Below are 72,089 nucleotides of genomic sequence, written 5' to 3'. Positions count from 1 at the left end.
TTTCTATTACAATATGAGAAGAGCCTAATATAGGCTGTCTTTACTGCTTATATGTATCCTCGCCCCATCGGTTCCACTTTTTCGTAGTAACTTATACTTAGGTATCCTTACCCTTAAGGCTCAATTGTTTTGCAAGTTATCGCGTGTGCCTATACTAGTCGTCACCCTAACTCACGTAGAATTGATTGTTCTTGTTATTAGCTTTAATCCTACAAAGACCTCAAATACTTAATTTAATGGTCTCATGGAGAATCCTAGTGTACGCTGTAACACCCAAACCCATTATTTAAGTAATTCTACCTTTATAAATCTTTTACAAAATACGCGGCGGGAAATCAAATTTTATTATTATAAAAGTCATGGTTCGAGCATTACATTCTTCAATCAAAATAATACTAATGTAGTTAATTAGTAAAAATGCTTGTTTATACAAATCTTTGAATCAAATAATATATTTATTGATTATACAAAACAACTTAGACAATAGACTTTATATATACAATATAAAACCCTTTTTCCGGTGTCACAATCAGAGCAGAGCTTCACCGACGACTCGACATCGATAACCACAAAACCCGTGAATCTGGACCCCCAACGGTCCAGCACATAACACATAAAAGAGAGTTAGATAACATACTCAAAATATACAAGTGTAAGTAAATGGTACTTAAACACTTCATCACAAATCATGCATATTCTAACTCATGCATATCATACATTATACATATACATCATCATCTATCATTCAATTATAAGTTCTAGATCATTATAATCAAACATCACTTCATCGAATATCAATAAACACACTTAGCAAAAGATGTGTCACATAACAATTATCACATAAATGCAAACATATGTGTCACATATCAAATATCAAATAATGTACACATATCCTAATGCAATCTAATGCCACAATCTTCATGCTATGTCCCCTAGACATATCTAATGCATGTGGTACCATCGTCTTTATTAGAGTATCTCACCTCTAATATTCGTCTTTATCGGATAAATATAATCTGATATCCGTCTTTATTGGAATATCCAATATACATCAACAATTCATGAATGCATGTATGTAATTCATGAATTCACACTCACACAATTAGCATTTTGCTCGTCATTTATAATGTGGAACACTATCCGACATTTCGTCTTTATTAAGATAACACTATACCTTAATATACGTCTTTATCGAATAACATAATTCGATATACTTCTTTATTAGAATAACATACTCTAATATCCTTCTTTATTAAGTTGATTAACACCTTAATATACTTCTTTGACATTTAAACAAACATCATCAATAATCATCTTCCAAAATAAGATACACACACATAATCCAATTGCATACATCATCACAATCATATTTATTCTCTAAGATTACTCAATTAATCTCATACAATATGTTCATTATCCATATTATAAGCATATATGTCTATTACAACAATTAACATACATAATATAACATAATATAACATGTTAGAACCCTCAAAGCCATTCAAATTTCAAAACAGCAAAGTGTTGTGCTGTCATGGTGGCTTAGCGAGCTGTAGCGAACGGTTCGCTAAGCGAAGGCCTAGCGAGCATCAGCGAACCACACCAGTGGGACACTGGCTCCTGGCGAGCCGTAGCGAATGCCTCCTGTCAGGAATGCTCAAAACATGCGATTTTCACTTCAAATCACCCAAAAATCCCATTTTTCATGTCATAAATCCCAAATGAGTTTGTATTCAAGTGTAACAAACATGTATAAACACAAAAGGACGGTTCATTTCACCGATCTACCATTTTTACTACGAAAAAGTAAAGATTTACCACTTTTACTCAAAACACTCAAGAACACAATGTTCTTGAGTTTAATCCTATATAAATCTCGTTTTTATCAAATAAATCCGTTCATACATCATGATAAAAGCATGTTAAACATGTTATGAACCTTAGAAAATGGGGTGGAGGAAGTTCGGGTAAGGAGAAATCGACATTCTCCCCTTCCTCGTATCACCCACGAATATGAAATCTACTCTCTTACCGTGGATCAACGAAAGCTCAACGATTTCTCCTCGAATCCCTCATCCAAGCTCTTGCCCTAGCACTCCTCTTCTCTTCCTTCTCTCTACACTTCACAAGAACAAGAGAAAATGAATTCCTCTCTCTATGTCAAGCCCTTAATGGGCGCCCCTCACCCACTCACAAGGCCCATTGGGCCTCAAGCCCAATAACTTGATCCAACACGCGATAACTCTCACTACTCGCTTAATAACTAAAGTATTCAATAAATAACTAAAGTTATTAACTTACTTAAAAAAACACGTCGCCAAATAATTAAACACTTACGTCGTGAATAATAAATTTGGGTCGTTACATATGCCCTTCGATCGGGACAATTAGCTTCGTTTCTTATCCGATATCCACTAATTTCCTTAGAGTTTATTCTAATGTTATCAGTATTAAAATAAATAATAAAAACCGGACAATAAAAGAGTTTATATAAGAACAATTGAATTTAACACCAAATTATACAATACCAAGCATTCGTAAGGGAGTTCATCGACTCCACCTAACCTAGGAAAAATAAATTACAAAGACAATAAAGAAAAAACCTTATTGACCTTGGAGTTCCTTGGCCCTCCTTGTCTCCTCCTTAGAGTTTTCCTAACTCTAGAGTGAATATCACTGTTGTTGAGTGATTTCTAAATGAATAATAGTGAAGGTGGAAGGCTCTATTTATAGTTTTTCAGCTGGGTTTGGCTTTTGCTACGCATCCATCGTGGCCACGATGGCGTGTAATTTCGCCTCATCGTGGCCACGATGGATCATATTGTGGTACGATAGAAGATTTTCTCCAGATTTTCTGCTTTCTTCAACCGTCTTTCATCGTGTCACGATGACAAGTCATCGTGGTACGATGTAAAAGATTTGTTGCAGATTTTCTTCAATTTAAACCGTCTTCTCATCGCGCCACGCTAGATCTCATCGTAGGTACGATGGTTGCGCTGTTTATTACATTTTTGCCCTTTTTTTATGCTTTTTTCACTTTTCTTGCTTCTTGGCCAAGTAACTTCACTTTTCCAAGTATTTGCTTGCTTTTGGGCTTCAATTGCTATTAAAACTACCCTAAATTAATACTAAAAACATCATATAATTGACTGTCATCACATCTCAAAAAATGTTATAAGCTAATTAGACAAACTTGTTACCAAACACGTCTATTTTTATCAAACAAGCTTAAAAGCTAGACCAATAAGCTATGGACAAAAACACGTCTATAAGATAGCTTATTGGACTTACCAAACACACCCTTAGTTTATAGATTAAAACTTATAATTTGTCATTTTTTCTTTCAATTTTACCCCTGTCAACTTACTTGAAAAAAAAGTTAAATATTAATTAAAAAAAGTTTTTGTATGTCATTTCATATATATATATATATATATATATATATATATATATATATATATATATATATATATATATATATATATATAGAGGATGTATATTATGAAAATGATAAATATATATGAGAATATGAGAATGAATAATATTCATTAGATTAAAATGAATGGTTGAGATTAAAACACTTTTTAATGTGTCTTTTCCACTCAATCACAAACCCTTCAACTTCTCTCTCTTCCTTCCTTCGTTGAATCTCTCTTCTCTCTCAAGCCCTACCACCGCCGATGGACATTCATCTCTCACTAACCCTCACTCACCTCTTCTGTTCAGCACTTTCACCGCCGCCATTTCAATTGTTTATTCACACATTTAAACTCGTCTTCTTCCTCTCAACTAACCTTCCACCATTACCGACCACCATGAGACAACTTATACCCATCATTGATTTAGAAGCAGCTCTAATATTCTAATTGAAACCCAATTGCAAAACAGTGCCACTGAGTTTTTAAAATAAACAATTTTGTATTAAAAATCAGAATTTTAATGAGTTAAAATTAAAAGAGATTAGGGTTCTTGTTTGTTGTTATGAGACCCAATTGACTTTCAAAGCAAAAATCATTGAAGTAGAAACTAGCCATATGCAAAAGAAAGCTCAGAAAAGCGATGATTAATTTGCTGTCAAAGTAACAAGCTGTCGTGCAAATGAAGGGGATAGATGAAAACCCAGGTGTTTGGTGTTTAATGAAATATTGATAGACTAGGTCAGGAAATCAGTGGACAGTGAACGAAGGAGGGAGTGATGGTCGGAACGAGAGATGGGTGCCCATCATCGGCCATAGATTTTGAGGTCATCGGCGACGACGCGTTGAAAGAGAGATTTGATAAAGGAATAGAAGAGAGATAAAGAAGTTGAGGGTTTGTTTGTTGTGATTGTATACGTGACATACTTAGAAAAATGTTTTAATCTCAGCTCTCCATTTTTATCCGATGGCTATTAATCATTCTCATCATTCCTATATAAGAATGTCATTCTCATGTGATGCATCCTCTCTCTGTCTCTCTCTCTCTCTCTCTCTCTCTCTATATATATATATATATATATATATATATATATATATATATATATATATATATCTACATGCTAGTTTAACTGATAGTTATTAAACACTGCAAATTTAATTAGTTAGCTTATCTACTATAAATTAATTTATCGACTGTCCACTATTTTTATCAAATAGAGTCTAAATATTATCATACTTAGAGTCTTTGACGCAGTACGGAAGCGTGAAGGATCAACAAGTGCTAATCCTTTTATGGAACACAAGTTTGCAAGCGACAAACCAGTCAGATAAAGTTCTAGAATCCACCAGATTTCCGGAATCCACCAGAAAGAGTAATTTGGAATCCACCAAATTTGAGAAAATTCTCTATAATTTTATTGAATCAAAAAGTTGTCTTTCAAGGCTACAATAGTTTAGTTTAAATAGTAGTGAAAAATAAAATTAACAAATCTCTTAAAAGATAGTAAAAGAAAATAACACATCTAGCTAATATAAAAATAATAAATCTAGCTAAAGTATAAAATTAAATCTTCACTAAATCTTTCTAAAATATAGCAAAATTAAATCTTCACTATTTTTCAAGTGAACCTTTCTTGCGCGCCACTTCATCTTCGATACGTGCTGCTAGGGTGCCTACATCAGTCTCCTCCACCTCCGAAGAACTCAACCCCGAATTCTTATCTTGATAAAGGACCTCATCTGGATGGTATATATATATATATATATATATATATATATATATATATATATATATATATATATATATATATATATATATATATATATATATATATGCCACATTGAAATTGTTGGAAATGTTCATAGAGTCTGGAAGTGCTAGTCACTTGGAATGGACCATACTTGCGGGGTTGTAGTTTGCTGTAGTTACCAATTGGAAATCTTTCTTTACGCAAGAACACCATCACATCATCACCCACATTAAAAACCTCGACCCTTCACCTTTTATCCACAACAGCTTTATTTTTCAATCTGGTAGCTTCTAGCTTGGCCTTGACAGAATCCTTCACGGCTATAATCTCCTCAGCCATATTTTCAGCAGCTACACTAACTCCAAGGGATTCAGGCAACTTTATCAAATCAACCACATGCCTAGGGACAAAAGTGTAAACAAGTGCAAAAGGTATTTTTTTGGTAGCAGAATGCACCGTGCTGTTATAAGCAAATTCCACCCGAGGTAAAGCCAAGTCCCATTGTTTAGGTTTGTTACCACAAACACAACGAATCATATTTCCCAAAGTCCTGTTCGTGACCTCAGTTTGCCCATCGGTTTGGGGGTGAGCGGTAGAACTCCTGTTCAGTGATGTTCCAAATAATTTCCACAGAGTGATCCAAAAACGACTAAGGAATTTGGTGTCTATGTCGGAAGTAATAGATGTGGGAACCCCGTGAAGGTGCACAACCTCCCTAAAAAACAGTTTGGCTATGTTGGATGCATCCGCAGTCTTCTTGCATGCAATGAAGTGGGACATCTTGGAGAATCAGTCCACAACCACAAACACATAATCCACACCTCGCTGGGTACGAGGCAAACCCATCACAAAATCCATCGATAAATTCTGCCAAATGTCATTGGGAATGGGTAAAGGCATGTAAAGACCAGTGTTCTACGACTGACCTTTAAAAACTTGACAAGTGTAGCATTTCTTGACTATGGTTCCAACATCTTTTCTCAGGTGCGACCAATAAAACCTTTCTTCCAAACTAGCAATGGTCTTGTCTCGCCTCATGTGTCCACTAAGACCGCCACCATGTAAGTCTCTAATTAATTTCTCCCTTAAGGAGGAGTAAGAAATGCACAGTTTGTCCCCTTTAAAAAGGTATCCCTCTCGAATATGGAAATCTGCACAAGGGCGATCATTGCACTTGGCCCATAATTCTTTGAATTCAGCATCATTCTCATACAACTCTTCCAGACATTCAAAACCCACAACTTCTTGTGCTAAAGTGACAAGCAGAAAAGCTCTCCTACTTAAAGCATCAGCTACCTTGTTAAGAGCTCCAGATTTATGCTGAATAATAAAAGGGAATTTCTGTAGAAAACTCACCCACCGAACGTGCATCTTGTTGATTACTCTCTGACTATGAAGAAATTTCAGAGCTTGATGATCAGTGAACATAATGAACTCTCTATGAATCAAATAATGTTCCCATTGGCGAAGGGCTCTGACAACGACATAAAATTCTCTGTCATAAGTACTCCATTTTTATCGAGCTTCACTCAACTTCTCACTAAAGAAAGCAATTAGTTTCTTCTCTTGAGACAAAACAACCCCTATTCCAATTCCACTAGCATCACATTCAACTTAGAACACTTTTTCAAAATTAGGAAGAGTTAAGACTGGGGTAGTGCACAACTTTTCTTTTTTTTGGTACATGTGCACAACTTTTTTATTAAGGCAAAACTCTGCTCTTGTTCGAAATCCTAATTAAATTTTCCTTTTTTCAAACATTCGGTGATTGGTGCAGTGACAGTGCTGAAATCTCTGATAAATCTCCTATTAAAAATTGGTCAGCCCATGGAAACTATGCACTTCAGTAACTGATGTAGGTGCAGGCCAATCTTTGAATGCCCTCACCTTTTCTTCATCAACCTGGATTCCTTCTTCACCAACTACAAACCCCAAGAAAAGTAATTTGTTGGTACTGAACGTGCATTTTTTCAGATTAATGTACAACTGATTCTCTTGTAAAACTTGCAATACTAGCCTAACATGTTCCAGGTGCTCTCTCTTGGACTTACTATAAATCAGAATATCATCAAAATAAACCACTACAAAAGATCCAATAAAGGGGCGCAGAACCTGATTCATTAATTTTATGAAGTTGCTAGGGGCGTTTGACAATCCGAAGGGCATCACCAGCCATTCATAAAGTCCATCCTTGCTCTTGAAAATTGTCTTACATTCATCTCTAGGTCTAATTCTGATCTGATGATATCCACTACGCAAGTAATTTAGAAAACAACTTTGATTCTGCCAACTCATCAAGCATGTCTTCTAGGCGGGGAATTGGAAACCGGTACTTGATAGTTATCTTGTTGATGGCCCTACTGTCAATACACATCCTCCACTAATTTCCTTTCTTGGGTACCAAAAGGACTGGAATGGCACAAGGACTCATGCTTTCACGGATGAACCCCTTCTTTAGTAAATCCTCAATTTGTTCCCTTAAAATCTCATTCTCCTTAGGACTCATGCGATAATGAGGGAGGTTTGGTAGACTAGAACTCGGAATCAAGTTGATCTGGTGTTGAATATCTCTCATGGGAGGTAAATCATTCGTAAGCTCATCTGCAATAAGCTCATTGAAATCCTTTAGAATTTTTAAGACTTCACCTGATATCAAAATCTCTTCTTTCATAGCACTCATCAGCCCGTTGATCACCACTGGACAAAAACACTTAGTTTCCTTAACAGCATCATCAAGTTCCTTTTCATTATGAGTCATCACTAGGAAACTCAATTTATTTTCTTTCAGGCTCTTATTAAATTGTAAAACAGGTGCCATAGCAATCTTATGGGTGCCCAAACTAAATAGCATCACATTATCTCGTCCCCGATAAGTAATATCATTATCAAACTATCAAGGTCTACCAAGTAAAATATGACAAACATCCATATCAAGAACATCACAAAGTATCTCTATAATGTTTGCCGATGGATATGAGAACTTTGCAAGTTAGTGTCACTCGTACCTGAGATCCCTTGCTGACCTAGCCAAGAGAGTATGGTTTCTCATGAGGCTCTGTGGGCAACTTAAAATAATCCACCAATTTTTTTGACACCAAGTTCTCCGTGCTCCCATTATCTACTATCAGGTCACATTCTTTGTTATTGACGAAACAGTGAGTCTTAAAAAAAAATTTGCGTTGATCTTTCTCTTTGGACGCTAGTAACATCAGTTGAAGCACAAAATTCACTCTCTCATCAGATTCTTCTTTAGCAAATTCAGCTTCTGCGTATTCATCTTCGTTAGCAGGATGCTCATCATCATCATCATCATCATCATCATCCTTTTCCTCCACTACTCCAGCAACCCTCCTTGATGGACACACATTGGACCTACGAACCTTCCCACCGCAACGATAACAAGTATCACCGGTAGGCTTCGCATAAGGGTTGTGCTGTTTTTGGACGGGGGCCTTGCCTTGCGGTGCACTGCCAGAACTGTCTGCTTTGTTAACAGGATTTGAATCTTTGGTTGCTGCACTTTTCTCTTTGTCATCAACATTATTTTGTGGAGAATACCTTCTGAAGTTTGAGAAACTTCTGAGGGATTTCTCTAATAATTCCGCCTTTAAAGCTAGGTTGGATGCTTTACCAACGGTCCAAACAGTTTGTAATCCCATTTTTTCTTGCAATAAACTTTTCAAAGCACTAACATAACGAGTCACTTTCTGATTCTCGGACTCACCTAATTCATTATGTTCAGAAAAACGTAAGAATTCAACCGTGTACTTGGTCACTGATCGCTTTCCCTGAACACATTCAATATACATGTTATACATAATTTGTTCGTAATCTTCAGGTAAAAATCTTTCAAGCATCAATTTTTTCATCTTTCTCTGAGCAACGGGCCTATCCCACCAAACAGCCACAGTACTTTTCAGCCTGATCGCCACCATCTTAACCTGCTTGTTTTCTAGGATGTCCATGACGTTGAAAAACCTATCAACATTGATCTGCCAGTCCATAAATTCTTCCACCTCCATTGTTTTGTGAAATAAGGGAATATAAGCCTTTACGCGGTAATCATGGTGATTCCCATGTTCACCTCCCTCTTCGGACACAACTTCTTCATCCTCAGAACTCGAGTCATCAGTAGTAGGGTTGTTGTTGTTGTGGTTGATGTCGCCGTTTCTGTTGTTGTTGTTATTGTTTCTATTGCTGTTGTTGTTTTTGTTGTCGTCATTAATGTTGTTGTTAGCGACGTTGTCCCCCTTGGTCGTCAACTGATCCAACAGAGCTTTGACCATTGTGGCTAAACCATCAAATTATGTCCTCGTCACCGGTTGATCAATTCACGAAAGAATCGGGGAACCTGCTCTGATGCCAACTGACACAGTACGGAAGCGTGGAGGATCAACAATCGCTAATCCTTTTATGGAACACAAGTCTGCAAGCGACAAACCTGTCAGATAAAGTTCTGGAATCCACCATAAAGAGTAATTTGGAATCCACCAAATTTGAGAAAATTCTCTATAATTCTATTGAATCAAAAAGTTGCCTTTCAAGGCTACCATAGTTTAGTTTAAATAGTAGTGAAACATAAAAATAACAAATCTCCTAAAAGATAGTAAAAGAAAATAACACATCTAGCTAATATAAAAATAATAAATCTAGCTAAAATACAAAAATAATAAATCTAGCTAAAATATAAAATTAAATCTTCACTAAATCTTTCTAAAATATAGCAAAGTTAAATCTTCACTAATTTTCAAGTGAACCTTTCTTGCGCGCCACTTCATCTTCGATACGTGCTGCTAGGGTGCCTGCATCAGTCTTATATTTGACATTAAATAGTTCTCAGTTATCTGACTATCGTGAACCGTACATGTCATGTTTACTGATTTATCTTCTATGGATTGCACAAACATTTAAAGGTGGTTTTACTTATTTGTTAGATTCAGGAATATCATCATTCATTAGCTCTTTCTTAAGCCAATATGATGTATTATGGTGAGTAGCAAGCAAGCGAATGGGGCGTAGCATAGTTCGTGAGAAGCTATTCAGCACGAATAAAGACATTTCTGGTGTTAGGTCTTTCACCCCACACCAACCAAAAAGGCATGTTCATCAACCCTACGACTACGAGGGACATTAAAAGGAGAAGAACTTGCATTAGTATCTATATTTTGATTCAAACAAACATTGATTTCGAGTCACATCAGTGTCGATGGATACAAATCCAATCTTAAAAAATATCAACGGGATTGATTGTTTTTTATGTACCTTGTCTATGTTCAAATCCACTTGGATAGTTATAACTTTTTAATAAAACAAAAGAAAACAAGTAGACATCATTAACCAAGAAGAAAGACATATTTTAAAAGTTATAAATCCACCTATGTATTTTGTTCTTTTGTTTTATTAAAAGTTATAAATATCCGGTTGAATTTAAAAGCAAATAAATAAATGGCAAATATATATGTCATAACATCAAAATATACAATCATATGCCATCATGTGTAATCAGAAATTAAAAATAGAGAATCTTTAAATCGTATAGGATAAAGAAGAAAAAAAAGTTAGAGGATAAACTAAAATTCGTCTAAATCATAGGAGGCAAAACACTTATTAACCCTTAAAAAAAATGTGTATGTAAGAAGGTCCTATGTAAGAATTAATCTTTTAACAGCCTTCAACTTGGAGCGCTGACAAAATCTTGGGGGAGGAAAACTTCAAAGCTAAGGAAAATTTTGAAAATATTGCAGTGTTGCAATATCAAACTAAGAAACAATATAAAGTAAATTAAAAGTATGTTTGGATGAATTCATTTTTGAGGTTATACGAAACAACTTACGTAAACAAATAAATTTTACTTATTATTATAAGTTTTTTAAGATAGTTTATGAGAAAAAATGAGAAAAAACTTATAAAGATACAAATTTTGTCGGTAAAAATTTATAAATTAACATAAAAATTTATTTATTTATATTAGTTATTTTCATAAGGTTAAAAATAAGTCAAATCCAAACATGCCATTAGTCAGAGATTAAGAATAAGTAGAAATGTGGGGCATCAAAATTTCAACTTGTGTGCAAATCCGGTCTTGTGCTTGCTGCATTCTTTGTAAAATTTTACGTACTCCATAATATTTTTGAGATTTTTTTTTCAACGGGATAATTTTTTTGAGTTGGAATATTTATTGGTACTTGATGTGAATGAAATTTTGCAATGAGAGTTTAACCATATTTCAAAATGTACTCAATTGTGTGATTTTCCTTTCAAAATATTAAATTGGGAATGTTGATGTATAGGGAGATCAAATTAATATATTGTCCAAAAAAATACACTTAAACTTGTGGTATTTAGAAATGAATTTTTCTCTTCTCACTCATTCCCTGTGTTTTTTTTTCTACTTTCTGTTTTTTTATTTTTGCCCTTGTATAAAAATATTGGAATACAAAAAACTTATTTAAGGACAAATATAGAAAAACAGAAGGTAGAAAACACAGGGATGGGAAGAGAAATCTTCTTTAAAAAGCTAATTACCTAACATCTTGACTTATGGGAAGAATGTGGGCCTAAGTGAGAGTACCCATTCCACTAAGTTTGCTGAAAAGACAAGGAAAATTTCTCTTCTCATCCCCACGTTTCTTTTCTACTCCAATACACGCAGAAAATTTCGAGTTTCTAGAACCCGAATTTTTTTAGTGTAATTTCACACTAAAAAAAATTTGGGTTCTAAAAACTGAAATTTTCTATGTATTTTGGGAGTCGAAAAAAAAATGTGAAGATGGGATGAGAAAGACAAGTCAAGTGGAGACACTCACTTTCAGCAGTAGTTTAAGGGGCCAAAGGCATAATCTTATCTAGTAGAGTACTAATATTACAATATATGACTCCTTATCCAGTGCATACTACTTCAGTTCTTTGTATCATTCAACTACAAGAGTGTTTTTCTTAAAAGATTATGAAAAAAGTGTTTACTTGTTGTACATGCTATTTTAGAACTACTTCAATGTATGTTAACTTTTTTAGATGAAGCCTTGTCCACTAAACTAATCTAATACTAACAAGTACCTATAATTCTCAAGTATATTATTATCACATTAATACAAAAAATCAAAAAACCAATTCATTAGATCAGATTGTCTTATATTCAATGTAAAATTTCTAACATTGTCATCCATTTAAGAATTTCCTGCATATTTGCTTTTAGAGTTTTGTTGGTAGAATCAACTGTCTCTGAAGCCTTCTGCATTTAATTTAATATAAATAAACCGCCAATCATCGATATAAATATATAGATTATTATTATTTTAATTGTTGAATAAGGGTGGGGCTATTTAATTTAAAAATAAAAGGCTTGAGTGAGTGGTATATTAAAAAGCCATAAGTATATAAATGTCGAATATGAAAAGTATATAGAGACGACAATAATAATGTAAGTAGAAGTGATGTGGTATTGTAGAGTGATTTAATTGGATTTAAATGGATGATGTGGCTAAATGAAACAATTTGATTGGTTTAAATGGATTAGGGTTCACATAAGTAGTAGAAGAACTATTTAGGATTTATATGGATTTATATATATATAACATCGTTTGATAATTTCTCATCCGACCCCCCATGATTCTTTTATACCCCATAAATTTTCATTTTTGCCCTTGTATAAAAAATTCGGTTTCTATGAACCAAATTTATCTTGAATTTGCAATAAGAAAAAATTCGGTTTCTGCAAACCGAATTTTTTTGCAAGGGCAAAATTGAAATATTGGGGGTTGAAAAGAATCACGGGATCGGAAGAGAAATTATCACATCATTTTAGTTAATGTTGGATCAAGAAAACCATAGCCAACAAAAATATTAACTAAGCTTAAACTGCAAGGTATTATTGTTAGTATTATTATTCTAAGTTTGGAATCTTAAAGTAAAGAAATTAAGAAAGAAAAAGAAAAAAACAATGCCAATTTCTAGAATTGCTATTGGAAGTCCTTCTGAGTTTGGAAAAGCTGATGCACTTAGGGCTGCACTTGCTGAGTTCATGTCAATGCTTATCTTTGTCTTTGCAGGGGAAGGCTCTGGCATGGTATATAGTAAGGCTTTTTATTAGTTATTAATTAAACTTTTTTAGGACATATTTGGATAAACTTATTTGAATTTATCTACTGACATGTAAAACATTAATAAAACTGGTTAAAAGAGTTTATGAAAACAACTTATGATGTGTCCATAAATTGTTTTCCGCTTTTTCCATAAGCTGGTCTAAGATAGCTTATGAAAAGTGTTAATCCTTTGGTTCTCAGGGGAAAGGGGCATCGATAATTCAGAGTTCAACTGTGTTTTTACTGTTTTGGTTTTGCATTCACTAACATTGTGAACTCTAATTGGGTGTTTTTTTTGACAGATAAGCTAACAAACAAAGGTGCAGCAACATCAGCTGGGTTAGTAGCAGCAGCATTGTAACGACCCAAATTTATTATTCACTATGTAAGTGTTTATTTATTTGGTGACGTGGCTTTTAAGTACGATAGTAACTTTAAGTTATTTATCGAGAGTTTTAGTTAACACGCGAGTTAGTGAGAGTTAACGCGAGTTGGGTCAAGTTAGTGGGCTTTAGGCCCAATGGGCCTTGTCTCATGAGAGAGGGCGCTATATATGGCCCTTAGAGAGAGAAAATGTCACATTTTGTGACTTTGAAGAGAAATGAAGAGAGAAGGGAGAGCAAGGAGCTAGGGCAAGAGCTTGGAGGAGAGATTCGAGGAACAATCGTTGAGCTTTTGTCGGATTAAGGTAAGAGAGTAGATTTCATATTTGTGGGTGATACGAGAAAGGGGAGAATGTCGATTTCTCCTTACCCGAACTTTCTCCACCCCATTTTCGTTTTAGTTTGGATGAGTTTTTCTTAATGAAAATCAAATCTAAGGTTCATGACATGTTTAATATACTCTTAGCATGATGTATGAACGAATTTAATGAGTAAAAACGGAATTTGTAGATGTTTGAACTCAAGAACATTGTGTTTTTGTGAGTTTTGAGTAAAAGTGATAAATCTTTACTTTTTCTATGTTTATGATATAGATCTATGAAACAAACCGTCATTTTGTGCTTAGATATGTTTGTTGCACTTGAATATAAACTTATTTGGGGTTTATAACATGAAAAATGAGATTTTTGGGTGAATTTGAGTGAAAAACGCAAGGTTTGAGCATTCCTGACAGGAGGCCTTCACCACTACTCGCCAGGACCAAGTGTTCCACTGGAATGGTTCGCCACTGCTCGCCACCGTTCGCTCAGCGAACAACACTGGGACAACAACATTTTTGTTAATTGTTTAAGTGTAATTAGACACTTGTAACATGTGATTAGTTAAAACAATAGGAGTATTTTTTTTTTAGGGGAAGGGAGATTAGGGTATCCTAACATACAATTAAGTGTTTATAACCATGATTAATTGTATTGTGATGAATTGTTGATTATATGTGTGGAATATAATTGTTGTTGATTGTGTTGATGATGTTTGTTTAAATGTCAAAGAAGTATATTAAGGTGTTAATCAACTTAATAATATTATAATTATGTTATTCTAATAAAGAATGATATTAAGGTATAATGTTATCTTAATAAAGACGAAATGTTGGATAGTGTTCCACATTATAAATAACGAGCTCAATGCTATTATGAGTGAATTCATGAAATACATACATGCATTCATTAATTATATGTGATATTGGATATTCCAATAAAGAAGAATATCGGATTATATTTATCCGATAAAGAATGATATTAGAGGTGAGATACTCTAATAAAGAAGATGGTACCACATGCATTAGATATGTCTAGGGAACATAGCATGAAGATTGTGACATTAGATTGGATTAGGATATGTGTACATTATTTGATATTTGATATGTGACACATATGTTTGGAATTTATGATAATTGTCTATGTGTGTTAGACTTGTTGTATGTGTTGATTGTCCTATTATTATAAATGTAATTGGCTTCAATATATTGTGAATTATGATTGATATTTGATTATAACTTTTCGTAGCTTATAATTAAATGAGACTAATGATGTATGTTTATAAATGAAGTGCGAGTACAATTAGGTTGTAACTCCTAATTAGATGTGATTAATGAAGTATATGAATGAGTTAGAATATGTATGATTTGTGATGAAGTGTGTAAGTATCGTTTATTTACATTTGTATATTTTTGAGTATGTTATTTAACTCTCTTTTATGTGTTATGTGCTGGACCGTTGGGGGTCCAGATTCACAGGTTTTGTGGTTATCGATGTCGAGTTGTCGGCGAAGCTCTGCTCTGATTGTGACACGAGAAAATGGTTGTATTTAGTATGTAGGGTCTTTAATGACTATTTGTATTTAATTTGAAAAAATGTATTTTCATAAGGGAATTTATATTGTATAAAACGAGTTTTTACTAAGTAATCATGTTAGTATTATTTTGTAAAGAGGAGTGTAATACCTAGAACCAACATTCAATAAATTAAGTTGTAATTTTCCGTTGCGTATTTTGAAAAAGATTTAATAAAAGTAAAATTACTTAAATAATGGGTTTGAGTGTTTCGAGCACTATCACATGTTTTTGCTCTTTTTGTTGCTATCTCTGTTGGAGCTAACATTTCTGGTGGACATGTTAACCCTTTTGTCACTTTTGGTGCATTCATTGGTGGACACATTACACTCATTAGGGGCCTTTTGTATTGGATTGCTCAGTTGCCTGGTTCTGTCGTTGCTTGCTTGCTCCTTAAATTTGCCACTAGTGGATTAGTGAGATACATTACATATATACTATTCATTCATTCAAAATTGACTCAAGAAAAGTACCCGAGTTTCATTTCTTGAGTCACCCATTTGGGAGACATTCCAATCTTGTGTGAAAAAAATTAGAGGTTCTTAGAATTGAGTTTTGGGCCTAATTCATCCTTACAAAACTGACTTGTAAGGTGAGGATTGCCATCACTTTATAAACACTCATTCAGATCATCTCGCAACCGATGTGAGACTTCTTAACACACCCCCTCACGCCCAGCACTATTGGGCTTGGTGCGTGGATTGAAACGATGGTTGACCCAATAGCATAAACCTGATAACAGGTGTTCCAACAGATCATTGAGCGGCTCTGATACCATCAGAGAATAGAGTTTTGGGTCAAACTCATCCTTACAAAACTGACAAGTAAGGTGAGGATAGCCGCCCTCACTTTATAAACACACATTCAGGCCATCTCGCAACCGATATGAGACTTCTTCACAGAGCTCAAGTTGTCGTCTCAAGAATTAGTCCCGTAGTGGACCCGAAATGCCTAAACCTTGGGGATACCTTAGAACGTTACTGGGTTAAAAAACTACGATCAAAGATAAAAATTCGATCACATTAGTTTTAATTTTGAAGACTAATTCGACCACTCAAAATCTTTAATGTGATCAAAGATTTTAACTTTAAAAAACCAAACTGTCTTCTCCTTATATATAATTTTGGTGAAAACTAAATTTTCGGTGCTGAATTTTAGTATTAATTTGTGTATGTCTATTGCAGGAAACACCTGCATTCTCATTATCTTCGAGGGTGGGAGCAACAAATGCACTTGTGTTTGAGATTGTTATGACTTTTGGTTTGGTTTAAACAATTTACGCTACTGCAGTAGACCCAAAAAATGGTAGCCTTGGAACAATTGCTCCAATTGCTATTGGTTTCATTGTAGGAGCCAAGATCTTAGCAGGTGGGGCCTTTGATGGTGCTTCTATGAACCCAGCAGTGTCTTTTGGGCCTGCTGTTGTTAGCTGGACATGGGCTAATCATTGGGTCAATTAGGTCGGCCCGTTGATTGGTTCGGCTATTGCTGTAGTTGTCTATGAAATTTTCTTCGTCACCGCTAGCTCTTATGAACAGTTACCTGTCACGGACTATTAAGGTCTAAATTCCCCTTAAGTTTTAATTGAAATGGGGTTGAATTTCCTTAATTAGCTTTCTATCTTAGGTGCTCTTTGTTATTTGCATTTTCCTGTTTTCAAATGTTTTGATTTTCTGTGATATATGTCATGTTTTGTAAGATCATTTTATTAAGTAATGATTACCTCTTCTAAACTTAATACATAGCATAAATTGTTCGACGAGATCTTATAATAATTTAAACAACAAGCAAGGTCATGGTAGTAATAAAATTGTTCCAGTAGCAATCATGGCTCTTAAAAAACAGGCTTGAGTGTGTGTCTACATATCGGTGAATAAGAACCATACTCAACATAAATGAATCCAATCGAATAAAAACATTACCTCGGCTATACTCCATGCAAGAAAAGTTATAAAAACAGAAGGTAACTCCTGGACCAAGAGAAAACACAGAACAAAAATCCTGAGTTAGGAATCAAATTAACTGCAAAAACAAACAAAAGCTTCACATGAAAATAAACAATATAAACTCAAGGCAATAACATAAAGAAGTGAAAGTGAAGTGATCCATAGAATAGATTAAAACCTCATCAATAGTCTGAACAATGACAACCACAAACTGAGCCCTTCCTGTCCATTGCATCAGAGGAAACAATGCTCCGCTCAGCATCAATGGCACCGTGTATAACTTCCATGAGTGCAGCACATTGCAGAAAACCTTTGATCAAAAGTCAAAAAACATGGAATGTTAATAAAATTATATTTCACAGGACACAAGTAGTACAAAGCACAGAGGCACTCATCTCCAACTACAGCACAACAAAATTAACAAGGTGCAGTGTGTTAGAGACTTCTAGGTACTTGCACTGTGGACACAAGAAGATACATGAACAACAAAACTACTATGACAAATAGTTGTAGAATAAACCAAGAATAAAGAAAAGTAGAATAATTCGCCAAACCAAGTCGCTGACCAAAAGGTCATAATTACAAAGAGAGCCCCACAAAGCTCTCAAAATTTCTCCAGAATCGTGTAAACTTCTGCAGTGCCAGATTACAGGTTAAAAACAAAGTGTGCTGTCAAAATTGAAACACATCAAAAAGAAAATTCACATCAGAACTCAATCGAAGAATAATATTTGACCCAAAGAGGAATTAGAAAACAAGTCGACTAAAAACCTAATGAACTCTATAATCGTAGTGTATCATCATTAAAATAAGAGCGACAAACTCCAAGTTTGAATGCAACAACAACCAAATAATATCTCAGAAGCAAGAACCCAAAATAATCAACCTGAAAAGAATAACAATACCGATGAAATATTGAAAAATCAAAGAATTTAAAACTCTAGAGAAAATGAATCGAAATAATTCACATTGCAAGAAGTGTACAAAATAAACCTGATTGCTTGGTATTACACAGAAAGTTATTGTTTCAAAACACGCTATACTGCAATGTCCAATAAGCAGATACATGTTTCATCAAATATTAAACATGAAGATCAACATGAGGAATATAGAACCAGAAGCTTGCTGCAATATGGATAAAAGAATATCTCAATATTGTGAAAACTAAAGTAACCAGGAAAAAAAGAGTGTGAAAACAAAAACTAAAAGATCAAACAAGAGGAAGATAGAACTCAGAGGAATCGTGTGCATGTAGATTACCTCTCCTGCAAAACCAAAGAGAAAAATAACAAATCAATCAATAAATATATGCTCTCAAAATCAATGAACAAATACTGAAACTAAAGAATTTACTAGAGATCACCAAATCAAAACTGAAGTCTCTACCGCCATGAAGAAGATTATTTTGACAAACCACGCTGCAGAAAAGTAATCCACAACTCATTGAAGAAATTTGAATTACCTATACTCTCCTTTCTTATCCAATTGTATCAAGTATCTACAAACGAGATATCCAAACTTCAACTCACTGAAAAACAGACATGTATCCTGATTATGCAAGAGAGAGATGGACAAGTACTACATGACCATAACTACTGAAGCTCTCCTAATACTAAAATCAACATTGTCATAATACACTATCAAAGGATATCTTTTTACGAGTATTATCATCATCATCATTTAAATCACAAATAAAAATAGAAACAAGTTAAAGAAGATTATAGAAAACCTCTCCCAACGAACAAATCATTAGAACAAACAACACCTGCAATGTAACCAAGTCGTCCAAGATTCTTCATCTTGGGAAGGGCAAAGAATCATTCCAAAATCGTGCACTCAGGTTCGGGATATACATATAAAGAAAATAATCAATTATATCCCAATGATGAATACCGATAATCTCGCCCAAGCTTTCAGAGAAGCATGAATGCAGAAATGTTCAAATCTAAGTTCAGATTGCCAAATTAAGCCAAGCAATAGTTGAAAATATATAACATAGCCAGAAAAACATATCACAGAGGCACTCATCTCCAAATTCCTTCACTTCGGATAGCAAAATTAACATGTTGCAGTGCATTTGAGAAAGAAGAATACTTATGAAATACAGCAAATCAATGTAAACCTCCCTGTGATCACCAGACCTGTACAACAAAATTACGCTTTGACAAATAGTTGTAGAAAAAACCAAGATTAAATAAATAATAGTAGCATAATCTCCAAACCAAGTTGCTGATCCAAATATCATAGTTACAAAGAGAGCCCCACAAAGCTTTCCCAATTTCACCAGCACTTTCGCATTGTTCCAATGTAAGAAAACAGTAGTATTGATGGGTGAAAACCCTAAGGCTGAACAAGAATGGACAATAAAACTCCATAGAGAATAAGGAATTGAAAATAATTTACGAATGAAGAAGAGTTTACCAAAATAAAAGTTTGGATGCAATGTCTTAGGATGATTATGTTGGTAAAGAATGACAGAGCTTTTCACGAATTCAACTTTCAGCCTTTCCTGTCTTTTCAAAAGAGTTTTATGGATAAGCTAAAAATAATTGAAGGTACAATAAACTCCGAGATTGAAACCAGCAAAGATGGAAAACAACTTGATTAGGTTTAACAAATCAAGAAAAGAAAAATTCAGAAGCAAAAACCAAAACCACCAACGATATAGAATACAATCATGGGAAAGATAGAATTCAATAGAGATAAATTAATCAAATCTCGAGGAGCTATGCTATGAAGAACTACCACGCTGCAGACAAAACTTGTTCTTGAAGAAAACTACAACACAGCAGAAAACAGGTTTCATAATACATGCGATCAAACCAATGAAAAAATAATAAAGGAGCACAACTATTAGAAAAATCTGGATTTATCTAGAGTTGTTTGTTGTTCTCTACCCATCATATTAGTATGGAAAATTCCTGATAAAATCACAAAAATAAACATCGCCACATGACACCATCTCAAAGACAACGACTTTCAAGAACAAGTACAGTTAAGGGGGAACATAACCCGTTTTATAGTGAGGCCTGTCGTCGCAACTTTCAATCCCACATTACATTCATAGGCTATCTCCCCTGTAAGTTCAAATTTGTGCTTTCACAGTCCATGTCCTTGATAATCTCCACCACATCTACACACAATCGATATTCCCCCTGACCCCAACATGAAACCAATGCGAAAATTAGATCCTCTTAAAAGACAAAGAACCATGAAAAATTTATAGTCAAGTAGAGATCGCCAAATGAAAGCATAACAACAATGAGAACATATGTCACAACCAATTGGAAATTCTGGTCCTCCATGTTAAATGATACAAAAATTAGGCTTCCCACCTATATACCAGACGGATCAAGTAAAACGCACCAAAGCAGCTCAAGTAAAATTAAGTCCAGATTCCTCATGCAAGGGGAGTGAGAAAAGATATACTTTAGAATCTTGTATGCTTCAGTTCTCACGTTCCACTTGCAAAACACAAAATCACCAAGACTAGCAAGATGCAACAAATATTACGTAAAACCATGAAAGATCCCAAAGCTGATTTGAATGGAAAGTATGTTAAGAAAACTAAATTCAAGAGACAGAAACATGAAGAATTCATAGTCAAAATAGAAATCACCAAATGCTTCAAAATATAACAATGTGAAATATATGCCACAATTAATTGCAGAGCGCCATGTGAAATGAGAATTTTTTAGGCTTCCCGTTGTGACATACCGATTTGAGAGAGAGAAGATTCATATATCACAGTGGACAAGAATAGCCTAAAGAATCATAACAAAGGAAGTGGTAAAGTAACAGAACCAAAGACCAGCATAGTGTGGCACAAGTGGTAGATACAAAAAGAAAATAAGAAATCCAACACTAGCAGACACACCATCAAAAGACAAACAGATATGAAAAAAGTTATGTTTAGTATGTTAACCTCTACTTTCCTGCCACAGACCAAATTACCGGTTTTATCTTGCCACATGCAATACCAGATAATTCCTAGAGCCAGCCACTGTAACAATGACGATATCATTTTAGGAGTACACATCATAAATACAAAATAACAACGAAAATAACACTAGAAGAATATCATCTCTCCCTTAGCCAATTTATCCCCAACAAACAAATCATCATAACAAACACCTAACCAAGTTGACCAAAACTCCTCATCCTTGGGAAGGGAAGAGTTATTCCAGAAGCTTGTATGCAAAACCACAGAGTAAAACTGAAGTTCCGGATAGAAACACAAAAACTTCAACACTAGAAGAAATGCAAAACCAAAGGTAGTCTGTGATAACCTCTCTGTAAGCTTTCACAATGGAATCGAGAAGCGGGGATGCTGAAACGGACATAATGAAATGTAAATAATTCATATTCCGAGAAGAGAACCCCAAATTAAAGCCTAGCAATTATATAACACGACCATCAAAAATAATGATTCATGTGTCCTTGTTAATTTGTTCACAGAAAAACGGCAAAGAAACTCATCTCCAATGTTCTACATTCCAGGAAGCTAATTGAAAAGGTGTAGGTTGATTGTGAAAGATGAAGACTTTTGTAACACACCAAATCCATGTAAAACTTGCTCTGCCAATACCACATGATACATTAACAGAACAATTACGTTGTGAAAATAGGTTGTAGAAAAATAAAGAAGAAAGAATAGTAGTGTCAAATAACCGATTATCCCAAAACCTTAAGGTGTTAGGATAGAGTCATATCAATGGTTTTATATTATTTCTAACACGCCCCCTCACGCAAGAGCCCACTTGGACTTGAAGCGTGGATAATGCATAGGCCCACCTACCATATGCTTAAATTCCACTTTTTAATTAGAAAGTGAGGGGAGTGGGGATCGAACTCTAGACCACTTAGTCATAGAGGCTCTGATACCATGTCAAATAACCGATTATCCCAAAACCTTAAGGTGTTGGGAACTGGTTCCTCTACCCCCTGGAAAGTCTTTGGTAGGTTGTCGTTGGATATATACGGTGAAGGTTGGCCCGGATGGTAAGATTGATCGATTTAAGGCTCGCTTAGTGGCCAAAGGCTATACTCAGATTTTTGGGTTGGATTATAGCGACACTTTTTCACCTGTAGCCAAAATGGCCTCAGTTAGACTTTTTCTCTCCATTGCAGCCATTCAGCATTGGCCTCTCCATCAGCTTGACATTAAAAATGCATTTTTACATGGCGATCTTGAAGAGGAAGTGTATATGGAGCAACCACCTGGGTTTGTTGCTCAGGGGGAGTCATCTAATATGGTTTGTAGGTTACACAGGTCTCTTTATGGTCTTAAACAGTCTCCTCGAGCTTGGTTTGGCAGATTCAGTACTGTAGTCCAACAATTTGGCATGATTCGTAGTGAAGCTGACCATTCTGTTTTTTATCGTCACTCTGTTGAAGGATGCATTTATCTGATTGTTTATGTAGATGATATTGTCATAACTGGTAGTGATCAGCAGGGAATACTTCAGTTAAAACAATATCTCTCGAATCAGTTTCAGACTAAAGACCTTGGTAAACTCCGGTATTTTTTGGGCATTGAGGTAGCTCAATCTAAGGATGGTATTGTGATCTCACAACGAAAATATGCTATGGATATCCTTGAAGAAACAGGTTTATTGAATGCAAAGCCTGTTGATACTCCTATGGATCCAAATGTCAAGCTTCTACCTAATCAGGGGGAGCCTCTATCAGATTCAGGGAGATATAGGAGATTGGTTGGAAAATTGAATTATCTCACAGTCACTCGTCCAGACATTTCATTTGCAGTCAGTGTTGTAAGTCAGTTCTTAAATTCTCCTTGCCAAGAACACATGGATGCTGTAATCCGGATTCTGAAATACATCAAAGGTGCTCCAGGAAAAGGTCTCATTTATGAAGATAGAGGTCATACTCAGATAGTTGGTTACTCAAATGCTGATTGGGCAGGCTCACCCATTGATAGACGATCAACTTCTGGGTATTGTGTACTTGTTGGAGGAAACTTGATATCTTGGAAGAGTAAGAAACAAAATGTAGTAGCAAGATCAAGTGCCGAGGCAGAATATAGAGCCATGGCACTAGTAACATGTGAGCTGATTTGGTTGAAACAGTTACTCAAAGAACTTCAATTTCAAAATGTTAGACCAATGACACTTATCTGTGATAATCAGGCTGCACTGCACATTGCCTCAAACCCAGTTTTTCATGAGAGGACCAAACATATTGAGATAGACTGTCATTTTGTCAGAGAGAAGATCGAATCAGGCGACATTGTCACGAGCTTTGTCAATTCTAATGATCAATTGGCAGATGTCTTTACAAAATCACTGCGAGGTCCTAGAATCAACTACATATGTGGCAAGCTTGGTGCATTTGACTTATATGCTCCAGCTTGAGGGGGAGTGTTGATATTTAATATTATTGTAAATATATTCTAGAGTATTCTTAGCATAGCATATTCCATAGTAATATTCCCTTGTAATTAATGCTCTTAGTATTATATAATGGAATGTCCGTGATGCTCAAATACACACGGTTTTCACCAATGCCTCTTGTGTTCTCTATTATTTTTCTATTTCAACAAGTAGCATAATTCTTCAAACCAAGTTGCAGATCAACATTACAAAGAGAGGACCACCAAGTTATCCCAACTCCTCAAGAATCATGTAAAATTTTGCACTGTCAGAATTCAGATAAAAAAGCCAAATGTAGATCAAAGAAATAAATCGACTAGACAATATAAAAATGAAAATAATTCACGACCCAAGTACATGGTAGCAAAATAAACCTGAGGCTCAATACTACTTAGAATGTTATTGTTTCAAAAGACAATACACTGCAGAAAACGTCATATTTCAATTCACATATGGCGGTCAAAGCCAGAAACAAATCAAAAGACCAGAAAAAAATAAGATTACAAAACATGAGGATCAAAAGACCAGAAAAAAATAAGATTACAAACCATGAATATCAAACAAAAGAAAGATAGAACCAGAAGAAAAGACCAATTATATCCCACACATTTCCACAACAATGTGAACCTGTCTGCCACGGGTTCCACAACAAACTACACATTTCTAACACAATTTTGGCTTCCTCCTAAAACATAGGAGTCCCAGGCCACTGTAATGAAAACATTATCTTTATAGGATCATCATCATCATAAATCACAACTAACAGTAAAAACCAGCAAAAGAATCTATTATCACCAACGAATAAATCATCAGAGCAAACAACACCTATGACGTAACCAAAATTGTCCAAAATTTCTCATCTAGGAAGGGAAAAGATTTATTCCAGAATCTTGTACCTTATGATAGAGTAGTACTCAAGTTCTGCATACTGAAACGCACAGCTTCGACACCAGCTTGCATGCGATCAAAGAACTATCATTTGGGAACAAATACATATAAGTAAAAAGACCAATTATATCCCAAGAATGAATGAGAGAAGCATGCATGCAGAAGTAGAAAAAAGCCAGAATAAGCCAGCCACAATTGAGAATATATACCATATCCAGCAAAACATGAGGTTCATGTGCACTTATTAATAATTTCACAGGACACGAGTACAACATACAACTGAAGCTATCCGTGATGATTACGTATTCCGAATCAAGTGCGTTCAAGGAAAATTGACCAAAGCAAAAACATTCACAGGCTCTCTACCAAAGCAAGAACATGTCCTTGATAATCCCTGCCACAGAAACTGATAAAGGATTCAAGTAAACTACATCCTCAAACAGAAAACATGAAACAATTGCAGATTCTGGTCATCATCATATATCACAACTAACAGTAAAAACAAGCAAAAGAAGACTAGAGAAAATCTCTCCAAACAAAGTTAAGTTGTCACCAATGAACAAATCATCAAAGCAAACATTGCATATGACGTAACCAAAATTGTCCAAAATTTCTCATCTGGGAAGGGAAAAGAGTTGTTCCAGAATCTTGTACCTTATGACAGAGTAGTACCGAGGTTCTGGATACTGAAACACCACTTCCACACTAGATTAAACACGAAAACTTCAACACCAGCTCACACACAGGAGAGAAAGACCTATTATATTCCAAGAATGAATGAGAGAAGAAAGGATGCAGAAGTAGTACAAAGCGCAGAGGCAGTTGGAAATCATCAGATTGTTAGATTAACCTCAGCCACAGTTGAAACTATATACCACATCCAGTAAAACATGATGGTTCATGTGTACATGTTAATTATTTCACAGGACACAGGTAGTACAAAGCACAAAGGCACTAATCTCCATTTTCAGCACAACAAAATTGACAAGGTGCAGTGTGATTGACACTTCTGGGACTGTAAACACCAGGTGATACATACATGCACAACAAAATTACTGTGACGATTAGTTGTAGAACAAACCAAGAAAACAGAAAGAAAAAGTAGCATAATACTCCAAACCAAGTCACTGATCAGAAGGTCATAATTACAAAGAGTCCCACAGAACTGTCCCAATATCTCCAGATTACATATTAAAAACGAGGCGTGTTGCCCAAACTGGTAACACATCGAAAAATAAAATTCACATCAGAAGTGCAGCATGCTGCAAAAAAATAATATTAAAAGCAAAACACTGATGATGTGTACATGCTCAAAGGTTGAAAGGAAGAATAATATTTGACACAAAAGATGAACTAGAAAATAAGTCGACGAAAAACCTACCAAACTCAATAATAGTTTGAAACCAACAAGAGCCGTAAACTCCAAGTTTGAAACCAACAACAACCAAATAAAACCTCAGAAGCAGGAACCAAAAATAATAAACCATGCCATAGTAGAAATGACCAAATTTAAGCCTTTTACAGTTGGAGGTATTCAACACACCCAATGGAAAAGTAGCATAATTCTTCAAATCAATGTGGTTCAGTATTCGACACACCTAATGGAATAGTAGCATAATTCTTCAAATCAATGTGGATAAGTAGTACAAAGAGAGGCCCACCAAGTTGATGCAAGGAAAATTGACCAAGCAAAAACATTCACAGGCTCTCTCCCCTGTAACACCAAAGCAAGAATATGTCTTTGATAATCTCTGCAACAGAAACGGACAAAGAAGTCAAGTAAACTACATCCTCAAACAAAAAACATGAAGAGAGCCAATTGCAGATTCTGGTCACCATCAAAGATCACAACTAACAGTAAAAACAAGCAAAAGAAGACTAGAGAAAATCTCTCCGAACAAAGTTAAGTTGTCACCAACGAACAAATCATCAGAGCAAACAACACATATGACGTAACCAAAATTGTCCAAAATTTTTCATCTGGGAAGGGAAAAGAGTTATTCCAGAATCTTGTACCTTATGACAGATTACTACTCAGGTTCTGAATACTGAAATAAAGTTCAAGTTGTCGACTCAAGAATAAGTCTTGCAGTGGACCCGAAAAGCCTAAACCTTGGGGATACCTTAGAACGTTAATGGGTTAAAAAACTACGATCGAAAATTAAAAATTCGATCACATTAGTTTTAATTTTGAAGACAAATTAGACCACTCAAAATCTTTAATTTGATCAAAGATTTCAGTTTAAGAGACCAAACTGTCTTCTGCTTATATATAATTATGGTGAAAACTAAATTTTAGTTTCACTTGTTAGTTATTACAAGTGAAAGTAAATTTTCGGTGCTAAATTTTAGTATTAATTTGTGTATGTCTATTGTACGAGCCAACATCTTGGCAGGTGGGGCTTTTGATGGTGCTTCCATGAACCTAGTGTCTTTTGGGCCTGCTGTTGTTAGCTGGACATGGGCTAATCACTGGGTTTATTGGGTCGGCCCTTTAATTGGTTCGGCTATTGCTGCAGTTGTCTATGAAATTTTCTTCATCACCCCTAGCTCTTATGAACAGTTACCTGTCACAGATTATTAAGGTGTAAATTCCCCTTAAGTTTTAATTGAAATGGGGTTGAATTTCCTTAATTTGCTTTATATCTTAGGTGCTCTTTGTTATTTGCATTTTCCTGTTTTCAAAAGTTTTGATTTTCTGTGATATATGTCATGTTCTGTAAGATCATTCTATTAAGCAATGATCACCTCTAAACTTAATACTTATCATTTTAGTGAGTAATGACAGACTCGAGTGTGTGTCTACGTATCGGTGAATATGAACCATACTCAAAATAAATGAATCCAATCCAATAAAAAAATCACCTCGGCTATACTCCATGCAAGAAAAGTTATAAAAACAGAAGGTAACTCCTGGCCCAAGAGAAAGCACAGAACAAAAATCCCGAGTTAGGAATCAAATGAACTGCAAAAACAAACAAAAGCTTCACATGAAATTAAACAATATAAACTCAAGGCAATAACATAAAGAAGTTAAAGTGAAGTGACCCGTAGAATAGATTAAAACCTCATCAATAGTCTGAACAATGACAACCACAAACTGAGCCCTTCTTGTCCATTGCATCAGAGGAAACAATGCTCCGCTCGGCACGAATGGCATCGTGTATAACTTCCATGAATGCAGCACATTGCGGAAAACCTTTAATCAAAAGTCCAAAAACATGGAATGTTAATAAAATTATATTTCACAGGACACAAGTAGTACAAAGCACAGAGGCACTCATCTCCAACTGCAACACAACAAAATTAACAAGGTGTAGTGTGATGGAGACTTCTAGGTACTTGCACTGTGAACACAAGAAGATAGATGAATAACAAAAGTACTATGACAAATAGTTGTAGAATAAACCAAGAATAAAGAAAAGTAGAATAATTCGGTAAACCAAGTCGCTGATCAAAAGGTCATAATTACAAAGAGAGCCCCACAAAGCTGTCAAAATTTCTCCAGTGCCAGATTACAGGTTAAAAACAAAGCGTGCTGTCAAAATTGAAACACATTAAAAAGAAAATTCACATTAGAACTCAATCGAAGAATAATATTTGGCGCAAAGAGGAATTAGAAAACAAGTCGACTAAAAACCTAACGAACTCTATAATCGTAGTGTATCTTTCATCATTTAAATAAGAGCGGCAAACTCCAAGTTTGAATGCAACAACAACCAAATAATATCTCAGAAGCAATAACCCAAAATAATCAACCTGAAAAGAATAACAATACCGATGAAATATTGAAAAATAAAAGAATTTAAAACTCCAGAGAAAATGAATCGAAAATAATTCACATTGCAAGAAGTGTACAAAATAAACCTGATTGCTTGATATTACACAGAAAGTTATTGTCTCAATATTGTGAAAACTAACAACTCATTAGTAGCTGCAGATCATTAAAATAACAGCCAACTTCAAGATCAAAACCAAAGTAACCAGGGAAAAAATGTGAAAACAAAAACTAAAAGATCAAACAAGAGGAAGATAGAACACAGAGGAATTGTGTGCATGTAGATTACCTCTCCTGCAAAACCAAAGAGAAAAATAACAAATCAATCGATAAATATATGCTCTCAAAATCAATGAACAAATATATGCTCCAAGAGAGACATGGACATGTACTACATAACCATACACTGAAGCACTCCTAATACTAAAATCAACATTGTCATAATACACTATAAAAGGACACAATTCAGAACAAGTACATTAATAGTTCTCTCCCCAGTACACCAAACCAAAAACACGTCCATGATAATCTCCGCCACAGCTTTCACAGTACATATCCACCCTGTGAAACCCAAATGGAACTCGTGAAAGAATCAAATCTTCAAAAGAGACAAAGAAGCGTGAAGAATTCATTGAAGAGTAGCGATCACCAAATGAAAGCATAACAACAATAGACTATTGCCGATTCTTGTGCTCCATTAGGTTCCCCCTATACCAAGTTATTCTCCAAAATCCAGTTATTATATCCCAAATCCAGAAACAAATACATACAAATAAAAAAAATTACTAGTTTAATGGGAAATATGAGAACCTGTGCCTGCTGTATATTTATTGGCTATCTCTCCACAGAAAACTCAAAAGCAGATGATGCGTGACATGATTGTGTACAAACGTCAACACCAATTTGTACACAATCTAAGAACAATATCCCAATTATTCGAAAACAAATACATATACATAGAATCATGTAAACTTTTGCACTGTCAGAATTCAGATAAAAAAAGTCAAACATAGAACAAAGAAGTAAATCGACTAGACAATAAGAATAGAAATGAAAATAAAAATAGTTCACAACCCAAGTACATGGTAGCAAAATAAACCTGAGGTTTGATGCTACTTAGAATGTTATTGTTTCAAAACAAACTACACTGCAGAAAGATAGAACCAGTAACAGAAGGAATAAGAATACAAAACATGAATATCAAACAAAACATGAATATAAAAAATAATAATAAAAATACAAAACATGAATATCAAACAAAAGAAAGATAGAAGTAGTAACACAAAGAATCGGTGTTCACAAATTACCTTCCTGCGACATCGAAGGAAATAAAATATCAAGAAAATATGCATTCAAAAGCGATGGAGTTATTGAAAACTAAAATATTTAAAAACGAGAGAAGCAAATCAAAACTTGAGGTATCCATGCCTTGATGAAAGATCAACATTTTTTTTATTTTGATAAACCATACTGCAGAAAAACAGGTTCACGATTCAATTTGAGTGTAATGTAATCAAAGCCCAAAAATAAAAATCATAAAGAACGAATGATCAAAGAAATTTGATTATGCATCTGTAGCTATCATCGTTTTTATTATAATATCAAATTGTTCCTGATATCCAAAAATCAACTCGCTGCAAAATGGATAAACGAATATCTTAATATTCTTTTATTTATAATAGTTCGACTAATCATATAAAAAAACTATTCTTTTATTTGGAAGAACAATTGGTACAAATCAATAGTAGCAGCGATTATAAAAAAAATGACAAATACTGATAATCTTTATTCTTTGTAACTATGATATAAAATGACAAGTCTTTATTCTTTAATCTTTGATAATCATTAATTAGTAAGTGGAAACAAAACATGACGCATGGTAAACCACAATGATTATCAAAATTTTGTAACAACATCAGAAAGATAAATGGTGCCATATTATGAAACAAGAAACACTAACCAAGAATCCAACTGCTTGTCTAATGTGCTTGAGCTCATCCCAAGATGTCCCAGCATACTGCAAACCCAAGGCAATTTGGTTAGACTTTCCGAAGACGCATATTACATACCCAAAAGCCATACAAGGTAGCAATAGATGATTGCCTAATATTATTAAGTGCCTAATTAATTTATGCAATAACTCAATCTATCTAGCACAATACAGGAAACAAAAAATGAATACCTCCTCCTCAATCTATAAGGCAATTTGGTTAGAGTTTCCGAAGACGCATATTACCAACCCAAAATCCATACAGAGTAGCAATAGATGATTGCCTTATATTATTAAGCGCCTAATTAATTTATGCAATGACTCGATCTATCTAGCACAATACAGTAAACAAAAAATGAATACCTCCTCCTTTGCTTGGCAGCACCACAGCTCCAATTCTGCTAAATCAACCTTCACATATTCTCCATTGCTGAATGGACAACAATCACGCCGCAGAAGAAGACTGCCAATCATTTATTAAAAACAGAATGTTAAACATTAAGATCAAAACTCCATGACAAACAAAAAAATTATGTCAAAGGATGCATGCAAAAATGTTTGAGAGAAGATCTTTTGGACAAGGACAGGAGGCACCTAAAACCCAAAACAATATATCATGTATAAGCAATTTTTATAAATAGCATAAACGGCTAGTGTAAAAAAAGTAATTACACCATACTCAAATTGTTAAAAAGCCATAATATTAGTTTCTTACAAAGTTCTCTTTCATAGTACAGAGAATAGTGTTGAGGGAATCAATAATACTCTGCCAATGACCCATGGGAGAATCTTTACTAAAAGATCGGCCAGATCTTAAGACCCCCTTAGATGTTCTTGGTGCCTGTATATCAGCAATACGAATTGCATGAGTAATAGTATTTAAAAAACAAAAAATTATATGCTAAAAACTTTATTTGAAACACAATTTTAGAACAAGTGTCAAAACTTAGAAGACAATTACAAGAAGAGAATGCAAACCAGTCGGATACAATGAAAAACTGGAATAGCACACCTACCAAAACACACATATAGCAGTACTAGGGACCTAACAACTATATACAACATAATTCTGCTTGTAATTGCTATACAAATAAAATAAAATAATAAAAAAAAAAAGCATCCTATGGGATTAGTAAACGACAAAGAAATCGGAAATCTGAAACCAGTCCACATAGCACTTAACCAACTCCTGGATTTCAACTTTACCACCTCTAGAATCTTATGACCATCCGGGGAAAAGATAGGAAACACATGGGAGGATTATAATAAGACATTCAACTTTACTTATTCCATTCAGATCCAGTTAAACAATTGTATTCAAAATACCTGGATACATAACGAAATAAATGAGGCCAACTCTTTATTCAAGTTGTCCAGCAAGATACCATATATTTTCTCCACATAGGCTGTGAGTTGTTGCTTGAAAACCAAATCAGGATACTTAGCCTTTGCGTACAACCTCCGATGGGGTAGGAAGGTTGGCAGAAGGAGATGACCGAAAACCCTGCAATTCAAGTAAGGTAACAAATAAATATGAAATCTTTTAAGTGTCAAAAGGAGAGTAGATTACAAACACTGCAAGACTACTATTACCATAGTCATTCTGCTAAAGAGGGATGTCGGATTTGGTGGTTTTATAACTGGGGTTGTGATGTAGGAGGGTTTCTTCTGTATTTTATTATTTTAGTTAGATTTAGTTTTATTATATTTTAGGTTGATTCCTTATTTTTATATTTCACCTAGGTTAGTTATTTTTATATTTTAGGTAGATTTGTTATTTTTATTTAGTTAGGTTAGTTATTTTTATTTTTACAATCTTTTAGGAGATTTGTTATTTTTATTTTTCACTACTATTTAAGCTAAATTATTGTAGCCTTGAAGGCAACCTTTTGATTTAATAAAATTCAGAGATTTTTCTCAAATTTGGTGGATTCCAAATTACTCTTTCGGTGGACTCCGAAATCCTATTTTGACAAGTTTGTGTTTGCGGCTTGTCTTTATCCATTAGGTTTAGCGTTTTGCTAACCTAGCGCTTCCGTTCTGCGTCAGTTGGTATCAGAGCAGGTTTCTCCTGTTCTTTTCTAACGTGATCAGATGGGAGATCAACCGGTGACGAAAGCAGAGTTTTACGGTGCCATGACGGCTTTAACCGCGGCCATCACAGCTCTGACAACACAGGTGACAACGTTATCCAACAACAACCGAAACTACAACAGCAATAGAAACAGTAACAACAACAGAAACGGCGACAACAACCGCAACAACCCATCTACTAATGACTCGAGTTCTGAGGATGAGGAAGTTGTGTCCGAAAAGGGAGGTGAAGAGAATCCAACTAGGATAAAAAAAATTGTCTTGTGCAAGTCTGGCGATCCACAACTTGATGTCGACCTACCTGTGGCGGCTCCGTTTAGGCCAGATGTATTTGTGCGAAATCCGGCAACAACCTCACCGCCACTAGAACCTCCGGACACTAGGATGCAGGCGGCGACTTCCATCTCAGCAAAACCTCCGCATCACAGCCGTCACATTGAACTCAAGGATTTGCTTATAGATCGGGTTCAATTCGGATTTTACCTTAAATCTTATGGTTTAGGCACTAGCTCAAACATGTTAACTGAGTTGGGTCAAATACCCTTTTGTGATAAATTTCAAATTCTGTGTTCTATCTTTGAGCAATGGAACCCCGGTGGTTATTTGGATGTGTTGACACGAGACAGGTCCTCTCACTTAATTCAATGGGATCCAGGAGGGTGGTCTCTTGTTCATTGGAGGAGTCAACCTGCAAAGGAAGCTCTTTATCAAGACGAGAACTCGAGGTCGAGTTCTTTTGAGGTAGAGGAGTCTGATGTAGGAGGGTTTCTTCTGTATTTTATTATTTTAGTTAGATTTAGTTTTATTATATTTTAGGTTGATTCCTTATTTTTATATTTCACCTAGGTTAGTTATTTTTATATTTTAGGTAGATTTGTTATTTTTATTTAGTTAGGTTAGTTATTTTTATTTTTACAATCTTTTAGGAGATTTGTTATTTTTATTTTTCACTACTATTTAAGCTAAATTATTGTAGCCTTGAAGGCAACCTTTTGATTTAATAAAATTCAGAGATTTTTCTCAAATTTGGTGGATTCCAAATTACTCTTTCGGTGGACTCCGAAATCCTATTTTGACAAGTTTGTGTTTGCGGCTTGTCTTTATCCATTAGGTTTAGCGTTTTGCTAACCTAGCGCTTCCGTTTCTGCGTCAGGTTGCGTCATTTGAACCACCGGATTTTAAACTGTGTTGGAGCAGAAACAATAGTGCTGATGTATTAGATGTAAAATTTTAAGCACACACATGTTGACGTTCACAATATATAATCTCCTTAATTTGCTATCAGACTCTGTACCAAACTTTTTCACAGGTGTGTCAGTCTGTGTTTTTCAAATGACAAATTATATCAAAAAGTGCACGTGATCAAACGAGAATTGGAAGAGCAATCAATTAAAAACCCAAACGATTCATTAGTAGCTGCAGATCATTAAAATATGAACAGAAAATTCCAAGATCAAAACCAGCCAGAAGAACCAAATATGACCACAACATCAGGAGCCAAGGTAATCAAACAAGAGAAAGATAGAACCAAAAGGAATTGTGTTTATCGATTACCTCTCTTGCAAAACCAAAGAGGAACTAACTAATTAAGAAATATATGCTCTCTTGCAAAACATGAAGATCAAACAAAAGAAAGATAGACCTAGAACCAGAAGGAATCAGTGTTCACAAATTACCTTCCTGCAACATCAAAGGAAATATAATATCAAGAAAATATGCATTTAAAAGCATTGGAGTTATTGAAAACTAAAATATTTTCAAAAGAGAGAAGCAAATCAAAACTTGAGGTTTCTACGCCTTGATGAAAGATCAACATTTTTTTTATTTTGACAAACTATGCTGCAGAAAAACAGGTCCTTGTAAATAAAAAAACCAGATCCTCAAAAAATACAATGAAACGTGAAGAATTCATAGTCAGAGTAGAGATAACCAAAATGAAAGCACATCAATCAACATCACCCAATGGCAAATTCTTGTGCCAAACTAAGTTGCCAGGAATTCCTCATCCTTGCTTCACTCATACTTACATTACTGATACATTTACATAGTAATCGCTGACACTGTCCAAAATCCCAAGCTAAGTATTTGAACCTCTGGCTGCCATGGGTTCCACAGTAAACCATACATTTACAGGCTCTCTCCCCTGTAACACCCACAAAGAAAACTCAAAGGAACTATCAAAAGTATATATTGAATATCAAAAAAAGACTAAAATGTAAAGATTCTTAGAAGAGTTAACCAAATTTCCATCCAGACTTATATCTTTATCTTTGCCATTACATGAATCAACGAAAGATTATTCGGAAACAAATAAAACCCTTTTAGACGGCAAATTGAAAAGGCGCAGTGTGATTGAGAAAGATGATGACTTTTGTAATACACCAAACCCATGTAAAACTTGCTCTGCCAACACCACATGATACATTTACAGAAAGATTACGCTGTGAAAAATAGGTTGTAAAATAATAAACATGAAGAAAGAAAGAATAGTTGCATAATTCTCCAAACTAACATTACAAAGAGATGACCACCAAGTTGTCCCAACTCCTAAAGAATCATGTAAACTTTTGCACTGTCAGAATTCAGATAAAAAAAGCCAAACATAGAACAAAGAAGTAAATCGACTAGACAATAAGAATAGAAATGAAAATAAAAATAGTTCACAACCCAAGTACATGGTAGCAAAATAAACCTGAGGCTTGATGCTACTTAGAATGTTATTGTTTCAAAACAAACTACATTGCAGAAAACAGCGTGTCATATTTCAATTCACATGTATGGCGGTCTAAGCCAGAACAAAATCAAAAGACCAGAAAAGAATAAGAATACAAAACATGAAGATCAAACAACAGAAAGATTGAACCAGTAACAAAAGGAATCAGTGTTCACAAATTACCTCCCTGCAACATCGAAGGAAATAAAATATCAAGAAAATATGCATTCAAAAGCGATGGAGTTATTGAAAACTAAAATAATTAAAAAAGAGAAAAGCAAATCAAAACTTGAGGTCTCCATGCCTTGATGAAAGATCAACATTTTTTTGATTTTGATAAACCATGCTGCAGAAATCAAAGCCCAAAAATAAAAATCAGAAAGAACGAATGATCAAAGAAATTTGATTATGCATCTGTAGCTATCATCGTTTTTATTATAATATCAAATTGTTCCAGAAATCAGCTTCCTGCAATGCATAAACAGATATTTTGATATTCTTTTATTTTCAATAGTTTGACAAGATATATCAAAAAACACTATATGGAAACAAAATGAATTTATCAAGGCATTCCATCGAAACTTCATTGCCCACTGTGAAACGGAGAAACACATCTCTCGATTATCAAACAAAGAATTATATCAAAAAATAATACAAAACAAAATCTTGATGAGTAAAAGAAGAGTCAAGAGAAGTTTGATTGTGTGAATTCTGAGAGCATATCCAGACGTAAATCAAAATCATATCCTCTCCAGCAGCACCTAAGAATAAATAACAAATCATGAAATTTATGCTCTCCGAATCGATTAAGATTGAAACAAAAAGAATTTACTAGAGATCACCAAATTAAAACTATTGGCTCTGTGCTCTTGTCCATTTATGAACGCATTCTAGACATCAAAATCTATTAGCCGGCTGCAAAACGGATAAACGCGTCTCTCGATTACCAAACAAAGAATTATATCAAAAAATTATACAAAACAAAATCTTGATGGGTAAAAGAAGAGTCAAGAGAAATTTGATCATGAGAAAAGCATATCAAGACTTAAATCAAAACCATATCCTCTTCTGCAACACCTAAGAATAACTAACAAATCATGAACTATAGATCAACATCATATCCTCACTATCAATTTAATATCATGGTGTGCTCAATATGAAACGTCACAATTTAAGCCTACTAATACTTCAATACAAGAAGAGTTTGTGGGCCAATGAAACAGGTCATCATAACAAACACCATTACACCACCTAACCAAGTTGTCGAAAATCCTTACCTTGGGAAGGGAAGAGTTACTCCATAATTTTGTATGTTAAACCACGGAGTAAAACGTTACACAAACTCACTAAAACTTCAGCACTGGAAGAATATGATAACCTCACCATAAGCTTTCACAAAGGAATCAAGTGTGCATGCTGAAACAACTATAATGAAATGTGAAGAATTCAAATATGAGTACAGATCACCAAATTAAAGCTTAGAAAAAATATGTAACACAGACCACTGAACATTATGGTTCACGTGTAAGGTTGATTCGTCCTCATAAGACACTTAAGACGGTGATTAAAAAGGTTCAGTGTTTTGTTTAAAAAAAAAAGGTTCAGTGTTTGAAAAAGTAGGAAACTTTTGTTGTATACCAAACCCGTGTAAATCTTACTCAAAACAATACAAAAATCAGAAAACAATCATCATCACTAACCTACCAATAAATAACATAAACTAAATTAAATCAATTAAAAGAAAGAGATTCAACAAATAATATAAGAGAACCTTGTTATTCTCATTAACTGCTGCTGCTTGAGCATTGGCTAGTAGTTGTGCACAAACACTACTAAAAGAATCATCAAAATCAAATAGGGGGTCATCATCACTAACCTACCAATGAATAACATAAACTAAATTAAATCAATTAAAAAAAGAGATTCAACAAATAATATAAGAGAACCTTGTTATTCTCATTACCTGCTGCTGTTTGAGCATTGCCAAGTAGTTGTGCACAAAAACTACTAAAAGAATCATCAAAATCAAATAGGGAATCAGAGATGGAATCTCAAAATCAAATAGGGAATCAGAGATGGAATCTCAAAATCAAAGGGAATCAGAGATGGAATCTCAAAATCAGAGAAAAAATCACAAAATCAGAGAGAATGTGAGAGAGAGATAGGAAAAGAACCTTGTGACAGGGCGATTTGGCTTGACTTCAACACCTTTTAGAGTGACCACATTTCCAATATCAAGAAGTGATGTAGGAGGATTTCTGCTGTATATTATTATTTTAGTTAGATTTAGTTTTATTATATTTTAGGTTGATTTCTTATTTTTATATTTCACCTACGTTAGTTATTTTTATATTTTAGGTAGATTTGTTATTTTTATTTAGTTAGGTTTGTTATTTTCTTTTACAATCTTTTAGGAGATTTGTTATTTTTATTTCTCACTCCTATTTAAACTAAATTATTGTAGCCTTGAAGGGAACTTTTTGATTCAATAAAAATTCAGAGATTTTTCTCAAATTTGGTGGATTCCAAATTACTGTTTCGGTGGACTCCGAAACCCTATTTTGACAAGTTTGTGTTTGCGGCTTGTCTTTATCCATTAGGTTTAGCGTTTTGCTAACCTAGCGCTTCCGTATTGCGTCAGTTGGTATCAGAGCAGGTTTCTCCTATTCTTTTTCTAACGTGATCAGATGGGAGATCACCTGGTGACGAAAGCAGAGTTTTACGGTGCCATGACGGCTTTAACCACGGCCATCACAGCTCTGACAACACAGGTGACAAAGTTATCCAACAACACCACCACTCAAAAAACTCAATTCAATTCCTCCGCCACCGCCTCTCTCACCATGGCCGCCGCCAACGATCCAAACAACCAAACTCAGATGGCGTTAATTCTCAGCCAAGATTCCACTCACTTCGAATCCCTAATTACAAATCTCATGTCAACCTCCAACGACCACCGTTCCCAAGCCGAAAATCTCTTCAATTTATGCAAACAAACTTACCCTGATTCCTTGGTGGATATTGAAGATGATCCTGCTTGGCATGCTGCACTGACCGAGGATGAGGATGCTGGTGAGACTACTAACTATGGATTTGGACAGGAATGTTTGGACAAACTTTCAATTTCTTTGGGTGGGAACACGCTTGTGCCGGTTGCGTCTGAGTTGTTGCCGACTTACTTGGTTTCCCCTGAATGGCAAAAGCACAATGCTGCGCTCGCTGCCATCGCACAAATTGCAGAGGGTTGTTCAAAAGTGATGACAAAGAATCTGGAGCATGTATTGTCAATGGTTTTGAATTCATTTTCTCACCCACACCCTAGGGTGCGATGGACGGCTATAAACGCAATTGGGCAGTTGTCCACAGATTTAGGGCCAGACTTGCAAGTTAAATATCACCACTTAGTGCTTTCGGCATTAGCTGGTGCCATGGATGATTTTGAAAATGCTCGAGTACAGGCTCATGCTGCTTCTGCAGTGCTAAACTTCACTGAGAATTGCACCCCAGATATTCTAATACCTCATTTGGATGTGTTGACACGAGACAGGTCCTCTCACTTCTTTCAATGGGATCCAGGAGGGTGGTCTCTTGTTCATTGGAGGAGTCAACCTGCAAAGGAAGCTCTTTATCAAAACGAGAACTCGGGGTCGAGTTCTTTTGAGGTAGAGGAGACTGATGTAGGAGGATTTCTTCTGTATATTATTATTTTAGTTAGATTTAGTTTTATTATATTTTAGGTTGATTTCTTATTTTTATATTTCACCTAGGTTAGTTATTTTTATATTTTAGGTAGATTTGTAATTTTTATTTAGCTAGGTTTGTTGTTTTTATTTTTACAATCTTTTAGGAGATTTGTTAATTTTATTTTTCACTCCTATTTAAACTAAATTATTGTAGCCTTGAAGGGAACTTTTTGATTCAATAAAAATTCAGAGATTTTTCTCAAATTTGGTGGATTCCAAATTACTGTTTCGGTGGACTCCGAAACCCTATTTTGACAAGTTTGTGTTTGCGGCTTGTCTTTATCCATTAGGTTTAGCGTTTTGCTAACCTAGCGCTTCCGTACTGCGTCAAGAAGAAATCTCCGGTTCCTTCCTTAACCTGCTGCACCGTTCTCTTTCACCGATTTCCCTCCCCTCACTACAGCATCACCTATAACATTGCAAAACAACGTTGAGTCTTATTCAAGGTACAATAAACTCTGAGATTGAAACCAGCAAGATGGAAAGCAGCTTATTAGGTTAAAGAAATCAAGAACAGAAAACATCAGAAACAAAAAATCAACCAAAACCACCAATGAGATATAATATACAATCATGAGAAAGATAGAATAATCAAATCTCGAGGAGCCATGCTATGAAGAACTACCACACAGTAGAAGTCACAACCAATTGGAGATCACCAAATGAAAGCATAACAATAATGCGAACATATGTCACAAGTCACAGCCAATTGGAGATTCTGGTCCTCTATGTGAAACGGTACAAAATTTAGGCCCCCACCTATACCACAGACAGATCAAATAAAGCACCAAAGCAGCTTAAGTAAAATTCAGTGTAGAATTCCTCATTCAAGGGGAGGGAGAAAAGATATACTTTAGAATCTTATATGCTTCAGCTCTAATGTTCCTCATGCACAAACACACAATCACCAAGACTAGCAGGACACAACAAGTAAAAACATGACAGATCCCAAAGCTGAATTAAATGAAAAGTAGTTAACCTCAGTCTGTCACTGGCTCCAAAGCACACGACGCATTCATAAGCCATCCAACAACCACACAAAACACTCAAAGGAAATGCAAAATTATATGCCAAGCCAAGTATCAAACAAAGACTGAAATGGCACAATTTAGTCTTACTAGAAATGACCAAATTTAAGCAATTTAACAGTGGGAATTATTCGACGCACCCAATGGATCATTGCAACGATTTTCCGTCAATATGAAATGACACAATTTAGGCCACTGCACAAAACTAAAACATACACAGATTCTCAAGAATGATACAAACTAAATAAAACAAATGCAGGACAAGAATCTGTACGAAAAATATAGTATTAAGGGAAGTAAACCCCCAACAGATTATAATACCCGGCATAGTCAAACATTCATATATATACCTCTTTCGGTAAATTGAGAAGAATAAACAATAAGAATTAATATTAAACTTAACTCATTGCTTGATATTATAACGAACTTAATTGTTTCAACACATAAAGTCAGATCAAAGCCTAGAAAAAACGTACAGAATAATTCAATGACATAATCTACGACGAATTTAGACGTATCCAGAGCCAATAATTGTGAATGACGTATCATAAAATTCCCATAATAGCCAAGCTAAGAGATGTACACCAGAATCATATATATTCAACTCCTCTTCTTGAAAAAGGCAGATATACAGTGGAATCATAAATTATAAAGCTCTCCTAATACTCAAATTCCTAATAGTACATACATACTCATAACAAAAACTACTAAAAAGAACATGCAAATTCATTATTCATAAAGAATCATATGCATAGCAAAAATGAATTAAAATGCATGATCCATAACATACCACATCTTTATGTCAAAGTCATATGTATACAACTAAACTCTTACCATCCTCTTGATTTCAGCTTCTACTGCATCTATGCCTTGAAGAAGTTGTACTTTGTTGAATCAGTACCTGTAATGACAAGTGTTAGTGGAAAAAAAGGCAAAAACTTAACATAGGTGAAATAGGGGTTCTAATACATGGTTCATAACAGAAGAACCAAACTTGCTTGCTTCTGGCTGTGAGAACAGAAGTAAGAGTGCGTGGTCGTTTTTTCTTGGAATTAACATCTGCTTCCTTTTTCTTGTGCACAGTCATGTCTTCACCGTCCTTTTCATCTGAGATTTGAATGACTTCAACAGGCTTTGGTTTTGCAGTGACTTTCTTCTGAACAGCTGGTTTAGGGGGCACTCTTTTAGACACTGCTGCAACTCCATCAACAGAAGCAGTAGGAACATTGGCACAAGCCTGTTTCTACAATTTCAAAACAATACAAAAAATCAGAAAACAACAATCATAATTAAACTAAATTAATCAAAGAAAGATTGAACAAATAATATAAGAGAACCTTGTTATTCTCATTAACTTTTGCTGCTTCAGCATTGGCAAGTTGTTGTGCACAAAAACTCCTAAAAGAATCATCAAAATCAATAGGGAATCAGAGAGGGATAAAATCAGAGAGAAAATCACAAAATCAGAGAGAATATGAGAGAGAGAGAGAGATAGGGAAAGAACCTTGTGACAGGGCGATTTGCCTTGACTTCAACACCTTTTAGAGTGACAACATTCCCAATATCAAGAAGTGCTCTTCGGTTCCTTCCTTCACCTGATACACCGTTCTTCTTCACCGGTTTTTTATCTCAATATGACACCTCTAACTTCACAACACATCGAACGTTAAACTAAATGTCACAGATGAAAGAAGGCATTGTTGTATTATTAAAACCCGCACCTTTCTACACTATGCGGAGTTACCTCATAAGCTTTGGTCATTTGCTTTTGTCACTGCTGCATATATTTCACTAACAGACTTCTTACAGTTGTTCTTCAAAAGAGGTACCCGATGAAGTCCTACACAAGACCAAACGAAATATTTACCATTTACACTCTTTTAATTGCCTTCGTCAAGAAGATTAAAGTAACAAACACTACACAGAACTAAAATACAGATTCTCAAGAATCATGTAAACTTGAGAACCAAAGGTATAGAACAAACATTTTGAAGAATAACCTCTGCCACGGTTGCACATTCATAGCTTTATCTCTCATGAAATATCCAAGTGAATTTAAAAGAGGAAATTGCAAAGAATGTATAATAAAAATAGTAGAAAGAGTAACACTGAAACAAAAATAACTTATAATCCAGTAGAGGTCATCAAATTAAATTAAGGCTTCATACTTACATAGAACTACCTTGTTTCAACACACTAATCTACCTAAACACAGGTTCATATAATTCAATACACGTGCAATCATAGCCTGAAAAATTAATTCCAAACAATTCAATGAACAAACCAGGTTTTTACCAGATCCGGTGATTGTGAAAGAAGTGTCACAAAACTCATGTCCAAGAAATCCCGATCAGGCCTTCTATAATATTTGAAACAAACACTGCTGGTATAGCATCCAGGCACCACATCGCTTTATTTGTTTTTTTGAAAAAGCCGTCGTATTCAAGATATAATGACTGCACTTGGATGCAATGTCTTAGGATGATTATGTTGGTAAAGAATGACAGAGCTTTTCACAAATACGCATTGATATGTTGGTACAATAAACAAGAGATTGTCACCTTTGTCTGTATCTTGCAAGCTTGTCCATATCAATCTGTGTACACAACTAAAATTCGAAAAAATAGTCTCATAAAAATAAATAAAATAAAATCAAGATGCTAAGAATGAGGCAACCTCCAGAAGCACTCCTTTTCCAGTACGGTAGTGAACAGAAAAATTGCCGGCATCCTTTAATAATCTACAAAGGTCCTGAGAGTTGAGTTTGTGCAATTCCTGTACTGCTGGCATCAAGTTTAACGTCTTCTCAAACAAATAAATGGAACTTATTTAAATTCCTGTCATTAAAACAGTTGATGTCATAAAAAAATAGTATCACGGATCCTAGTCACATTCAAGTGGTTACTACTTGTCTGTATACCACTGCCAGATGGTTCTTCCTTAGCAATGATCATTCTTGCAAATTATTACGAAGACAAAAAAACCCGTGTGTCAGGAAAATAGACCAAGGAATTTTGAAGAAATTGAACATGTTTAGTACTGCAAAAAATTCCTATTTGTCATCACTGAAATTCTGCTATGTGATGCTGCCATGTCCCCCTTGGGGTAATCAGTTGAGTATGGTGCACATTCATTTAACCAATTAAAAATACGATTTTTGCAGAATCGGTAGCATCATCATTTATTTTATTTTTTGGCAAAACCACCTAGAAGACTGCGCGACTAATAATTAAACAATCTCTGGCATGCATTTATGTTGGCTCTAGATTTTCCTACCCAAGCAGATTATGCAAAATATCTTATTTTTCTTAACAATAAAAGAAGACCATACAGGAAGAATGAAAGGAATGTACACATATTTCTCACCACAATTTGTTAATTCAATAGCATAAAACCAAAAGTAAGGTCACACAAACCAAATCACGAAAGCTCACAATTTCAGATTGGAAAAAAAAAACAAAAAAAGAAGTAAACTCTAGGTATTGTGCGTCGTTTGAAATTTGGTTGCCAACAAAATTAATACTGACCTGGAGGCCATAGATTAGCTACTCGTTCGTGCAGTAACTGCCTGCGTTGTTTTGAAAATGTAATACCGAAATTCCTAAAGCACAAAAAAAGTATGAGAACCTATGTCTGCCTCAGATTCCACGAGCACCCCACACATTTATCTCCTGTTTCACCCACACAGAAAACTAAATGAAACAGACAAAAGTAGATGCTAAGTATCCAACGTAGACTGAAATGTAAAGAGTCTTAGAAGAGATAACCCAATTAAAGCCTGCACATGATGTGTGACACAATTTTGGCTTCCTCCTAACACAGAGGAGTCCTGGACCACTGTAACCAAAAGGGTATCTTTTTAGGAGTATCATTTGTATCAATCATCATCTAAATCATTAATAAAAATTGAAACCACTCAAACCAATAAAAGAAGATAAATATAAAACCTTTTCCGACGACCAAATCACCAGACAAACATAGAATCATGTAAACATTTGCACTGTCAGAATTCCAATAAAAAAAGCCAAACATAGAACAAAGAAGTATATCGACTAGACAATAAGCAGAGAAATGAAAATAAAAATAGTTCACAACCCAAGTACATGGTAGCAAAATAAACCTGAGGCTTGATGCTACTTACAATGTTATTGTTTCAAAACAAACTACACTGCAGAAAGATAGAACCAGTAACAGAAGGAATAAGAATAAGAATAAGAATACAAAACATGAATATCAAAAATAATAATAAGAATACAAAACATGAATATCAAACAAAAGAAAGATAGAAGTAGTAACAGAAGGAATCGGTGTTCACAAATTACCTTCCTGCAACATGGAGGAAATAAAATATCAAGAAAATATGCATTCAATTTTAGCTTTTTCAAAAAAATAAAAATAAAAAAATATGCATTCAAAAGCGATGGAGTTATTGAAAACTAAAATATTTAAAAAAGAGAGAAGCAAATCAAAACTTGAGGTATCCATGCCTTGATGAAAGATCAACATTTTTTTTTATTTTGATAAACCATGCTGCAGAAAAACAGGTTCACGATTCAATTTGAGTGTAATGTAATCAAAGTCCAAAAATAAAAAAGAACGAATGATCAAAGAAATTTGATTATGCATCTGTAGCTATCATCGATTTTATTATAATATCAAATTGTTCCTGATATCCAAAAATCAACTCGCTGTAAAATGGATAAACGAATATCTTAATATTCTTTTATTTTATAATAGTTCGACTAATCATATAAAAAAACTATTCTTTTATTTGGAAGAACAATTGGTACAAATCAATAGTAGCAGCGATTATAAAAAAAATGACAAATACTGATAATCTTTATTCTTTGTAACTATGATATAAAATGACAAGTCTTTATTCTTTAATCTTTGATAATCATTAATTAGTAAGTGGAAACAAAACATGACGCATGGTAAACCACATTGATTATCAAAATTTTGTAACAACATCAGTAAGATAAATGGTGCCATATTATGAAACTAGAAACACTAACCAAGAATCCAACTGCTTGTCTAATGTGCTTGAGCTAATCCCAAGATGTCTCAGCATACTGCAAACCCAAGGCAATTTGGTTAGACTTTCCGAAGACGCATATTACCAACCCAAAAGCCATACAGAGTAGCAATAGATGATTGCCTTATAGTATTAAGCGCATAATTAATTTATGCAATAACTCAATCTATCTAGCACAATACAGGAAACAAAAAATGAATACCTCCTCCTCAATCTATAAGGCAATTTGGTTAGAGTTTCCGAAGACGGATATTACCAACCCAAAATCCATACAGAGTAGCAATAGATGATTGCCTTATATTATTAAGCGCCTAATTAATTTATGCAATGACTCGATCTATCTAGCACAATACAGTAAACAAAAAATGAATACCTCCTCCTTTGCTTGGCAGCACCACATCTCCAATTCTGCTAAATCAACCTTCACATATTCTCCATTGCTGAATGGACAACAATCACGCCGCAGAAGAAGACTACCAATCATTTATTAAAAACAGAATGTTAAACATTAAGATCAAAACTCCATGACAAACAAAAAAATTATGTCAAAGGATGCATGCAAAAACTACATACCTGTTGAAGAGTTGAATGTTAATATATGAAAATGTTTGAGAGAAGATCTTTTGGACAAGGACAGGAGGCACCTAAAACCCAAAACAATATATCATGTATAAGCAATTTTTATAAATAGCATAAACGGCTAATGTAAAAAAAGTAATTACACCATACTCAAATTGTTAAAAAGCCATAATATTAATTTCTTACAAAGTTCTCTTTCATAGTACAGAGAATAGTGTTGAGGGATTCAATAATACTCTGCCAATGACCCATGGGAGAATCTTTACTAAAAGATCGGCCAGATCTTAAGACTCCCTTAGATGTTCTTGGTGCCTGTATATCAGCAATACGAATTGCATGAGTAATAGTATTTAAAAAACAAAAAATTATATGCTAAAAACTTTATTTGAAACACAATTTTAGAACAAGTGTCAAAACTTAGAAGACAATTACAAGAAGAGAATGCAAACCAGTCGGATACAATGAAAAACTAGAATAGCACACCTACCAAAACACACATATAACAGTACTAGGGACCTAACAACTATATACAACATAATTCTGCATGTAATTGCTATACAAATAAAAAATATAAAAAAACCAAGCATCCTATGGGATTAGTAAACGACAAAGAAATCGGAAATCTGAAACCAGTCCACTTAGCACTTAACCAACTCCTGGATTTCAACTTTACCACCTCTAGAATCTTATGACCATCCGGGGAAAAGATAGGAAACACATCGGAGGACCAGAGTCCTCTTAGAAATTTCTAGAATCAACAAAAAAAAATATATAGAGAAGATATGAGAACTGAGGATTATAATAAGACATTCAACTTTACTTATTCCATTCAGATTCACTTAAACAATTGTATTCAAAATACCTGGATACATAACGAAATAAATGATGCCAACTCTTTCTTCAAGTTGTCCCGCAAGATACCATATATTTTCTCCACATAGGCTGTGAGCTGTTGCTTGAAAACCAAATCAGGATACTTAGCCTCTACTTTGCGTACAACCTCCGATGGGGTAGGAAGGTTGGCAGAAGGAGATGACCGAAAACCCTGCAATTCAGGTAAGGTAACAAATAAATATGAAATCTTTTAAATGTCAAAAGGAGAGTAGATTACAAACACTGCAAGATTACTATTACTATAGTCATTCTGCTAAAGAGGGATGTCGGATTTGGTGGTTTTATAACTGGGGTTGCGTCATTTGAACCACCGGATTTTAAACTTTGTTGGAGAAGAAACAATAGTGCAGATGTATTAGATGTAAAATTTAAGCACACACATGTTGACGTTCACAATATATGATCTCCTTAATTTGCTATCAGCCTCTGTGCCAAACTTTTTCACAGGTGTGTCAGTCTGTGTTTTTCAAATGACAAATTATATCAAAAAGTGCACGTGATCAAACGAGAATTGGAAGAGCAATCAATTAAAAACCCAAACGATTCATTAGTAGCTGCAGATCATTAAAATATGAACAGAAAATTCCAAGATCGAAACCAGCCAGAAGAACCAAATCTGACCACAACATCAGGAGCCAATGTAATCAAACAAGAGGAAGATAGAACCAAAAGGAATTGTGTTTATCGATTACCTCTCTTGCAAAACCAAAGAGGAAATAACAAATCAAGAAATATATGCTCTCTTGCAAAACATGAAGATCAAACAAAAGAAAGATAGACCTAGAACCAGAAGGAATCAGTGTTCACAAATTACCTTCCTGCAACATCAAAGGAAATATAATATCAAGAAAATATGCATTTGAAAGCATTGGAGTTATTGAAAACTAAAATATTTTCAAAAGAGAGAAGCAAATCAAAACTTGAGGTCTCTACGCCTTGATGAAAGATCAACATTTTTTTTATTTTGACAAACCATACTGCAGAAAAAAAACCAGATCCTCAAAAAATACAAAGAAACGTGAAAAATTCATAGTCAAAGTAGAGATAACCAAAATGAAAGCACATCAATCAACAACACCCAATGGCAAATTCTTGTGCCAAACTAAGTTGCCAGGAATTCCTCATCCTTGCTTCACTCATACTTACATTACTGATACATATACACAGTAATCGCTGACACTGTCCAAAATCCCAAGCTAAGTATTTGAACCTCTGGCTGCCATGGCTTCCACAGTAAACCATACATTTACAGGCTCTCTCCCCTGTAACACCCACAAAGAAAACTCAAAGGAACTATCAAAAGTATATATTGAATATCAAAAAAAGACTAAAATGTAAAGATTCTTAGAAGAGTTGACCAAATTTCCATCCAGACTTATATCTTTATCTTTGCCATTACATGTATCAACGAAAGATTATTCGGAAACAAATAAAACCCTTTTAGACGGCAAATTGAAAAGGTGAAGTGTGATTGAGAAAGATGACGACTTTTGTAATACACCAAACCCATGTAAAACTTGCTCTGCCAACACCACATGATACATTTACAGAACGATTACGCCGTGAAAAATAGGTTGTAAAATAATAAACAAGAAGAAAGAAAGAATAGTTGCATAATTCTCTAAACCAACATTACAAAGAGAGGACCACCAAGTTATCCCAACTCCTAAAGAATCATGTAAACTTTTGCACTGTCAGAATTCAGATAAAAAAAAGCCAAACATAGAACAAAGAAGTAAGTCGACTAGACAATAAGAATAGAAATGAAAATAAAAATAGTTCACAACCCAAGTACATGGTAGCAAAATAAACCTGAGGCTTGATGCTACTTAGAATGTTATTGCTTCAAAACAAACTACATTGCAAAAAACAGCGTGTAATATTTCAATTCACATGTATGGCGGTCTAAGCCAGAACAAAATCAAAAGACCAGAAAAGAATAAGAATACAAAACATGAATATCAAACAAAAGAAAGATAGAACTAGTAACAGAAGGAATCAGTGTTCACAAATTACCTTCCTGCAACATCGAAGGAAATAAAATATCAAGAAAATATGCATTCAAAAGCGATGGAGTTATTGAAAACTAAAATATTTAAAAAAGAAAGAAGCAAATCAAAACTCGGTATCCATGCCTTAATGAAAGATTAACATTTTTTTTTTATTTTGAAAAACCATGCTGCAGAAAAACAGGTTCACAATTTCAGATTATGTTGGCTCTAGATTTTCCTACCCAAGCAGATTATGTAAAATATCTTATTTTTCTTCACAATAAAAGAAGACCATACAGGAAGAATGAAAGGAATGTACACATATTTCTTACCACAATTTCTTAATTCAATACCATAAAACCAAAAGTTAGGTCACACAAACCAAATCAGGAAAGCTCACAATTTCAAATTGGAAAAAAAACGAAAAGAAGTAAACCCTAGGTATTGTACGTCGTTTGAAATTTGGTTGCTAACAAAATTAATACTGACCTGGAGGCCATAGATTAGCTACTCGTTCGTGCAGTATCTGCATGCGTTGTTTTGAAAATGTAATACCGAAATTCCTAAAGCACAAAAAAAGTATCTGCATGCGTTGTTTTGAAAATGTTCCACGGGCACCCCACACATTTATCTCCTGTTTCACCCACACAGAAAACTAAATGAAACTGACAAAAGTAGATGCTAAGTATCCAACGTAGACTGAAATGTATAGAGTCTTAGAAGAGATAACCCAATTAAAGCCTGCACATGATGGGTGACACAATTTTGGCTTCCTCCTAACACAGAAGAGTCCCGGACCACTGTAACCAAAAGGATATCTTTTTAGGAGTATCATCTGTATCAATCATCATCTAAATCATTAATAACAATTGAAACCACTCAAACCAATAAAAGAAGATAATATAAAACCTTTTCCGACGACCAAATCATCAGACAAACATAGAATCGTGTAAACTTTTGCACTGTCAGAATTCTGATAAAAAAAGCCAAACATAGAACAAAGAAGTAAATCGACTAGACAATAAGAATAGAAATGAAAATAAAAAGTACGTGGTAGCAAAATAAACCTGAGGCTTGATGCTACTTGGAATGTTATTGTTTCAAAACAAACTACACTGCAGAAAACAGCGTGTCATATTTCAATTCACATGTATGGCGGTCTAAGCAAGAACAAAATCAATAGACCAGAAAAGAATAAGAATACAAAACATGAAGATCAAACAACAGAAAGATAGAACCAGTAACAGAAGGAATCAGTGTTCACAAATTACCTCCCTGCAACATCAAAGGAAATAAAATATCAAGAAAATATGCATTCAAAAGCGATGGAGTTATTGAAAACTAAAATAATTAAAAAAGAGAGAAGCAAATCAAAACTTGAGGTCTCCATGCCTTGATGAAAGATCGACATTTTTTTTATTTTGATAAACCATGCTGCAGAAAAACAAGTTCACGGTTCAATTTGAGTGTAATGTAATCAAAGCCCAAAAATAAAAATCAGAAAGAACGAATGATCAAAGAAATTTGATTATGCATCTGTAGCTATCATCGTTTTTATTATAATATCAAATTGTTCCAGATATCCAGAAATCAGCTCCCTGCAATGTATAAACGGATATTTTGATATTCTTTTATTTTCAATAGTTTGACAAGATATATCAAAAAAACTATATGGAAACAAAATGAATTTACTAGAGATCACCAAATTAAAACTTTACGCTCCATGTTCTTTGCCCACTGCAAAACGGAGAAACACATCTCTCGATTATCAAACAAAGAATTATATCAAAAAATAATACAAAACAAAATCTTGATGAGTAAAAGAAGAGTCGAGAGAAGTTTGATTGTGTGAATTCTGAGAGCATATCCAGACGTAAATCAAAATCATATCCTCTCCAGCAACACCGAAGAATAAATAACAAATCATGAAATTTATGCTCTCTGAATTGATAAAGATTGAAACAAAAAGAACTTACTAGAGATCACCAAATGAAAACTATTGGCTCTGTGCTCTTGTCCATTTTATGAACGCATGCTAGACATCAAAATCTCTTAGCCCGCTGCAAAACGGATAAACGCGTCTCTGGATAACCAAACAAAGAATTATATCAAAAAATTATTCAAAACAAAATCTTGATGGGTAAAAGAAGAGTCAAGAGAAGTTTGATTCTTAGAAAAGCATATCAAGACTTAAATCAAAACCAAATCCTCTTCTGCAACACCTAAGAAGAGTCAAGAGAAGTTTGATTCTGAGAAAATCATATCAAGACATAAATCAAAACCATAGATCAACATCATATCCTCACTATCAGTTTAATATCATGGTGTGCTCAATATGAAACGTCACAATTTAAGCCTACTAAGCCTACTTCAATACCAGAGGAGTTTGTGGGCCATTGAAAAAAATCATCATAACAAAAACCACCTAACCAAGTTGTCGAAAATACTTACCTTGGGAAGCGAAGAGTTACTCCAGATTTTTGTATGTTAAACCACGGAGTAAAACGTTACACAAACTCACAAAAACTTCAGCACCGGAAGAATATGATAACGTCACCATAAGCTTTCACAAAGGAATCAAGTGTGGATGCTGAAAAAACTCTAATGAAATGTGAAGAATTCAAATATGAGTACAGATCACCAAATTAAAGCTTAGAAAAAATATGTAACACAGCCAACTGAACATTATGGTTCACGTGTAAGGTTGATTCGTCCACATAAGACACTTAAGACGGTCATTAAAAAGGTTCAGTGTTTTGTTTAAAAAAAAAAAAAGGTTCAGTGTTTGAAAAAGTAGGAAACTTTTGTGGTTTACCAAACCCGTGTAAATCTTACACAAAACAATACAAAAATCAGAAAACAATCATCATCACTAACCTACCTATGAATAACATAAACTAAATTAAATCAATTAAAAGAAAGAGATTCAACAAATAATATAAGAGAGCCATGTTATTCTCATTAACTGTTGCTGCTTGAGCATTGTAAAGTAGTTGTGACAAACACAACTAAAAGAATCATCAAAATCAAATAGGGGGGTCATCATCACTAACGTACCAATGAATAACATAAACTAAATTAAATCAATTAAAAAAAGAGATTCAACAAATAATATAAGAGAACCTTGTTATTCTCATTAACTGCTGCTGCTTGAGCATTGCCAAGTAGTTGTGCACAAAAACTACTAAAAGAATCATGAAAATCAAATAGGGAATCAGAGATGGAATCTCAAAATCAAATAGGGAATCAGAGATGGAATCTCAAAATCAGAGAAAAAATCACAAAATCAGAGAGAATGTGAGAGAGAGATAGGAAAAGAACCTTGTGACAGGGCGATTTGGCTTGACTTCAACACCTTTTAGAGTGACCACATTTCCAATATCAAGAAGTGATCTTCGATTCCTTCCTTAACCTGCTGCACCGTTCTCTTTCACCGATTTCCCTCCCCCCACTACAGCATCACCTATAACATTGCAAAAAAACTTTGAGTCTTATTCAATGTACAATAAACTCTGGGAATGAAACCAGCAAGATGGAAAGCAGCTTATTAGGTTTAAGAAATCAAGAACAGAAAACATCCGAAACAAAAAAGCAACCAAAACCACCAATGAGATATAATATACAATCATGAGAAAGATAGAATAAAATAGAGATAGAATAATCAAATCTCGAGGAGCCATGCTATGAAGAACTACCACAGAGTAGAAGTCACAACCAATTGGAGATCACCAAATCATCAGACAAACATAGAATCGTGTAAACTTTTGCATTGTCAGAATTCTGATTAAAAAAGTCAAACATAGAACAAAGAAGTAAATCGACAAGACAATAAGAATAGAAATGAAAAGAAAAATAGTTCACAACCCAAGTACATGGTAGCAAAATAAACCTGAGGCTTGATGCTACTTAGAATGTTATTGTTTCAAATCAAACTACACTGCAGAAAACAGCGTGTCATAATTCACATGTATGGCGGTCTAAGCCAGAACAAAATCAAAAGACCAGAAAAGAATAAGAATACAAAACATGAAGATCAAACAACAGAAAGATAGAACCAGTAACAGAAGGAATCAGTGTTCACACCTCCCTGCAACATCGAAGGAAATAAAATATCAAGAAAATATGCATTCAAAAGCGATGGAGTTATTGAAAACTAAAATAATTAAAAAAGAGAGAAGCAAATCAAAACTTGAGGTCTCCATGCCTTGATGAAAGCTCAACATTTTTTTGATTTTGAGAAACCATGCTGCAGAAAAACAAGTTTACGGTTCAATTTGAGTGTAATGTAATCAAAGCCCAAAAATAAAAATCGAAAAGAATGAATGATCAAAGAAATTTGATTATGCATCTGTAGCTATCATCGTTTTTATTAAGATGATATTAAATTGTTCCAGAAATCAGCTCCCTGCAATGTATAAACGGATATTTTGATATTCTTTTATTTTCAATAGTTTGACAAGATATATCAAAAAAACTATATGGAAACAAAATGAATTTACTAGAGATCACCAAATTAAAACTTACGCTCCATGTTCTTTGTCCATTTTATTAAGGCATTCCAACGAAACTTCATTGCCCACTGCAAAACAGAGAAACACATCTCTCGATTATCAAACAAAGAATTATATCAAAAAATAATACAAAACAAAATCTTGATGAGTAAAGAAGAGTCGAGAGAAGTTTGATTGTGTGAATTCTGAGAGCATATCCAGACGTAAATCAAAATCATATCCTCTCTAGCAACACCTAAGAATAAATAACAAATCATGAAATTTATGCTCTCCGAATCAATAAAGATAGAAACAAAAAGAATTTACTAGAGATCACCAAATGAAAACTATTGGCTCTGTGCTCTTGTCCATTTTATGAACGCATTCTAAACATCAAAATCTCTTAGCCCGCTGCAAAACGGATAAACGCGTCTCTGGATTACCAAACAAAGAATTATATCAAAAAAATTATACAAAACAAAATCTTGATGGGTAAAAGAAGAGTCAAGAGAAGTTTGATTCTTAGAAAAGCATATCAAGACTTAAATCAAAACCAAATCCTCTTCTGCAACACCTAAGAAGAGTCGAGAGAAGTTTGATTCTGAGAAAAGCATATCAAGAGTTAAATCAAAACCATAGATCAACATCATATCGTCACTATCAATTTAATATCATGAACTATATATCAACATCATATCCTCACTATTAATTTAATATCATGGTGTGCTCAATATTAAACGTCACAATTTAAGCCTACTAAGCCTACTTCAATACCAGAGGAGTTTGTGGGCCAATGAAACAGGTCATCGTAACAAACACCACCTAACCAAGTTGTCGAAAATACTTACCTTGGGAAGGGAAGAGTTACTCCAGATTTTTGTATGTTAAACCACGGAGTAAAACGTTACACAAACTCACAAAAACTTCAGCACTGGAAGAATATGATAACCTCACCATAAGCTTTCACAAAGGAATCAAGTGTGGATGCTGAAACAACTATAATGAAATGTGAAGAATTCAAATATGAGTACAGATCACCAAATTAAAGCTTAGAAAAAATATGTAACACAGCCAACTGAACATTAAGACGGTCATTAAAAGGTTCAGTGTTTTGTTTCAAAAAAAAAAAGGTTCAGTGTTTGAAAAAGTAGGAAACTTTTGTGGTATACCAAACCCGTGTAAATCTTACTCAAAACAATACAAAAATCAGAAAACAATCATCATCACTAACCTACCAATGAATAACATAAATTAAATTAAATCAATTAAAAGAAAGAGATTCAACAAATAATATAAGAGAACCTTGTTATTCTAATTAACTGCTTCTGCTTGAGCATCGGCAAGTAGTTGTGACAAACACAACTAAAAGAATCATCAAAATCAAATAGGGGGGTCATCATCACTAACCTACCAATGAATAACATAAACTAAATTAAATCAATTAAAAAAAGAGATTCAACAAATAATATAAGAGAACCTTGTTATTCTCATTAACTGCTGCTGCTTGTGCATTGCCAAGTAGTTGTGCACAAAAACTACTAAAAGAATCATCAAAATCAAATAGGGAATCAGAGATGGAATCTCAAAATCAGAGAAAAAATCACAAAATCAGAGAGAATGTGAGAGAGAGATAGGAAAAGAACCTTGTGACAGGGTGATTTTGAAGAAAAAAAGCCATGTCATCAAAATAGACAAAAAAGCCATGTGTCAGCAAAATAGACCAAGGAATTTTGAAGAAATTGGACATGTTTAGTACTGCAAAAAATTCCTATTTGTCATCACTGAAATTCTGCTATGTGATGCTGCCATGTCCCCCTTGGGGTAATCAGTTGAGTATGGTGCACACACATTTAACCAATTAAAAATACGATTTTTGAAGAACCGGTAGCATCATCATTTATTTTATTTTTTGGCAAAACCACCTAGAAGACTGCGCGACTAATGATTAAACAATCTCTGGCATGCATTTATGTTGGCTCTAGATTTTCCTACCCAACCAGATTATGCAAAATATCTTATTTTTCTTAACAATAAAAGAAGACCATACAGGAAGAATGAAAGGAATGTACACATATTTCTTACCACAATTTCTTAATTCAATACCATAAAACCAAAAGTTGGGTCACACAAACCAAATCACGAAAGCTCACAATTTCAGATTGGAAAAAAACAAAAAAAGAAGTAAACCCTAGGTATTGTGCGTCGTTTGAAATTTAGTTTTGCCAACAAAATTAATACTGACCTGGAGGCCATAGATTAGCTACTCGTTCGTGTAGTAACTGCCTGCGTTGTTTTGAAAATGTAATACCGAAATTCCTAAACCACAAAAAAAGTATGAGAACCCTTGTCTGCCTCAGGTTCCACGGGCACCCCACACATTTATCTCCTGTTTCACCCACACAGAAAACTAAATGAAACTGACAAAAGTAAAAGCTAAGTATCCAACGTAGACTGAAATGTAAAGAGTCTTAGAAGAGATAACCCAATTAAAGCCTGCACATGATGTGTGACGCAATTTTGGCTTCCTCCTAACAACAGAGGAGTCCCGGACCACTGTAACCAAAAGGATATCTTTTTAGGAGTATCATCTGTATCAATCATCATCTAAATCATTAATAACAATTGAAACCACTCAAACCAATAAAAGAAGATAATATAAAACCTTTTCCGACGACCAAATCATCAGACAAACATAGAATCGTGTAAACTTTGGCACTGTCAGAATTCAGATAAAAAAGTCAAACATAGAACAAAGAAGTAAATCGACTAGACAATAAGCATAGAAATGAAAATAAAAATAGTTCACAACCCAAGTACATGGTAGCAAAATAAACATGAGGCTTGATGTTACTTAGAATGTTATTGTTTCAAAACAAACTACACTGCAGAAAACAGCGTGTCATATTTCAATTCACATGTATGGCGGTCTAAGCCAGAACAAAATCAAAAAACCAGAAAAGAATAAGAATACAAAACATGAAGATCAAACAACAGAAAGATAGAACCAGTAACAGAAGGAATCAGTGTTCACAAATTACCTCCCTGCAACATCGAAGGAAATAAAATATCAAGAAAATATGCATTCAAAAGCGATGGAGTTATTGAAAACTAAAATAATTAAAAAAGAGAGAAGCAAATCAAAACTTGAGGTCTCCATACCTTGATGAAAGATCAACATTATTTTTATTTTGATAAACCATGCTGCAGAAAAACAAGTTCACGGTTCAATTTGAGTGTAAAGTAATCAAAGCCCAAAAATAAAAATCAGAAAGAAGGATTGGTCAAAGAAATTTGATTATGCATCTGAAGCTATCATCGTTTTTATTATAATATCAAATTGTTCCAGATATCCAGAAATCAGCTACCTGCAAATGTATAAACGGATATTTTGATATTCTTTTATTTTCAATAGTTTGACAAGATATATCAAAAAAACTACATGGAAACAAAATGAATTTACTAGAGATCACCAAATTAAAACTTTACGCTCCATCTTCTTTGTCCATTTTATCAAGGCATTCCATCGAAACTTCATTGCCCACTGCAAAACAGAGAAACACATCTCTCGATTATCAAACAAAGAATTATATCAAAAAATAATACAAAACAAAATCTTGATGAGTAAAAGAAGAGTCGAGAGAAGTTTGATTGTGTGAATTCTGAGAGCATATCCAGACGTAAATCAAAATCATATCCTCTCTAGCAACACCTAAGAATAAATAACAAATCATGAAATTTATGCTCTCCGAATCAATAAAGATTGAAACAAAAAGAATTTACTAGAGATCACCAAATGAAAACTATTGGCTCTGTGCTCTTGTCCATTTTATGAACGCATTCTAGACATCAAAATCTCTTAGACCGCTGCAAAACGGATAAACGCGTCTCTGGATTACCAAACAAAGAATTATATCAAAAAATTATACAAAACAAAATCTTGATGGGTAAAAGAAGAGTCAAGAGAAGTTTGATTCTTAGAAAAGCATATCAAGACTTAAATCAAAACCAAATCCTCTTCTGCAACACCTAAGAAGAGTCAAGAGAAGTTTGATTCTGAGAAAAGCATATCAAGAGTTAAATCAAAACCATAGATCAACATCATATCGTCACTATCAATTTAATATCATGAACTATAGATCAACATCATATCCTCACTATTAATTTAATATCATGGTGTGCTCAATATTAAACGTCACAATTTAAGCCTACTAAGCCTACTTCAATACCAGAGGAGTTTGTGGGCCAATGAAACAGGTCATCGTAACAAACACCACCTAACCAAGTTGTCGAAAATACTTACCTTGGGAAGGGAAGAGTTACTCCAGATTTTTGTATGTTAAACCACGGAGTAAAACGTTACACAAACTCACAAAAACTTCAGCACTGGAAGAATATGATAACCTCACCATAAGCTTTCACAAAGGAATCAAGTGTGGATGCTGAAACAACTATAATGAAATGTGAAGAATTCAAATATGAGTACAGATCACCAAATTAAAGCTTAGAAAAAATATGTAACACAGCCAACTGAACATTAAGACGGTCATTAAAAGGTTCAGTGTTTTGTTTCAAAAAAAAAAGGTTCAGTGTTTGAAAAAGTAGGAAACTTTTGTGGTATACCAAACCCGTGTAAATCTTACTCAAAACAATACAAAAATCAGAAAACAATCATCATCACTAACCTACCAATGAATAACATAAATTAAATTAAATCAATTAAAAGAAAGAGATTCAACAAATAATATAAGAGAACCTTGTTATTCTAATTAACTGCTTCTGCTTGAGCATTGGCAAGTAGTTGTGACAAACACAACTAAAAGAATCATCAAAATCAAATAGGGGGGTCATCATCACTAACCTACCAATGAATAACATAAACTAAATTAAATCAATTAAAAAAAGAGATTCAACAAATAATATAAGAGAACCTTGTTATTCTCATTAACTGCTGCTGCTTGTGCATTGCCAAGTAGTTGTGCACAAAAACTACTTAAAGAATCATCAAAATCAAATAGGGAATCAGAGATGGAATCTCAAAATCAGAGAAAAAATCACAAAATTAGAGAGAATGTGAGAGAGAGAGAGAGAGAGAGAGAGAGAGAGAGAGATAGGAAAAGAACCTTGTGACAGGGTGATTTGGCTTGACTTCAACACCTTTTAGAGTGACCACATTTCCAATATCAAGAAGTGATCTTCGGGTTCCTTCCTTAACCTGCTGCACCGTTCTCTTTCACCGATTTCCCTCCACCCACTACAGCATCACCTATAACATTGCAAAAAAACGTTGAGTCTTATTCAAGGTACAATAAACTCTGAGATTGAAACCAGCAAGATGGAAAGCAGCTTATTAGGTTTAAGAAATCAAGAACAGAAAACGTCAGAAACAAAAAAGCAACCAAAACCACCAATGAGATATAATATACAATCATGAGAAAGATAGAATAAAATAGAGATAGATTAATCAAATCTCGAGGAGCCATGCTATGAAGAACTACCACACAGTAGAAGTCACAACCAATTGGAGATCACCAAATGAAGGCATAACAATAATGCGAAATATGTCACAAGTCACAGCCAATTGGAGATTCTGGTCCTCTATGTGAAACGGTACAAAATTTAGGCCCCCCACCTATACCACAGAAAGATCAAATAAAGCACCAAAGCAGCTTAAGTAAAATTCAGTGTAGAATTCCTCATTCAAGGGGAGGGAGAAAAGATATACTTTAGAATCTTATATGCTTCAGTTCTAATGTTCCTCATGCACAAACACAAAATCACCAAGACTAGCAGGACACGACAAGTAAGAACATGACAGATCCCAAAGCTGAATTAAATGGAAAGTAGTTAACCTCAGTCTGCCACTGGCTCCAAAGCACACAACGCATTCATAAGCCATCCAACAACCACACAAAACACTCAGTCTGGCACAATTTAGTCTTACTAGAAATGACCAAATTTAAGCAATTTAACAGTGGGAATTACTCGACGCACCCGATGGATCATTGCAACGATTTTCCGTCAATATGAAATGACACAATTTAGGCCACTGCACAAAACTAAAACATACACAGATTAGATTCTCAAGAATGATACAAACTTAATAAAACAAATGCAGGACAAGAATCTGTAAGAAAAATATAGTATTAAGGGAAATAAACCCCCAATTGATTATAATACCCGGCATAGTCAAACATTCATATATTTACCTCTTTCTGTAATTTGGGAAGAATAAACAATAAGAATTAATATTAAACTTAACTCGTCGCTTGATATTATAACGAACTTAATTGTTTCAACACATAAAGTCAGATCAAAGCCTAGAAAAAACGTACAGAATAATTCAATGACATAATCTACGACGAATTTAGACTTATCCAGAGCCAATAATTGTGAATGACTTATCATAAAATTCACATAATAGCCAAGCTAAGAGATGTACACCAGAATCATATATATTCAACTCCTCTTCTTGAAAAAGACGGATATACAGCGGAATCATAAATTCTAAAGCTCTCCTAATACTCAAATTCCTAATAGTACATAAATACTCATAACAAAAACTACTAAAAAGAACATGCAAATTCATTATTCATAAAGAATCATATGCATAGAAAAAATGAATTAAGATGCATGATCCATAACATAACACATCTTTATGTCAAAGCCATATGTATACAACTAAACTCTTACCATCCTCTTGATTTCAGCTTCTACTGCATCTATGCCTTGAACAAGTTGTACTTCGTTGAATCGGTACCTGTAATGACAAGTGTTAGTGGAAAAAAAAGGCAAAAACTTAACATAGGTGAAATAGGGGTTCTAATACATGGTTCATAACAGAAGAACCAATCTTGCTTGCTTCTGGCTGTGAGAACAGAAGTACGAGTACGTGATCGTTTTTTCTTGGAATTAACATCTGCTTCCTTTTTCTTGTGCACAGTCTTGTCTTCACTGTCCTTTTCATCTGAGATTTCAATGACTTCAACAGGCTTTGGTTTTGCAGTGACTTTCTTCAGAACAGCAGGTTTAGGGGCCACTCTTTTAGCCACTGCTGCAACTCCATCAACAGCAGCAGTAGGAACATTGGCACAAGCTTGTTTCTACAATTTCAAAACATTATAAAAAATCAGAAAACAACAATCATAATTAAACTAAATTAATCAAAGAAAGATTGAACAAATAATATAGGAAAGATTTGCAAGATCTTTCAGAATAACAAAATTCATGAAAAAAAACCAACCCAGAAATTTTTTTCCTTTCAATCCCCTTTCTAAACCCCCAAATTTCCAATCTTGCAACAAATTATTGAACCCCAGAAAAGAATTAAACCAGAAAAATTAATGAAACAAAATCAAAATTAGTACGATGATTGAACAAAACACGTGAAAAAGAAACCAACCCAGAAACTAATCTTACATAGAACTACCTTGTTTCAACACACTAATCTGCCTAAAACAGGTTCATATAATTCAATACATGTGCAATCATAGCCTGAAAAATTAATTCCAAACAATTCAATGAACAAACCAGGTTTTACCAGATCCAATGATTGTGAAAGAAGTGTCACAAAACTCTATAATATTTGAAACAAACACTGCTGGGATAGCATCCAGGCACCACATCGCTTTATTTGTTTTTTTGAAAAAGCCGTCGTATTCAAGATATAATGACTGCACTTGGATACAATGTCTTAGGATGATTATGTTGGTAAAGAATGACAGAGCTTTTCACAAATACGCATTGATTATGTTGGTACAATAAACAAGAGATTGTCACCTTTGTCTGTATCTTGCAATCTGTGTACACAACTAAAATTCAAAAAAATAGTCTCATAAAAATAAATAAAATAAAATCAAGATGCTAAGAATGAGGCAACCTCCAGAAGCACTCCTTTTCCAGTACTGTAGTGAACAGAAAAATTGCCGGCATCCTTTAATAATCTACAAAGGTCCTGAGATTCGAGTTTGTGCAATTCATGTACTGCTGGCATCAAGTTTAACATCTGCTCAAACAAATAAATGGAACTTATTTAAATTCCTGTCATTAAAACAGTTGATGCCATAAAAAAATAGTATCATGGATCCTAGTCACATTCAAGTGGTTACTACTTGTCTGTATACCACTACCAGATGGTTCTTCCTTAGCAATGATCATTCTTGCAAATTATTACGAAGACAAAAAAGCCATGTGTCAGCAAAATAGACCAAGGAATTTTGAAGAAATTGGACATGTTTAGTACTGCAAAAAATTCCTATTTGTCATCACTGAAATTCTGCTATGTGATGCTGCCATGTCCCCCTTGGGGTAATCAGTTGAGTATGGTGCACACACATTTAACCAATTAAAAATACGATTTTTGAAGAACCGGTAGCATCATCATTTATTTTATTTTTTGGCAAAACCACCTAGAAGACTGCGCGACTAATGATTAAACAATCTCTGGCATGCATTTATGTTGGCTCTAGATTTTCCTACCCAACCAGATTATGCAAAATATCTTATTTTTCTTAACAATAAAAGAAGACCATACAGGAAGAATGAAAGGAATGTACACATATTTCTTACCACAATTTCTTAATTCAATACCATAAAACCAAAAGTTGGGTCACACAAACCAAATCACGAAAGCTCACAATTTCAGATTGGAAAAAAACAAAAAAAGAAGTAAACCCTAGGTATTGTGCGTCGTTTGAAATTTAGTTTTGCCAACAAAATTAATACTGACCTGGAGGCCATAGATTAGCTACTCGTTCGTGTAGTAACTGCCTGCGTTGTTTTGAAAATGTAATACCGAAATTCCTAAACCACAAAAAAAGTATGAGAACCCTTGTCTGCCTCAGGTTCCACGGGCACCCCACACATTTATCTCCTGTTTCACCCACACAGAAAACTAAATGAAACTGACAAAAGTAAAAGCTAAGTATCCAACGTAGACTGAAATGTAAAGAGTCTTAGAAGAGATAACCCAATTAAAGCCTGCACATGATGTGTGACGCAATTTTGGCTTCCTCCTAACAACAGAGGAGTCCCGGACCACTGTAACCAAAAGGATATCTTTTTAGGAGTATCATCTGTATCAATCATCATCTAAATCATTAATAACAATTGAAACCACTCAAACCAATAAAAGAAGATAATATAAAACCTTTTCCGACGACCAAATCATCAGACAAACATAGAATCGTGTAAACTTTGGCACTGTCAGAATTCAGATAAAAAAGTCAAACATAGAACAAAGAAGTAAATCGACTAGACAATAAGAATAGAAATGAAAATAAAAATAGTTCACAACCCAAGTACATGGTAGCAAAATAAACATGAGGCTTGATGTTACTTAGAATGTTATTGTTTCAAAACAAACTACACTGCAGAAAACAGCGTGTCATATTTCAATTCACATGTATGGCGGTCTAAGCCAGAACAAAATCAAAAAACCAGAAAAGAATAAGAATACAAAACATGAAGATCAAACAACAGAAAGATAGAACCAGTAACAGAAGGAATCAGTGTTCACAAATTACCTCCCTGCAACATCGAAGGAAATAAAATATCAAGAAAATATGCATTCAAAAGCGATGGAGTTATTGAAAACTAAAATAATTAAAAAAGAGAGAAGCAAATCAAAACTTGAGGTCTCCATACCTTGATGAAAGATCAACATTATTTTTATTTTGATAAACCATGCTGCAGAAAAACAAGTTCACGGTTCAATTTGAGTGTAAAGTAATCAAAGCCCAAAAATAAAAATCAGAAAGAAGGATTGGTCAAAGAAATTTGATTATGCATCTGAAGCTATCATCGTTTTTATTATAATATCAAATTGTTCCAGATATCCAGAAATCAGCTACCTGCAAATGTATAAACGGATATTTTGATATTCTTTTATTTTCAATAGTTTGACAAGATATATCAAAAAAACTACATGGAAACAAAATGAATTTACTAGAGATCACCAAATTAAAACTTTACGCTCCATCTTCTTTGTCCATTTTATCAAGGCATTCCATCGAAACTTCATTGCCCACTGCAAAACAGAGAAACACATCTCTCGATTATCAAACAAAGAATTATATCAAAAAATAATACAAAACAAAATCTTGATGAGTAAAAGAAGAGTCGAGAGAAGTTTGATTGTGTGAATTCTGACAGCATATCCAGACGTAAATCAAAATCATATCCTCTCTAGCAACACCTAAGAATAAATAACAAATCATGAAATTTATGCTCTCCGAATCAATAAAGATTGAAACAAAAAGAATTTACTAGAGATCACCAAATGAAAACTATTGGCTCTGTGCTCTTGTCCATTTTATGAACGCATTCTAGACATCAAAATCTCTTAGACCGCTGCAAAACGGATAAACGCGTCTCTGGATTACCAAACAAAGAATTATATCAAAAAATTATACAAAACAAAATCTTGATGGGTAAAAGAAGAGTCAAGAGAAGTTTGATTCTTAGAAAAGCATATCAAGACTTAAATCAAAACCAAATCCTCTTCTGCAACACCTAAGAAGAGTCAAGAGAAGTTTGATTCTGAGAAAAGCATATCAAGAGTTAAATCAAAACCATAGATCAACATCATATCGTCACTATCAATTTAATATCATGAACTATAGATCAACATCATATCCTCACTATTAATTTAATATCATGGTGTGCTCAATATTAAACGTCACAATTTAAGCCTACTAAGCCTACTTCAATACCAGAGGAGTTTGTGGGCCAATGAAACAGGTCATCGTAACAAACACCACCTAACCAAGTTGTCGAAAATACTTACCTTGGGAAGGGAAGAGTTACTCCAGATTTTTGTATGTTAAACCACGGAGTAAAACGTTACACAAACTCACAAAAACTTCAGCACTGGAAGAATATGATAACCTCACCATAAGCTTTCACAAAGGAATCAAGTGTGGATGCTGAAACAACTATAATGAAATGTGAAGAATTCAAATATGAGTACAGATCACCAAATTAAAGCTTAGAAAAAATATGTAACACAGCCAACTGAACATTAAGACGGTCATTAAAAGGTTCAGTGTTTTGTTTCAAAAAAAAAAGGTTCAGTGTTTGAAAAAGTAGGAAACTTTTGTGGTATACCAAACCCGTGTAAATCTTACTCAAAACAATACAAAAATCAGAAAACAATCATCATCACTAACCTACCAATGAATAACATAAATTAAATTAAATCAATTAAAAGAAAGAGATTCAACAAATAATATAAGAGAACCTTGTTATTCTAATTAACTGCTTCTGCTTGAGCATTGGCAAGTAGTTGTGACAAACACAACTAAAAGAATCATCAAAATCAAATAGGGGGGTCATCATCACTAACCTACCAATGAATAACATAAACTAAATTAAATCAATTAAAAAAAGAGATTCAACAAATAATATAAGAGAACCTTGTTATTCTCATTAACTGCTGCTGCTTGTGCATTGCCAAGTAGTTGTGCACAAAAACTACTTAAAGAATCATCAAAATCAAATAGGGAATCAGAGATGGAATCTCAAAATCAGAGAAAAAATCACAAAATTAGAGAGAATGTGAGAGAGAGAGAGAGAGAGAGAGAGAGAGAGAGGAAAAGAACCTTGTGACAGGGCAATTTGGCTTGACTTCAACACATTATAGAGTGACCACATTTCCAATATCAAGAAGTGATCTTCGGTTCCTTCCTTAATCTGCTGCACCGTTCTCTTTCACCGATTTCCCTCCCCCCACTACAGCATCACCTATAACATTGCAAAAAAACGTTGAGTCTTATTCAAGGTACAATAAACTCTGAGATTGAAACCAGCAAGATGGAAAGCAGCTTATTAGGTTTAAGAAATCAAGAACAGAAAACATCAGAAACAAAAAAGCAACTAATACCACCAATGAGATATAATATACAATCATGAGAAAGATAGAATAAAATAGAGATAGAATAATCAAATCTCGAGGAGCCATGCTATGAAGAACTACCACACAGTAGAAGTCACAACCAATTGGAGATCACCAAATGAAAGCATAACAATAATGCGAACATATGTCACAAGTCACAGCCAATTGGAGATTCTGATCCTCTATGTGAAACGGTACAAAATTTAGGCCCCCCACCTATACCACAGACAGATCAAATAAAGCACCAAAGCAGCTTAAGTAAAATTCAGTGTAGAATTCCTCATTCAAGGGGAGGGAGAAAAGATATACTTTAGAATCTTATATGCTTCAGCTCTAATGTTCCTCATGCACAAACACAAAATCACCAAGACTAGCAGGACACGACAAGTAAGAACATGACAGATCCCAAAGCTGAATTAAATGGAAAGTAGTTAACCTCAGTCTGCCACTGGCTCCAAAGCACACAACGCATTCATAAGCCATCCAACAACCACACAAAACACTCAGTCTGGCACAATTTAGTCTTACTAGAAATGACCAAATTTAAGCAATTTAACAGTGGGAATTACTCGACGCACCCGATGGATCATTGCAACGATTTTCCGTCAATATGAAATGACACAATTTAGGCCACTGCACAAAACTAAAACATACACAGATTCTCAAGAATGATACAAACTTAATAAAACAAATGCACGACAAGAATCTGTAAGAAAAATATAGTATTAAGGGAAGTAAACCCCCAACTGATTATAATACCCGGAATAGTCAAACATTCATATATTTACCTCTTTCTGTAAATTGGGAAGAATAAACAATAAGAATTAATATTAAACTTAACTCATCGCTTGATATTATAACGAACTTAATTGTTTCAACACATAAAGTCAAATCAAAGCCTAGAAAAAACGTACAGAATAATTCAATGACATAATCTACGACGAATTTAGACTTATCCAGAGCCAACAATTGTGAATGACGTATCATAAAATTCACATAATAGCCAAGCTAAGAGATGTACACCAGAATCATATATATTCAACTCCTCTTCTTGAAAAAGACGGATATACACCGGAATCATAAATTCTAAAGCTCTCCTAATACTCAAATTCCTAATAGTACATACATACTCATAACAAAAACTACTAAAAAGAACATGCAAATTCATTATTCATAAAGAATCATATGCATAGCAAAAATGAATTAAAATGCATGATCCATAACATAACACATCTTTATGTCAAAGTCATATGTATACAACTAAACTCTTACCATCCTCTTGATTTCAGCTTCTACTGCATCTATGCCTTGAACAAGTTGTACTTCGTTGAATCGGTACCTGTAATGACAAGTGTTAGTGGAAAAAAAGGCAAAAACTTAACATAGGTGAAATAGGGGTTCTAATACATGGTTCATAACAGAAGAACCAATCTTGCTTGCTTCTGGCTGTGAGAACAGAAGTAAGAGTGCGTGATCGTTTTTTCTTGTGCACGGTCTTGTCTTCACTGTCCTTTTCATCTGAGATTTCAATGACTTCAACAGGCTTTGGTTTTGCAGTGCTTTCTTCTGAACAGCAGGTTTAGGGGCCATTCTTTTTAGCCACTGCTGCAACTCCATCAACAGCAGCAGTAGGAACATTGGCACAAGCTTGTTTCTACAATTTCAAAACATTACAAAAAATCAGAAAACAACAATCATAATTAATCAAAGAAAGATTGAACAAATAATTTAAGAAAGATTTGCAAGATCTTTCATTCAGATTAACAAAATTCATGAAAAAAAACCAACCCAGAAATTTTTTCCTTTCAATTCCCTTTCCAAACCCCCAAAGTTCCAATCTTGGAACAAATTATTGAACCCCAGAAAAGAATTAAACCAGAAAAATTAATGAAACATCAAAATTAGTACGATGATTGAACAAAACACGTGAAAAAGAAACCAACTCAGAAACTTTTTCCTTTCAATTCCTTTTAAAAATCCCCAAAGTTCTAATCTTTGAACAAATTATTGAACCCAAGAAAAGAATTAAACTAGAAAAATTAATGAAACATATTAGTATGATGATTGAAGAAAACACACACCTCTAGGTTGTTGTTGAGGAACAATTCTTGAAGCCATTGAGAATCTCTTGTTGTTGTTGTTGTTGATTTTTTGTATAAAACCATAAACCAACCCAGAATTTTTGATAGAACTGAATTTCAGAGGGCTGAACTTGTATTTAATGGTGAATATACATTTTTTGAAAAAAAAATAGGGGTCAAGTTGAAAATTTTGAATAAAAAAAGGACAAATTTGCAAGAATTGATAAAATTATAAGAACCAATTTAATATTCACATTGTATCGAATAAGGAAGGAATTTCAAATTCCTATTGTTTGAGTGTCATTTGAGTTTCTCTAAATTTAACTGGGATACAATCCCTCTTAAATTTCCATCATTTTAAAAATTCTCTAAATTAATCATCTAAACAACAAAATTTACATTGAAGAATTTGAATTCTCTCAAAAAATTACATTACATTACCTCAAAACATTGCTTCGTCCAAACACACTTAATTTATCGTAAACATGCATTATGGTGTGTTAAGTGCATGTGATTAAGTTAACCATTTACGTCGACCGAATCAGAGCGCACGCCCCTATGAAATGTTGCTGAGAATTTTTGATAGAACTGAATTTCAGAGAGCTGAACTTGTTCGATTGCCATCTTAAAGTGCTTCATTGTTACAACAGAAGCATCAAAGCTTTCCTGATAATGTCACAAAATGATTTACATATTAATATATATATTTTTGTCAACACATGAATTAGAAATCACGTTGAATATCTGACTAACCTCCAATGCTGCAAGAGCTGCTTGTCGACATACAAGTGATATATCAGCCCCAGTATAACCATCTGTCAGTTGAGCCAGTTCTTTCATGCTAACATCAGAATCATATGGAGTTTTGCGCAAATGAATGCTAAAGATCTCTTCTCGGTCCTTCTCATTTGGAGGTCCAACATATAGCTGACGGTCAAATCGTCCTGTAAATAATGATATTCAAGCTTATCAAACTCATACCAAGTTACCAACTCATCTTCCTTAGTGTATTTCGGTGTTCATGCAACAATGCAAGTGAGAGAAACAGAATAACAACATGGACAATACCTGGTCTTAAAAGAGCAGGATCAATATTGTCTGGCCTATTTGTAGCAGCTATAACAGCAACATCACCTCTGCTACGCACACCTGTAGGACATGATTTTTTTGTCAAAAGAAAAATCGTGATTAAATTTGATCGATGGTTAACGGTTAAATGAGCAACCATTCACATATCAACTAAATCAAGGTTCATCACTAACCATCCATTTGAACAAGGAGTTGAGCCATGACCCTATCAGACACGGAAACACCATCACCATCTCTCCCACGATTCATAGCAAGACTATCTATTTCATCGAAAAATATTACTGATGGGGCATTGTCCCTTGCTTTAACAAACAATGATCTGACAGCCTTCTCAGATTCGCCAACCCATTTGCTGAAGAGTTCAGGACCCTTGACTGCTAGAAAGTTCAGTCCTGCTTCAGAAGCAACTGCACGTGCCATTAGGGTTTTGCTACAACCTGGAGGCCCATACATCAATACACCTGATGGAGCATCAGTCCCAATACGGGTGAATGCATCTCGGTGCTTTTGGGGCCATACTAGTGTTTCCAATAATTGGTTTTTGACTTCCCTTTGGCCGCCAATATCTTCCCATTTAACCTTTAGAACCTCAAGGGTCACCTAGATTAACAAAAAAATAAAAGAAAAATACCACCAGTATTATTTTCCCTTTTCATTTTAAAAAATAATTGATTTAAAAGATCCTTGTTTAACATTTTATAAAAATAAGGAAAATGATTATTCATAGCATAAATGACTAACCATACTTTTTAAGTTTAACATTTCCCATCACACTACATCAGATTTTTGTATCAAGTGCAGATCATGAAAACACAATTACAAAAGATATTTATTTTTGCTTAAGACAAAAATTCCAAAAGTTGACTATTGTTTACCTTTAGGGTTAAATTTGTTTTGATCCCTATAAAATTTGGGGTTTTCAGTTTAGTCTCCACAAAAAAAAAAAAAAAAATCTCAAAAACCTTTCGGTCCGCACTTTTGGTCTCTACTATTAGGTCAACCCTGATTTGACTAATAGAAATCTATGCGAACTTTTTTTGCAGGATTAAATTCGAACATTTTGAATTTTGCAGGGACTAAAACACATTTAACCATATATAAATAAAATATTTTTTGTGACGCCATTTCAACAAAAAGTCCATGTGAGGATTGACCTACCAGCAAGGACCAAAAGTACAGACAGAAAATTTTAGGAAGACGCAAACATGCAAATTTGTTTCAGACTAAAAACCGAAAAAATCCAAATTTTATAGGGACCAAAATTATGATGTTTAACCCTTAATTAGAAAACTACGACTAATCAAATGACAATTGGTAGTGGAATGGAGGCATTAATTAAATTTGACAATACTTGTGTACAAGTAATTTCAAATAGACAGGTTATACATTTTGGAAGCTTGTGTATTTGAAGCATTTCATTTTCTAAAAATTGAAGGGTATTATAGAAAAATTCAGGAAATCAAAATGAACCCAAATCAAATAGACATATCCGTGATGAGAGATATTTTTAATTTAAAAGAATTTACTGGCATCAACCATACCTCTTTCATGGCACTAGGTCTTATTTCGAGCCTAGCCTTTTGAAAATCCTCAAAAGTCACTTGTCTCTTTTCTATAATTTCAGAAGTTTCTACCATTAGGAAGGAAGGCAATAAAAGACTGAAGGCCACCTACTTATCCAAAACAGATGAAGTTGCAATACCTGAATGGTCGCTTGAGTTTGTTGCACTATTAGTCGGAGCGGGTTCCTCTGTTATGTCATCCAAACTACCAATGCAAGTCTTTTTAAATTTAAGTTCGATAGAATGTCGTAGACAAATAGTATTTGCGCAATTGCGGAGGCCAACTAAATCAGCACCTACAAATCCATAAAAGAACAAGATCCTTAATTTGTAACAAAATTTTGCAAAATCCCAAATTTACACGATTTATCATCTGGGCTTCTTGCAAAAACCCATCTTTGCAAGACCTTTCATTCAATTTTGCAAAATAAACGAAAAAGAAACCCCTTTCCAAACCCCCAAAGTTCCAATCTTGGAACAAATTATTGAACCCCAGAAAAGAATTAAACCAGAAAAATTAATGAAACATCAAATTTAGTAGGATGATTGAAGAAAACACGTGAAAAAGAAACCAACCCAGAAACTTTTTCCTTTCAATTCCTTTTACAAATCCCCAAAGTTCTAATCTTTGAACAAATTACTGAACCCCAGAAAAGAATTAAACTAGAAAAATTAATGAAACATATTAGTATGATGATTGAAGAAAACACACACCTCTAGGTTGTTGTTGAGGAACAATTCTTGAAGCCATTGAGAATCTCTTGTTGTTGTTGTTGTTGATTTTTTGTATAAAACCATAAACCAACCCAGAATTTTTTTTCTTATCGCTTTAAATTACCAAACCCTCAAAGTTCCAGTCTTTGAACAAAAAAATTGAACCCCAGAAAGAATAAAACCATAAAACCTGAAAGAATCAATGAATCATAAAAAACAATGAAAAAACAATCAAAAATCGGTACGTGATTGAAGAAAACACACACCTTTGGGTTGTTGTTGAGAAACAATTCTTGAAGCCATTGAGAACCTCTTCTTGTTGTTGTTGTTGATGATGATTTTGTATGATTCTTGAGGGTAGAATCAAACAGTGTTGTTCTCACCACCCTCATACTCTCTTTGCGATTGTAGAATGAATGAATGAATGAATGAATGAATGAATGAATGAATGAATGAATGAATAGGAATGAGAGAATGAGAATGAAAAACCTCTTTTTGAAGCTGATGGAGACAACGTTCTCTCCTCAACGGTCGAATTATTTTGTATAAAACCATAAAACCAACCCAGAATTTTTTCTTATCGCTACATTACCAAACCCTCAAAGTTCCAATCTTTGAACATGATTGAAGAAAACACACACCTTTGGGTTGTTGTTGAGAAACAATTCTTGAAGCCATTGAGAATCTCTTGTTGTTGTTGTTGTTGATGATTTTTTGTATGATTCTTGAGGGTAGAATCAAACAGTGTTGTTCTCACCCTCACACTCTCTTTGTGATTGTACTGTAGAATGAATGAATGAATAAATGAATGACTGAATGAATGAATATGAATGAGAGACAACGTTTCTCTCCTCAACGGTCGAACTATGTGTGCTTTTTTAACCGTTGGATCGTTTTACATTTATCCTATGATAGAACGTGCCTCTATACCCTGCTCCATCTCTTTATATTGACCACCCATGTATTGTAATAAATATGGAGGATCCAAGGGCTTAAAATAATTCGTGAACACTTCGTGAGATTGTTTCTCGCTATAAATAGCAGCCCTCTTATTTCTTTAATAATTTTTTTATCAAATAATAATATATAAAAATATATTTTCTATATGTTAAAAGGATTAATTTTTGCATTTGTAAAAGGATTAATTGTTAAATTTGTTGTCGTAAAATTGTGTTGTATTAAGGGTTTTTTTGGATTCGGCATATTTTTGAGCTTATAAAAATAACTTATTTAAATAAATAATTTTTTGTGTTAATTTATAAGTTTTCATCGACAAAAATTGTATCATTATAAGCTATTTTTATCATAAACTACCCTGAAAATTTTATAATAAGACATAAAAGCTTATTTATTTGCATAAATTGTTTCGCCTAAGCTAAAAAATAAGTGAATTCAAACGAGCCCTAAAATTATCTTTTTTTGCATCAATGACCTTTTTTTTAATGGCAAATTGTTAGTTTCTGATTTTTGGTTGATTTTTAAAAAATGTTTCAAGTATAATCGAACTCGGGTTCTCACGAATGATTCATCCAAGCGAGAGCTCATTAACCACTAGAGTCCAATGTCTTCGTTAATTTTTTTTGTTTTTAATAACAATAGTTAATTATTGGTCACTATTGTTATTAAAATCAACCAAAAATCCTAAAATGGCATCTAAAACTATTTGATTC

At 34.2% G+C, this 72,089-nt stretch overlaps 3 protein-coding genes, 1 long non-coding RNA gene and 1 pseudogene across 18 annotated transcripts; 1 reads left to right on the top strand and 4 right to left on the bottom strand.

Annotated features, from left to right (window-relative positions):
- The first annotated feature begins 13,106 nt into the window (after window positions 1-13,106).
- Window positions 13,107-17,081, top strand: LOC123888658 (annotated as a pseudogene).
- Window positions 16,956-25,614, bottom strand: LOC123888661. The gene is made up of 5 exons (XR_006802235.1): window positions 25,403-25,614; window positions 24,958-25,154; window positions 24,757-24,832; window positions 17,647-21,471; window positions 16,956-17,492 (listed from the first exon to the last, which is right to left on the bottom strand). It is a non-coding gene; the product is annotated as an uncharacterized LOC123888661 (long non-coding RNA).
- Window positions 25,615-40,080: 14,466 nt separating this feature from the next.
- LOC123888659 (G2/mitotic-specific cyclin S13-6-like) lies at window positions 40,081-67,162 on the bottom strand. 15 transcript variants are annotated; one of them, XR_006802224.1, is made up of 11 exons: window positions 67,055-67,127; window positions 66,381-66,627; window positions 65,410-66,312; window positions 64,681-64,822; window positions 64,320-64,555; window positions 63,347-64,014; window positions 63,037-63,107; window positions 62,726-62,931; window positions 62,229-62,608; window positions 61,809-62,119; window positions 60,878-61,085 (listed from the first exon to the last, which is right to left on the bottom strand). XR_006802224.1 is itself a non-coding variant. In XM_045937773.1 (7 exons), exons 1-6 carry the CDS (start codon window positions 67,089-67,091, stop codon window positions 40,958-40,960), a joined length of 552 nt encoding a protein of 183 aa, XP_045793729.1. In that variant the 5' UTR covers window positions 67,092-67,162; the 3' UTR covers window positions 40,081-40,299; window positions 40,929-40,957. The 15 variants fall into 15 exon arrangements, 1 of the variants encoding a protein (XP_045793729.1); XR_006802222.1 differs by having other exon boundaries at window positions 61,809-62,608; window positions 65,410-65,616; window positions 66,246-66,312; XR_006802221.1 differs by having other exon boundaries at window positions 61,809-62,608.
- LOC123888660 (myosin-6-like) lies at window positions 44,605-50,330 on the bottom strand. The gene is made up of 8 exons (XM_045937774.1): window positions 49,661-50,330; window positions 49,503-49,566; window positions 46,843-49,393; window positions 46,571-46,753; window positions 45,895-46,020; window positions 45,703-45,773; window positions 45,503-45,602; window positions 44,605-45,166 (listed from the first exon to the last, which is right to left on the bottom strand). The coding sequence occupies exons 3-8, from the start codon at window positions 46,849-46,851 to the stop codon at window positions 45,143-45,145; spliced, it is 513 nt and encodes a 170-aa protein (XP_045793730.1). The 5' UTR covers window positions 46,852-49,393; window positions 49,503-49,566; window positions 49,661-50,330; the 3' UTR covers window positions 44,605-45,142.
- A 102-nt stretch (window positions 67,163-67,264) lies between the features above and the next one.
- On the bottom strand, window positions 67,265-70,817 carry LOC123888657 (calmodulin-interacting protein 111-like). The gene is made up of 8 exons (XM_045937771.1): window positions 70,686-70,817; window positions 70,420-70,609; window positions 69,846-70,001; window positions 69,685-69,755; window positions 68,317-68,743; window positions 68,123-68,203; window positions 67,808-67,998; window positions 67,265-67,720 (listed from the first exon to the last, which is right to left on the bottom strand). Exons 2-8 carry the CDS (start codon window positions 70,454-70,456, stop codon window positions 67,574-67,576), a joined length of 1,110 nt encoding a protein of 369 aa, XP_045793727.1. The 5' UTR covers window positions 70,457-70,609; window positions 70,686-70,817; the 3' UTR covers window positions 67,265-67,573.
- Window positions 70,818-72,089: the final 1,272 nt, after the last annotated feature.

The sequence above is a fragment of the Trifolium pratense genome, linkage group LG6 (genome assembly GCF_020283565.1).
Source record: "Trifolium pratense cultivar HEN17-A07 linkage group LG6, ARS_RC_1.1, whole genome shotgun sequence".
NCBI lineage: Eukaryota > Viridiplantae > Streptophyta > Magnoliopsida > Fabales > Fabaceae > Trifolium > Trifolium pratense.
This window is presented reverse-complemented; position numbering and strand designations above follow the sequence as displayed.

Coding starts and splice junctions, on each gene's coding strand:
- LOC123888660 (XM_045937774.1), bottom strand. Junction 46,021..46,570: donor TTATTTCGTTATGTATCCAG/GTATTTTGAATA, acceptor GCTGATATACAG/GCACCAAGAACATCTAAGGG. Junction 45,603..45,702: donor AACATTCAACTCTTCAACAG/GTATGTAGTTTT, acceptor AATGATTGGTAG/TCTTCTTCTGCGGCGTGATT.
- LOC123888657 (XM_045937771.1), bottom strand. CDS start 70,456: ATGGCTTCAAGAATTGTTCCTCAACAACAACCTAGAG. Junction 67,999..68,122: donor TCCTGCTCTTTTAAGACCAG/GTATTGTCCATG, acceptor CATTATTTACAG/GACGATTTGACCGTCAGCTA. Junction 67,721..67,807: donor CAGCTCTTGCAGCATTGGAG/GTTAGTCAGATA, acceptor TGACATTATCAG/GAAAGCTTTGATGCTTCTGT.
- LOC123888659 (XM_045937773.1), bottom strand. CDS start 67,091: ATGGCTTCAAGAATTGTTCCTCAACAACAACCTAGAG. Junction 64,823..67,054: donor TCCTCAACAACAACCTAGAG/GTGTGTGTTTTC, acceptor GCAATGTTATAG/GTGATGCTGTAGTGGGGGGA. Junction 40,996..41,063: donor GTTCTTCTGTTATGAACCAT/GTATTAGAACCC, acceptor TTGTCATTACAG/GTACTGATTCAACAAAGTAC.